The sequence below is a fragment of the Durio zibethinus genome, chromosome 10, assembly GCF_047325235.1.
Source record: "Durio zibethinus cultivar Kanyao isolate XHJ-2024 chromosome 10, ASM4732523v1, whole genome shotgun sequence".
In the NCBI taxonomy this organism is placed as follows: Eukaryota; Viridiplantae; Streptophyta; class Magnoliopsida; order Malvales; family Malvaceae; genus Durio; species Durio zibethinus.
The window spans coordinates 6,553,371-6,625,459 of record NC_143171.1 but is presented as its reverse complement, the minus strand read 5'-3'; the positions used below and the strand labels follow the sequence as shown (position 1 = coordinate 6,625,459).

Sequence of the window (72,089 nt, the reverse complement as noted above, 5' to 3'; positions counted from 1 at the left end):
CCTCGAAGTGAATATAATGTAAAACCTTTTCAAGTAAATATTTGTAATGGCCAAGCAATTAAACAGTCTATATATGGCAGGGTCTCCTCCAACTGTAACGCTGTGCTTGGTCCTTGCTAGTTAGCCATGATGCCTCTTGTTTTGTTTGGTTATGCAGATACATGTAAAAAAATTGAAATGAACTCCATTAATGAGCAAGTTTTTATTGCAAAAACATTTATTCAACAATCAGTACCTCTGATTTTCCCATATTAAAGCCTGCAGAATTCGATTTGATCTGGTTGTTATTGAACATTAAACTTACTCTTGATATTTTAGTTTAATACAAAAATCTAAAGGTCGTAAAGCTCAGGATTAAGACGCGGTGTAAGGAGCACTTCAAGTGGAGTTGCTTTCACATTCGCCAAGCTAGGGCTCTCAGTCATATCCACGGGTTTATTGCCAGGTGTTTCTATTTCAAAACAATGCAAGACGCTTGCCAGTGATAAATGTATAACTTGTAGAGCTAGTGAGACCCCTGAGCAAGCTCTACGTCCGGCCCCAAAAGGAATGAGATCAAAATTCTGACCCCTTAAATCAAGTTCTTTATGGCTAGTCAAAAATCTCTCTGGCCGGAACTCATCAGGATCAGTCCAGTTACGCTCGTCATGGTGAATTTGCCAAGCATTTATCAGTAAGCGTGTACCAGGAGTTACATGGTAACCATTTGAAAGGGTGCAATCTTCCATTGCTGCTCTAAGGGCAAGTATAGGGCTTGGTGGGTACAGGCGGAGTGTTTCCTTGACAATTGCTTGGAGGTAAACCAGGTTCTTGATATCAGACTCCTCCACATGCCTGTCTTTTCCAACGTAGGTGGCCAGTTCTTCTTTAGCCTTTCTCAAGGTGTTGGGATTGTTAAGAAGTAAAGCTAGACCCCAAATTAGAGGGACCATGTTGGAGTCAGCTGCACCTAAAATCAAATTCTGCCAAAAGAGAAGCTTATGAGAAACTTATTGTAGTAATGTACATATATAGTTTACTAAATAATTGTAGTATGGCTGACGCAAAGGAAACGGATATATTTGATATTTCACATGATTATGGTTTATTTAGGCCTTAAACAGCAACCTTTTTTTTTTCAAGGCAAAGTCAATTTAATTTGTTAGTTGAGACAAACTAAATAGACTAACTTTTCAAGAATGCATGCAAAGCATAAGAGTAAAGACCAAGCTACTGTGAACAAACTTGTCCTGAAGTGCCGAAATTTTACCTGAATCACATCTAAAGCTGGAGTTCAAGTTTCTAAGAAAGAAAGATCTTTAATAAACTCTTGCCTCTTAGCTAATTTTCATTTGAAAGTTCAGTATAACATCCAAGTTTCAGAGACTGTTGAGATTATTAACATGTTGAAATCTGTCCAAGGATTTATAGTTTGTAGTAATTGTTGCTTTCAAGGTTTAGATTTTAAATTACTTACTAGGGAAGTTGCCTTGGTAATAGTATCCTTATCGAATCCAGAAAGCTTTGCATCTTCCGTGACAGTCAGCATCACATCCATGAAATCTTGCTCTTCCTTCCGATCGCCACCCGATAGTCTCTTCTGTTTATGCTCGTCAAGCCAGCCTTGGACGAAAATGTCCAATTCTTTAGCTATTCTCTTCATTTCTTTCTTATATCCTCCGATATCCAACCACCCAAGAAATGGGATTGCATCAGACAACACAAACGCCCCAAACAGGTGAAAGTATTCTTTGATCGATTTTTGGCATTGACGTGCCTCTCCTTCATCATCAGAAACAGCAGTAGCTCCATAGTATCTTTTCCCAACCACTATTCTGAAGGCCATATTATGTGTTAAATCTGCAAACCACTGTTTCATGTCCACCAAAACACTGCTTTGATCTCCACTACGTTTCGTCATCCAAGTCTTGTACAAGTCTTTTATTCCGATGTGTACCTCTGAAGCTCGTATCTGCTTGAAGTTGAACATGTCAAGGCGGTGATTTGACAGAAGCTCAGTGGTTGTTATCTTGCGCATCTCACGCCAGTAAGGTCCATAAGGAGCAAACCCAAACATAGCATAATCATAACCAAGTAGCTTTGAGGCAGATAGACTTGGTCTGGTAGCGAAAGCCTTATCATGGATAGTCAAGCACTCTTTCGCCATTTCCGAATTACCTACCACCAAAGCTTTATGAGATCCTAGTCTTAGACTAAAGACCGGTCCGTATTTTTCAGACAAGGCAAAAAGTGTCCTGTAAAGTATTTCCTTGCTACTAAAGAGGTGCAGGTGCCCAATAACCGGCCAAGCACCACCAGCTTCAGGCACATCGCAGCTCTTTCGCCTCCAACTGAAAAGTTTATATATTAACAAGGCAACAAGGCTAGCAATGAGAATAGATGGGAACTGAAAAAGGGTATCCATAACTGAACCAATCGTCTTGCAGGAAAGGATATTTGGATCAAAATCGACAGAACTTCTTATAACGGGAGATAAATGTTTGGTGCTTGCTTTCCTTATCATCAATGTATATATAGCCGTTAGCTGGGACATAAGTTTTGAATTTAGCAAGGTTATTTTCTTGAATATTTCAACTTGATCTAATTTTGATTTGGTCTTTTTTCAAATGCTTTGAATCTCTGATCTGATCTCTCTTACACATGGTAAAAGATGTCATTTTCTGTTTGGAAGAAACAGATGCTACCTCTTCAAAAATCAACTGATTGGATTCAACTTAAATATCTAATTTAATGTGGAAAATATCATAATAAACAAATCAATCAGCTTTTAGATTGGCCAACAGATTTGGCCAGTCAAGGTTAAGCCAATCTTTTTCTTCGGTCAATTAATTAGCTCTTTGGTGACGGGCTGAATTTTTTAATTTAAGGAAAAAAATCCAAAATAAGCTTTTAATCTTTTTATATGAAACAAGATAACGAAGTTGAAAACCAGTGAGGACTTGGTTTAGTGATAGGATTAATATTTTATATACTGGTAGTGTATCATTTTTATATATTATCGGTAAATAAAATAAAGATTCATTAATGAATAAAATTTAAAATTTTAAGCTCTTAAAAATAAATATTAATAAATTTATTTAGGTTTAATTAATTAAATTAAAATTTTTCTCTTCTTTATCACCTCTCTCTCTCTCTCTCTCTCTCTCTCTCTCTCTCTCTCTCTGTATTTATCGCCTCCTCCTTTTGATTTTCTAATTCTTTTTACTAGATAAACTTTCCCAGCATGAAATTTATTAACAATTAAAACACAGCATGAAATGAACTTTTATAATGAACAAAACAAAATTTAGGCTAGTAGTGAAACCTCCATCACAAATTAGCAATTGATCAATACTGTCAAGAGATAACACTCACTCCAGGGTTGATCAGTGCTGTCAAGATTATCAGATTCGACATATAATCTGATTTGACAATTTTCCCAGCTCTCATGCCTTGTCAATCGGTAGAAACTCAATGCAGTACATAAAACCACAATGTGCAATAATTTCAGTGGAAATCTTTAAATTTGGCTATTCGAAAAGAAAAAAAAAAAAGAACTACTCTGGTAAATAGAAAAGGGACAAAACAAAGCACAAGGTGTAAAAATACAAGTCCAGGATAAAAATGGAGAAATAACAAATGTTATTTATGTAACAGAACATAAAATTGGGAGCAAATAAAGTCATTCAACACCCAATACCCAAAATCAGTATTCAAAATTGCAAACAAAAACGAAAATTTCGAAGTGAAATTCAACAAAATCACCTTGAAATTACGAAATTTGATTGAGACAAAAAGTTTACCTAGTAAATAGAATTAAAAAATCAAAAGAAGTAGACCATAAATACAGAGGGAGGTGACAAAGAAGAAAAAAATTTTAATTTTAATTAATTAACTTTAAATAAATTTATTAATATTTATTTTTAAAAACTTAAAATTTTAAATTTTATTCATTAATGATATGTCATTGTATTATTCATTGACAATGTATAAAAATGATACACTGTCAGTATATGAAATATTAATCCTTAATGATAAGGAGAAAGTTCTAAAATCTTGAGGTCTTAGCTCCGAATTTTATTATGTGGATTTCATTGTTTAGTTCAATTCTAATTTATTAATTATTGTAGTTCAATTATGATTGCAATTTATTTTGTACTTGTAATTTAAAGATAGATAAGTTTAAATAAATTCATAAAGTTTCAATACCATTTTGGAGTCATAACTTTTTATAGTGTTAGTGACCTTGAATTACTCTAATTAAACATTTTATCTAATGGTGACTTTTGAATGCATTTATATTAGATTTATTACAATTTTTGACAACTCAATATATATATATATATATGTATATATATATATATTATATTTGATACACTATCAGTATATAGATTCTATACATTATCATTGAATTAGATGATGACAATTCTTTAATGAGCAAATATCAATACTTAAAATAAATATATACAAATTAAAATAACTTAGTCATTAATAAATTATTATTATCTGATTCACCTCATTAATATGTTATTATAATCTGATTTATTGATAGTATATAAAATCTATACACTGATAATATATCAAATACAAACTCATATATATATAACATTTATATAGATAGATAAGTTTAAATATGAAAATTCAATTTCATTTTGTAGTCATAGTTGTTTATTTTGTAATTGACCTTGAATTACTACTATTGAACATTGACCAAAATGATGACTTTTTAATGCATTTATATATTACAATTCTTGGAAACTTTATATATATAAAGTAAATTCTTGGCAAATATCTGTATGAACACATGCGAAATCCTTTGACCTATATAGAATTGGTCTTCATTGACATTTTGATACCGTTTTAATTTTTTTTTTTTTCATGTTTTGGCAGCTAGATTCTTTATAGTTTAGATTTCATATTGTTACAGTCCTTTTTAATCTTTTGCTATGGTTTTATGTTTATAAGTTCAATACTATTCTTATTTTGTAGTTTAACAACCCAATACATAGATACCTTTTTGTCAATTTTTTGAGGTTTTGTTAATCAATTTATTTCTTATAGAAATTAATAAAAATATAAAAAATTCAAAACTGATTAAATTAATTATATTTACTTCTTTTTAAACATCCATTGTTATTGCCCTTTATAGAAAGTTTCAATTCCATTTTGTAGTCATAATTTGTCTTGATTTTTGTTATTTACCTTAAATTACTCTTAACTGAACATTTAAATGGCGACTTTATTGCATTTCTAGATTTATTCTATTTTTTGTAACTATATATATATATATATATAAACACATATTTTATTCTCAAATAAATATATATTATATATATAGGGAAAAGAAATCATCTTACATAAAATATAAATTTTTTTAATTTTACACTTTTTTTTATCAATTGATTTTAATGGCTTTTTATCTATTTCTCTCATTCTTTTTATTTATAGAAATTCAAACAATAAAAAAAAAAAAAAGATGACACACAAAAATCGAGAAATCAATAACTAAAAAAATTTACATATATACATATATATATATATTTATGTATACACACACCTGCTTTTATTGACAAAAACCTATAAGAGTAGACAGAATTGGTCTTTGTATATGCACACAGCTGCTTTTATTGACAAAAACCTTTTATAGTAGGTAGAATTGGTCTTTGTTGATTTTTATTGTCATACCATGGCTACTATTCTTTCTAGAGTTTTTGGCCACACATTCTTTCTAGTTTGGGTTTCGTATTTATAACCTTTTTTAGTATTTTGATAAGGTTTTATATTTTTATTTTTAAAAATTATTATTATTATTATTATTTAGTTTAAGCTCAATAACATTGCTACCATTGTTATCAAATTTTTTGAGGTTTTGTTATCAACTATTCCTTTACCAATGTAATATAAATATATAATAATTAAAATTTTTAATAAAAAATAATTTTCTTAGTGGATAGTTTATCTTTTCTAGCATGTGAATAGTCTTAGTACCATGTTTTTTTAAATTAGTGCATTTCATTTGATTTAATAAATCTTTAATTTTAAAAAATATATATTTAAATTAATTCCATATATTTCTTTTTAAATATCCTTTGTTCTTCCTTCACATAAAAAGTTTCAACTCCTTTTTGTTGTCATAATTTATTTTTATATTTTTATATATTGATCTTAAATTACCCTTTAATTAAATATTTATTTAATTGTGACTTTTAAATGCTTCTCTAGATTTATTACAATTTTTGGTAACTATATATAAACACAGGCTTTATTCAGTTAGTCTCATATATATAGATAAACACTTGTTCTTTGTAGTTTAGGCTTCATACTGTTATTGTCTCTTTCAATCTTTTTCTACGATTTTATTTATATTTTAAAATTTGTATACTATTATTTTATATTTTAAACTTTAAATCCAATAGCATTGCTTCCATTTTTCTGCTGAGATCAAGTGTGATGATGTCTGGAATCTAGATAAATTTTGGTGAATTTCACCATCAACTTTTGCCGTGGGCTTAGCAGTTGAAAACGAGGAAGCATCTTTCTAGATGGTGGAACCGGAAACACTACAAAAAATTTTATCATTAATAACATAACTTTTAAAGTAACTTGTATAAATCCTTTATATAAATGCGGTAAATTTGCAGCAGAGGCGGTCATGCGGCCTGTCTTATGTCAGTCTCTTAATTTTTATTTTTTATATATTTTTACTGTGAACTTAACCTATTTTTTTAAATTTTATTTTTAATTATTGATTTCATTTTATATTTATATATTATTATATTAATAAATTTATTATTTATTACAAATATTATATTTATACATAATTAAAATTTAATTTATTCTACATCAAACTATCTTATAAATAAATTATATATATGTACGAATATATAATATATGCTATGTGACATCTGCATTATTTTTGTTTTTTATTTTATGTTAACATGCGTAATTTTTAAATTTTTTAAAAATCATTTAAGAAGTGAGACCAACTTTCAAAATTTTTTCCTCAAGGCACATCGTTTTTTATGTTTTCAAATCTGGGACCAACATTTTTCTGTGGGATCCACTTTAAGGATTTTTTAAATTTTTTTCTATTTGAATATTTATGTATTTTAGTAGAATATTTTGAACGCGACTCATTTTTTTCAACTTTTTTCGTTTAACTCTGTTTTTTTCTGGATTTTTTCTTTGATATCACATGTAACTTTTTATTTTTTTTTTAATTTTTTTTTAAAAATTTAATAATTTTTGGCGAACCAACTTGATATTAAATTTTATGTATTTTCTTTTTTTTTTCTCTTTTTTTCTACAAGATTAGATAAATTTTTTTAATATTAGATAATTTTTTTAATACTTTTTTTTATCTTTTTGATATCAAAGGTATGTTGTATTTTTTTTTTTTAGTTTTTAACCTTTTTTTTTTCTATTTTATATATTTATTAAATAAAAATTTTAGAATTTTTTATTACTGACTTGATCTTAAAAGTAAGTCACATGCTAAGTTATTTGTTTATTTTTTCTCTTTCGCTTTTTAATTTTTTTTTATTTACTTTTTTTCTTTATTTATTTAATAAAAAATTCTAATATCTTTACAAATTTAAGACTTATTTTATATTATTATTAAAATATTTATTTTGTAATTTTTTATTGTAGTTTTTTTTTCAAAAAAAGATATTGCAAACATGTTAACGTCGTATTTGGATTTGATTCTTTTTCCTTTTTTTAGATTTATTTTTTCAAAACCCACTTAATACCAAGAGTATGCCTTAATTTGATTGTTTTTGTTCTCTTTCTTTTTTTCTATTATTTTTTATTTTTATATATAATAAATATTGTCATAATAGTTTTGAAAACTGTTAGACAAATTTGAAAACAAAAAAAAAGAATCGTCACTAACTTTTTTTGATTAGGTATGATTGATCACATATTAAAATTTACCTTTTTAATAAAATCTTTAAATAAATTAAAACTTTATCAAAACGATAATTTTTGGATATACAAAAATAGTTTAGGTTCACGAGTTGGTTATGTGTGGGAAAGGATTAGCACCCCCATAGCACCTGTTTAAAACGGTATCAATTAATTATGTGCTATCGTTTAATTATGACTAATATGATCTTAATTTTGATATTTAAAATTTAAAATTCTTAATTTTCTTTATTATAAAAAAATATATTTATTATTTTTTAGTATTTTTTATTTTTACAAAATAAATAAGTTTTGAAAAATTTTAGAAAATATTCCAATAATTTGACAATATTAAGAGAAATTTTCTCATAAAAGAAAATTTTAAGAATTGCAACTTGAAATTTTTAAAATTCTATCTTCGGCGACTCATATTTATTTTCAATATTTATAAAAAAACATAAAGTATAATATTTATAATTTAAAATCAAATAATATTTTCTTAAATTTATATTTTTTACTAAAACGAGAAATCATTATCGAAAATTATTTTAAACGCTTTAATACGTTGGCAGCATTTTAGATAAATTTTCTTACCTAAAGATTCTTAAAGAATCACTACTCGAACTTCTTTAGAATCTTATCCTCTGAAATTTCATTTTTTCATTTTCATTTTTTTATGATTACTATAATTATTAAAATTTAAAAAACATGTAATAATATAACTATTTATAAAATAAGCCTATTTCTTAAAAAAATACCTTTATAAATATTTTATATATTTTTTATCTTTTTTTTAATTATTCAAATTAAAGAAAAAAATAAAAAATCTTTGTATTGAAAAGAGTTTCTATATATTCTAATACTTTGATAATTTTTAGAAGTCTTTGCTCACTTAAAGAATTATTAGGAATCACTACTCAGACTTATTGAAGTCCTATCATAGAAAAAAAATCTTTTCCTTCTTTTTTTATTTTTTTGAAAATTGGTTACTATAAAAATATCCAAAAATATTCATTTTTATCACTTTATATCTACCTTTTTTGTTATTTTATTCATTTTTTATTTTATGAAAACCTTGATATTAAATTTTTTTCTAAATACTCAATTTCTTTGATAGTATTTTGAGAAAATATTCTCACCTAAAGATGTTAAGGATTCGTTACTCAGATATCCTTACTATCTCATCATCGAAAATTTTTTTTTTCTTTCCTTTTATGAAATCATTTGATTTTTTTGTCTTTTATTTTTTTTTAAGGTTGAAAATTATTTATTTGTGAGATTAAAATTTTTATTTTTATTATATGTATTTTTTTATAATTAAGATTTAATATTTAATCTAAGGTTTAGAAAAATAAAAACAAAATAAATAAAATTAAAAAATAAAAATCTTAAAATTTTACCCAAAAATGGTTGGTCAAATCGTTAAATGGTTAACAGGGTGATTTGGTCAATTCAAGAGTGTTTTGATGGGTTTTTCTATCAATTTTTTGAGGTTTTGATGACTTTTTTGGTTTGGATCGATTTTCAAGTGGTTTGGCTGGACCGAATGATGGTTGATGAAAGATACAGGTCACCAGATTGGTGTGCTAACCTCGGGTAAGATCCAAGTTAACACACAAGTCTCCTTTCTTCTAAATAACATTGTTTCACTTTTTTTTAAGTTACAAAAACTAAATTTTTTTTATTTCATTCTAACCTTTCAATTTAAAAAGAAAAAAAGAAAAACTCTAGAGAATTCCAAAAAATAACTCATAGAAGTCCCTACCAAGCCTAGATTCTGGCTCTCCAGGGTTGTCGCTACTACTATATGTTCGATGCCAGCCATTGCTCATCCTCCGGTTGTCGTTGTCTTTTTTTTCTTTCATTTCTCTTTATTTTCTCCTCTTTTCTTTTCTAGTTTGGTAGTCCTAACCAAGAAACTCTTTCGATCATCGATTTTAGGTGCCACTGTCACCATTGCCAACCACCCTGAATGCCTTCGATGCTACCTCAACTCTTTTTCTGCTGCTCTTTCATCATTTTTTTTAGTTGTTTGTTTTTTTTTTCAAATGAAGCTGATTTTTTTTCTTTTTGTTTTATAGGATTCGCTTAGCATTGGGTTATTCCCTATAGGGAGGATTGTGTATTATTTTTTGTGAACTTTTTTTTTTGGATGTTTTTTGGGTATGATTTTGGAAGTGAAAATGGGTATTTGGCCTTTTGATTTGGATAGGATGTGTGGCTTTGGGTTTTTTTTTTTTGTTTTTTTTACATTTGACGATGGCAATAGTGATGGTGGGATTTAGATGGTGATGGCAAAGAAGCTTTGCTGAGGGTGGTGGTTGTTCAAAGTAATATAGCGAAAGGTTGTTCTGGTAGGCAAAGGGTCTGGGGTGGCTTGGTGTTATTGGGTTGATTTTAATGGGTTGTGGGTGCTAGCAAAGGTAGCTATGGTAAAAGGTTGGGTAGTGGCTATCAATTTTAACTGAGGCTAAGTTAGGTTCCGTGTTGGAATGTTTTAGAAGGGATTTGGTGGTAAGATGTATGAGCTAGCTAAGGGAAATTATGGGTAAAGTTGGTCTTGGTGTGAATGAGGGTAAGGGCAGTTTGTACAAGAGTGTGGGGCTTATCCTCCAAGGGTTGTGAGTGGCTGGGGTTGAGTGAGGTTAGTGTATGTAAGTTTTGAGTTGGAGCTGACGCGTACAGGGAATCGACCGAGGCTTAAAAAGCTAATAAGGCTTGTGGTCTCTATTTTTGGTGTTGGGAAATGATGTTGGAATTTATTGGGTTTTGGGAATAAAAGGGTTCTGGAAATAATAGGTCAATGTTTAAATGCGGTGCGTGCAAGGGTGCAGATCTAATGGTGTTTAGAGGGTGAAAATGGATGCTTGATTTGGAAAAAATTTCCCTATTGTGTGTATTCATCCTTTATTTTTTTTTATCTGTGAACTGAACCAAAATAGACATAGGTATTAAATGTTTGGCAGTCTGAAAATACAATCTGAACATACAAAATAAGGCTTGGCTGGTTGTGGTGTGGTGCTCTTTGGTATAGTGGCTATCGGCCACTTCAATTTGTCCATTTTCCTCTTTTGTTGTTATTATTCAATTTCAATTAATTTAATTAATTTCAAATAAGAAATAAAAAATAAAATTAGGATTCTAAAAATTAATTTGAGCTTGAAATTTAATTCGGACTTAAAATCAAAGCTTAGGCCTTTAAGCCTAAATAATCAAATTTTAAAATGATCCACATTAGGTTGAATTCCAAATTATGCAAATTGATTTGAAAAAAATTAATCTGGGACAAACCTAAATGAGCTTAATTTAATTAAATCCAACAATGTTAATCCAAATTGAAATGTTAAAATCAAATTAAAAAAAAGAACAAATTCGAGTCGTTTCAGACAAAATTAAGTGTCTATAGTTACCCCTTTTTACAAATTACTAAGAATTAAAATTAAAGCAAAGAGATAACAATTTTATCCACAATAACAATTCAAAATTTTTTCTTTTTTTTTTTTGTTTTTATTCTATTGATTATTTTTTTAATTAATTTGATCATTTGAAAATAAATTTGAAAACTCTTTTAAACAAAAACTTAATAACTTTTGAAAATAAAACAATAGATCATACCCGAAGGTCTTACAAATCTCAAAACTAAAATAGATTCAGCTCGAAAGACTTACAAATCTTGTTTGAAGGACTTAGAGATTACGCTCAAAAGTTTTACAAATCTTGAAATCTTTGGATGCTCCTCACAATCAGAGGCTTAGAGATTATGCGCGGAGGTCTTACAAATCTCAACATCTTTGAATGCTCTTTACATCAAAGGTATTGAAACTTTGAAAATTTAAAACGTTTTGCCTGGAGGTTTTAGAGATTATGCCTGAAGATTTCACAAATCTCGATATCTTTGAATGCTTTTCGTATTAGAGGCATTAAAACTTTAAAATTTTAAAATATTTTACTCAGAGGTATTACAGATTATGCCTGAAGGTCTTACAAATCTCAATATCTTTGAATGCTTTTTGTTTCAGAGGTATTAAAACTTTAAAAATTTAAAATATTTTGCTCGAAGGTTTTAGAGATTATGCCTACAGGTCTTACAAATTTCAACATCTTTGAATGTTCTTTGTATCAAAGGCATTAAAACTTAAAAAATTCAAAATGTTTTGTTTAAAGGCCTTAAAGATTATGGTTGGAGGTCTTACAAACTCGACATCTTTGAATGCTCATCGTATTAGAGGTATTAAAACTTTAAAAATTTAAAATATTTTGCCTAGAGGTCTTAAAGATGATCTTGGATGCCAGCTTAACTAGGCTTAGTTTGATCTAAGTACCAATTATAATAGTCTTAAAGAACTAACTAAATTGGGTTTAAAATCTCGATCGTGCCAGCTAAACTAGGCTTAAATATCATTTGGGTGCCAGTTGATCTAGGCTTAGGTATCAACTAATTTGGCTTAGGTGTTATTTTGTATCATATCTCATTTTTCTTTCAACTCTTCAAATCTTTTTGAAATTTTAGTCTCTTATCAAATTATTTTTTTCTCATTTTTTTATGATAAACTTTTTTATCTTTTTTTACCTTTCAAAATAAATACAAGTAGCTTTTTTGTAATGCAAATGCCAATGTTTCTTTCATGTAGATGCCCCTACAAATATTTTTTCTATGATGCAGATGTCAAAATGCAAATGCAAATGTATTTCTTATGACACAAATGCGAATGTGTTGGTTATGATGCAGATGATGTAAATGCGAATATATTTTTCATGATATAGATGTAAATGGTGCAACTGCGAATGTCTTTTATATGATGTAGATCGAATGTGAATATCTTTCTTATGACGCACATGCAAGTGATACAAATGTAAATGTTTTTTTTTTATTTTTTTATAGTACGCAGATCAAATATCCTTCTCATGATATGCATGTCAGTCTGAATGTAAGTGATGCAAATGTGAATGTCTTTTTTTTTTTGCAACATGTAGATAAATTGTCTTTCTCATGATGCACATGTAATTGATACAAATGTGATTTTTTTTTGTTTTTTTACAGCGTGTAGGTAAATATCCTTCTCATGATGCACATGTCATTGATACAAATGTAAATGTCTTTTTTTTTTTTTACAACATGTGGATCAAATGTTTTCCTGATGATGCTTATGTCATTGATGCAAATGTGATTTTTTATTTTTTTTTTTCATTTTTTGTAACATGCAGATCAAATTTCTTTTTCATGATGTCCATATGAATATGAATGTAAGTGATGAAAACTTGTTTTGTTTCTTTTTTTGAATGATCTCTGTTCAAATTTTTAATGCTTACTTTTCAGCAAAAATGATCTCAGTATTCTGTATAAAAAACTTAAATAATCTTCAAACTTTTCAAAAGTGATCACAAAATTACCCCATAAAAAGTATCTTCATAATCAATGAAAAAAGTTAAAAACTCATGATTTTAAAAATTGAATCTATTAAAAATTGAAGATTACTATTTAGAATGCTTATGGATTGAGCTAATCGACAATTCAATTCTTTTCACTGGTGGACATATCTTAAAAAAAGCTCGAAGAAGGTTGCAAGGATTACTTTTGGAATCTTAAAAGAGATAATTTTTCTAAAACACTTTTTTTTTATTAAAAACATGATACTTTAATGTGTGTCAAAACTAATCATTATTTTTTGAAAAAGATTTGAAAAGTGAAAAAGGTTGGTTTTTTATTTTCACGTTTTGGTGAAACGCAAAGTCTTTAATGTGTACTAATCTTTCAAAAGGTTTTGTATCGTGACTTTTTATTCTAGATAGAACCTTGGAATTATAAAATTCTTTTGGGGTTTCAAGAATTGCTCTAGCACTAAACTGCCCATTTTAGGTTTTCACCTTAAAGCTATACTTTCTAATTAATGAAGAACTTGGTAAAATCTTATCAAATACTAACATGTATATACAAAATTTCAAAAACATAACTCTTCAATTCAAGTGCCTATATTTGATCAAATAGATTTTGCAAGGTATGTAATGTAGGCCAAGGAATAAAGTTTTGAAAATTGGATAAATAGACTCAAAATATATTATTCAGGGTAATTAGTCCAAGAATCTTACGAAGCATTCTTTGGATGAAAAGCCATGTGTTTTTCTTTCTTTATTCTTTTTTCTTTTTAAAACATTTGAATTAAATTTTAGCATTCTATTTTCTTGAATTCTATCTTTTTTTTTTTTTTGAGATTCTAACTAAATCTTTATTCACTTTTTATCCCAGATCCTTATCTCCGAAATGTATGCATTTCTTTCTTTGCTCTTTCTAGGAAACATCTTACTTCAATTTTAGTAATCTATTTTCTTGAATTCTTGGGATTCTAATTGTAACTTTATTCACTTTTTGCCTTAGATCCTCATCTCTAAGGTGCATGCCTTTCTTTTTTTGCACTTTTTTTCTTTTTTTTTTTTATTTTTGTATTTTTTTGAAACATTTGACTTCATTTTTAGCAAACTATTTTCTTGAATTCTTGAAATTCTAACTATAATTTTATTCACTTTTTGCTTCGAATTCTTATCTTTGAGATGTTATTAAATGCTCTCAATATCAAATATTTTTTTAAAGTTGATCTCTTGAAGATATCATTATTTTGTCGCCTAGTATAAAGATGATCCTTAGTCAGGGTTCATTTTGGAACAAGAAATTTAATAAACTTAAATAGGTAGCAAGTGGATAATTTTTTTACATGTGAAGGATAGAGAAATATGGTCATTTATCAGTTTAAATAAGATCATTTAGTTAGAAGAGTAAATTATTTGAAGAGAGAGATAAAAAGCTTTTTTTATATTTGTTTTTATTTATTTATTTAATTTTGTGTTATAACCATAAATCATTTTTACGTGACTGATGCCCCATCTTATTTTTCATTCAAAGTTCTTATGATAGTGAAAATTATGTTGTATAAGATGTCCTAAATTTGATCACACAGTTCATAAAAAGGCTTATTTTGGTTCCAAACTTGTTTGGCATTTTTGGTAAAATGAGGGGAAAAGATATTAAGGTATAAAATAAATTGTCTTAAGTGAGAAAAAATTTTATTTCTTTTAGTCAATTTGCCTTAAGACATGAAAAAATGGCTATTTAAGAGAGAAAGTTCAGGTATTTTTCGTGTTTATGGTCATTGAAAAAATTTGGATGGTTCAATCATATTGAAAAAATTTGACACACATTGAATTACCAATTAAAAATTTGAAAGAGTATCTTACTTGGTTTTCGAAATTCAAAATGAATTTTTCAAAATTGGCCTTTTTGTTCATTGCCCAAGAAAAAATTATTATCTCAATATATCAAATGGTGACAAGATTTACAAGTTGAAATTCATGCCCTTTAAAGGATTATGTTTGATGAGTGAAGTTATTTAAAAAGATTGAAACATAAGAACAATTAAGAAAAGGTGTGAAGGTATTTGATAAGTTTATTTCTTAATAGTAATCATCAATTACTTCAAGATTCTCACTATTTAGAAAACGTATATTTTCCTTTGAAAAGGCCTATTTTTTATTTTTTTATTTTTATTTTAATTTTGGAAATCGCTTATATGGGACTTTATTCTTAAATAATTGCAAATCAATTTTTTCTTTTTTTTTTTGTTACAAAGTGTTTTCATTTTATGATTTTGAAAATTAATTATGTGGGACTTTTATTCAAATAATTGTATAGAAACAAATTTCATAGAAAAATTTAACGCATTTATTTTTTCTAAAATAAAGTTCAACAAGATTAATTTAAATAACTCCTAAGGACACATGTCATATACAAAAGGTCAAAAGTTCAAAAGAAAATCAACTTATCTTGATCTTTCAAAACTTGAGACCTCTTTTCACATTTCAACGTTTCACATTTTGCAATTTGTTATAGTCAACTTCTATTGTTTCATAAGTTCTTGAGTCAAAATAGTACTTTTGATGAGATTCTTAACCTTTTTTCTTTCAACTATCTACATTTTTTAGTCAAATGGCCAATTGCCCCATATGATAATCACATTTGCTATGAGGATCACAACTCTTTACCGATGGATTTGTTGTTGTTTTTGGAGGCACAAAAATGAGGTATCAACTTTCTATTAGGAAAATTAAAAATGTAAAAAATAAGGATTGAAAGTTTCTCTTGATCATTCATTGGCTTTTTTTGATTTTTTGTTGGTTGGATGGTAAGCTCAAGGGTAAGGACATGATCATGAGTGGTCATTTGAGGATAAAGATTTATCAAAAAACCTTTGATGCTAGCTTGGTTGGCAAAGATATAGGTTTTGAGAGAAACTACCTATGATAGGGAAATGGGGTTGATAAAGAAAATAAGGATTGCACAGGATAAAGTTCTTAGGTAGATGTCCCTCAAGTGTGACTACTTTCACATCTCTTTTATTCTTTTTTGATGTATTTTTTTTCAACATCGGTTGCATCTTTCAATTTAATTATGCCATTCTTGATTGCATTTTCTATCATTTGTTCAGAAATCATCATGTTAGTAATGTTTTTAGAGATATTTCCAATCATTCTTTCATAATAGGGAGTGTTCATATACTTAACAAATAGAACATTGATTTCTTTCTTTAACATGGGTGATTTTATTTGGGCTACCATGTCTTCTATCATGTGTATATTCTTTGAAAGTTTCGATTGCTTTTTTTTCATGTTCTGCAAAGACAACCTATGAGGTACCATATCTTTCATATGCTTGTATTATGCTAATAAAGCCCTAGCCAAATCATTTTGGAAGTAAATCTTACTTTGATTTAGCTGGGCATACCACCATGTTGCAGGCCCGATTAGATTATCTTAAAAGCAATAAATCAATAACTTATCATTATGAGTATAGCTTATCATTTTTCGACAATACATAGTGATGTGTGTTGATGAACATTTTGTTTCATCGTACTTTTTAAAATTTAGGGCTTTAAATTTTGACGAAATGATAAGATCAGACATTATACTAAGCTTGTTAATATTAACACTCTTATATATATCATGGCCTTCAATTACCTTCAGTCTTTCTTCCAACAGACCATATTTATTCTTCATTACCATATCTCTTAATGGATCTGATATCCTTTTTTGTTGCTCATATTCTTTTGGATCATTCAAATTAAGCATAGTAATGAGATCGTAAAGAGTAGGCGCAGGATTGACATTTATCCTAATTGGAGGCAACTTGGTAGAAATGTCAATATAAGGTTGCTAAGTTACTGGAGGTGCTTGTGATATATGAGGGTCTTAAATGTATGGATATGTGAATGTAGGTGGATGTGATGGTTCTTTAACAACTATTTTCTTCCTTGCTCCGTGTGTTTCAACATTTCCTTTTCCTTTTTTCAAACCTATTGTCTATCTATATTCTGTTGCATTCTCGTAACTATTTTCTTGATTTTTCCTTGGGCCCTTTCCATTATAACCATCCGACTTGTATTTTCATTTTTCATGATTTTGGTACAGCTTCGAGTGTTGTAAGTGTACAAATTTAAACTGATATTATTTCCTAGGACGTGCTATCCTTGTCCCTTTTATTAATTACCAAAAGTTAAAAATGCATGACTTGAATTTTATTATTGAAGCTTTCAAAAATATCTTTTTGCTTTGAAAGTATATTCACAATCACTGTTCTTTATCCTTAGTTGGCATGAAAAAAAATGAATTCAAACAAATGATGCATGATATGCATGCCAAATTTTATTGTTATTGTTGATAATGAACTTAAGTTCTATTCTATATTCAGGTTGGGTTATTTAAATACATTATTTTGCCTTAAAAGTTTGGTGAAAGCATATTCATAATCATTATTCTTTTTCATAGGCTCATTTAGGCCCACCATTATTAAAAATGAAACATAAACGAAGATGTAAAGAAAATTCAAAAGTTTTCATTCATTTCCAAAAGTTTAAATTTTACACATCATGAACCATTATAGGACTAAGGTAGAAAAGTACTAGACTAGCTCTTACTCCCCCTTACCTCACATAAAAAATAAAAAAAAAATTGATTATGATTACTAGTGAGGACGACCCTTTGCTTTAAGGTTTCTATTTTTTATTCATTATTTTAGTCAATTTGACTACTACTGACAACACTGCTTGCTATCTTGGTATTGATCATTGAAGGATTCCTATAAATAACTAGTTTCATTTTGGTGTCAAAACTAAAATATCTTACTTTCATCAATCATGTACCTTGTATTTAAAAAATGTACAGTCTTTTAAAAAAAGGCCCACAATGCCAAAATAGTATTCACATCGAACATTGGGGTTGTACTATTTGGGATAAGGTGGTTTGAGGGGTTCAATAGGGACAAGGGGTAGTGAGTTAGTTTTTTAAGAGCAGTGGGTATAAATCTATCTGGGACATGGGTATTGGGTCAATAGGGTTTTTTCTTTGGTGTTAGTTGTAAGAAAGTTCTTTTGTTTTATAGTTAGTTTGCTTTGCTTTGCTTGAAAAATGATGGTATAGTTGGTGATAGAGTGAATTGAGAAACTCTAGGTCAAAAATTGAGTTGAAAAGGTGGTGATGGGATAACACACTGAATAAGTGATTGTGAAATGTGATGTGGTAGGTATGAATTCAGGTGTAGAATTCTCAAAGGTTGTATAAAATTTGGGAGCCTAATCCTAAAAGCTTAGAATGGAAGTCAAAAGCAGTCATGAAAAGGATTTAAGTGAGGGTTTGGATTTGGGATAATTTGTGAAGGTTGTTTGAAGTCAGGTGACTCTATCTTAGAAATTAGACTTTTGAGTTCAATCATTTGTGTGGCCAATTCACTCGTTCCTTTCTTAAGCTCGCCTAAACTTTGGTCACCTTTCAAATCATCAAATGTCTTAGTATGCTAAAAAAGTATTGGAACCAATAAGTGCCAACTGATCTTGATTTGATAGAATTGGGAGTGACGGCAATCTTTGATGAGTAACAAACTTAACCATACCATTACTTTTAATCATTTATATTAATTGATTAATCTGCTATTTCATCTCTCGAAGCTTGTGCCAAATTTTCTCTTAATTTAACTCTAATGTACTAATTCTTGCTTCCAATTGATCTTTCATTTTTGTCATTTTGATTTTCACCTAGATAGTCATTTTATTTCATGATTTAGACAAAAAATTATATATTATTACCCTTATTGAATGAATACTACAAAAATAATTTTTAACTTATATGACACAGAGCATGTTTATGAATACATGAATATTATGACTAAAGAATGTCATGAAATGCATATATGCCTAAAACAATGGATTTTCATATGTACCAGGCCTCAAATGATAAAAATTTTATCATCTATGAATGTGTATGCAATGAATGTAATGTTTTGTTACATGGATGGTGGAATATGAAATGCAATGCTTGTTCTATAAAACTCTATCATTCATGAATCCATATGCATAAGATGCAATAACATACTACATGAGTGATGAGATATATACCTAGGACTAATGCCACATACTTATATGAAATGCATTTACCTATCATGTATATAAGATATGTCTACATGAAATGCAATGTATGTGTTATGTTGGCTTAATGAAGTTGACACTACCTTAAGATATGTAATAGGATAAAGAGCATACACTACCTATTAAGATGTGTATAGAATGCATGTGCATGAAATGGAATGCATATACTATCTATTAATATGAAGAGATGAAATGTATGTATTATCTTATTATGATGAGTATGAAATGGGGTACATGTATTATCTTATTATTATGTGCATAAAATGGGGTACATATATTATCTTATTATTTCCATCATTTAAAAAAAAATTGATAAGAATGTATGAAAAAAGATCAAATGAAAATGTAAAAGATGAAACAACATTCAAACTTAAAATTCTCTCTTTTTCTTTTTATCTTGCTAGGAAAAGGAAAAATTCAAGAATGCATGCTTTTATCACACAAAATAACTAGGATTCAAAGATTCTTCCTTTTTTTCATTAGTTTTTATTTTGCCAATAAAAAAAGAATTTAAGAAAAACCTTTAATTTTTTTATTTTTTTGGATAATGCTGAAAATAAAAAAAATTCTTCATTTTATTTTAAAACATTTCCTGAAAATACAAATTTGGATAACCATAGAATGAATGAACTATATGTCAAAAGAGAATTTACTTTTTTTTTTTTAAAGAAAATGCTTTTCTTTTATTATCTTTTACTTTTTTCAAAATTTTAATGCATATTTAGATTATTTCTACAAAAAGGTCAGCAAGCTCTATCCAAGGCTAGTCCTTAAAGTTTATTATATGCTAAGTAAGGATTTATACATCTAAAGATTTCCAAATTATTTCTCATTGGCATTCATACAGGACTAGTAAAACATCTTGATCCTCACCTATTAGAGGATATGAATAGAAATGGTTCAATTCGAGTTAGAGTATTTCGATTGTCATTGAGAATGTTATTACCTCATAAGAGTTTAGGTACTCTACTTCCTCATAAAAGGGACAAAGCCTGAGTATAGAGCTCATGCATGATATGAATGTACCTTGTGTGAATAAGGGAATATAACATTGAAAACCTAATCTTAAATGCCTTACCATCTATCAATGAATAATATATAACATAAAATAATAAATGAATAAATAACAAAATTAAAATGAAATGCATGTAAATTTTTTTTTTACTATCGTTATTTAAAAGAACAAAATCAAAATCAAGAAAATTAAAGTTAAATATCAATTAAGACCACTAAATCAAAATTGAGGATAATACATAATTAATTTTTACCCTGACTCTCTAAAAAAATGATGTCTTCAATGTGTCGCCAAGCTGTCGTAATGGTTTTAGGAACAGTTAGACGAATTTGAAAACAAAAAAATGAGTTGCCACCAATCATTTTTGGCTAGGTACGATTGATCACTTATTAAAATTTATATTTTTAATGAAATCTTAAAATTAATTAAAAATATATCAAAAAGATAATTTTTTGGGTCTATGCAAACATTTTAGGTTCGGGAGTTGATTACATGTGGGTAAGGATTAACACCCTCATACCGCCTGTTTAAAACAATACCAATTAATTATATGTTATCATTTAATTATGACTAAAATGGTCTTAATTTTTATATTTAAAATTTAATTTTTTAATTTTTTTTATTGTAAGAAAAACATATTTATTATTTTTTTAGTATTTTTCTATTTTGGAAAAACAAATAAGAACCTTGCATATCAAAAAATTCTTGAAAATAATCTAATACTTTGACAATATTAAGAAGAATTTTCTCACCTAAGAAAATTTTAAGAATCGCTACTCAAAATTCTTAAAAATTTTATCTTCGATGGCTCATATTTGTTTCCAATATTTGTAAAAAAAATAAGGTATAATATATATTTTAAAATCAAATAATATATTCTAAAATTATATTTTTATACTAAAACGAGAAATCGTTATAAAAAATTATTTTAAACTCTTTAATATGTTGGCCATTTTAGATAAATTTTCTTACTTAAAAATTCTTTAAAAATCACTACTCGGATTTCTTTAGGATCTCATTATAGGATATTTCATTTTTTTATGATTATTATAATTATTTAAATTTAAAAAACATGTAATAATATAACTATTTATAAAGAAGTCTATTTCCTAAAAAAAAAACTCTTATAAATATTATATATATTTTATCTTTTTTAAAAGAAAATTATTCAAATTACAAAAAAAAAAAATCTCTGTATTAAAAAGAGTTTTTAAATATTCTAATACTTTGATAATTTTTAGAAGTCTTTTCGTACTTAAAGAATTATCGAAAATCATTATTCGGATTTCTCAGAGTCCCATCATTAGAAAAAATCTTTTTTATCATTTTTTTTACTTTTTTAAAAACTGATTATTCCAAAAATATCCAAAAATATTCATTTTTTATCACTTTATATCTACCTTTTTTTTTTAATCATTTTATTCATTTTTTATTTTATGAAAACTTTGGTATTGAATATTTTTCTAAATACTCCGTTTTTTTATTAGGATTTTAGGAAAATATTCTCACCTAGAGATGTTAAGGATTCATTACTCAGATATCTTTACTATCTCATCATCGGATAAAGTTTTTTTTTTCTTTTATGAAATCATTTAATTATTCTAATTTTTTTAATCTTTTTTTAGGGTTGAAATTTATTTATTTGTGAGATTAAACTTTTCATTTTTTATTTTTTTTCATAAATTAAGATTTAATATTTAATCTAAGGTCTAAACTTTTAAACATGCATTAGAAAAATAGAAACAAAATAAATAAAATTAAAAAATAAAATAAAAATAAAAATCTTAAAATTTTTCCCAAAATAGCCGATGAAACCAATCAACGGTTCAGTAGGATGGTTTAGCCAATTCAGGAGTAGTTTGGTTGGTTTTCTATTGGCTTTTTAAGGTTTGGACAGTTCTTTCTGGTTCAAACTAGTTTGGATAAATTCTTAGACAATTCAGCTGGATCGACTGATAGTTGATGAAAGAAGTGGGTCATCGGATTAGATGTGTAGACCCCAAGTAAGATTCGGGTCAACACACGAGCCTCTTTTCTTCTAGATAACTTCGTTCCAATTTTTTTTAAGTTAAAAACTAGATTTTTTTATTTCACTTTAACCTTTCTTTAAAAAAAAAAAACTCTAGAGAATTTCAAAAAACAACTCATTGAAGCCCCTACCAAGCCTAGATTCTTACGCTCCAGGGTTGTCACCACTACCCAATGTCCAACATCGATTGTCACTCATTCTCCTCCTGTTATCACTATTTTTTCCTTTTTCTCTTTCATTTCATTTCCTTTTTTTCTTTTTCTTTTCTTTTCTAGTTTGGTAGTCCCAACCAAAAAACTCCTTTGGCCACTGATTTCAGGCTCTGTTACCATCGTTGTCAGCCACTTTCAATGCCTCCGATGCTGCCTTAACTCTTCTTCTACCGCTCAATCCTTATTTTTTTATTTTTTTAAATGAAGCTGATTTTTTTTGTTTTTGTTTTAGAGGATTCGCTTGCCACTCGGTTCTTTCCTATGGGAAAAATCGTGTTTTATTTTTTGTGATCTTTTTTTTTTTTTGGATTTTTTAGGTATAATTATAGAAGTGGAATTAGGTATTTGGTTTTCTGATTTAGGTAGGATGCGTGGCTATGGGTTTTTTTTTTGTTTTTTTGGATATTTGATGGTGGTGATGATAGGATTTAGGTGGTGATGGTGAAGAAGCTTTGCTAATGGTGATGGTTATTCGGGGTAATTTAGGTAGAAGGTTATTCTGGTAGGTTTTGGTCTGGGGTAACTTAGTGTTACTGGGTCGATTTTCGCGAGTTGTTGGTGCCGTTGAAGGTAGCCATGGTAAAAGGTTGGGTAGTGGCTATCAGTTTTAGTTGAGGCTGAGTTGGGTTCTATGTTGGAATTTTTAAAGAGGACAATGGGTGTTGGTGTGGGCGAGGGTGTGGGTGTGGGCAATTTATGCAAGAGTGCGAGGCTTGTTCTCCAAGGGTTGTGAACGGTTGGGGTCGATTAGGGCTGGTGCGTATAGGTTTTAAGCTAGAGCTGGTGCATGCAGGGAGTTGGCTGAGGCTTGAAGGGCTGATAAGGCTTGTGGTCTCCATTCTTAGTGCTGGGAACAAATGTTAAAATTTGTTGAGTTATTGGAATAAAGGGGCTGTGCTAGTGCTTAGGCTGATAGGTCAGTGCTTGGATGTGAAGCATGCAAGGGTGTGAATCTGATGGTGTTTAGAGGGTGGTAATAGGTGCTCAACCTGTAAAAAATTCCTCTCATGTGTGTAGTCATCCTTCGTTTTTTTTTTTTTTTTAATTTATGAATTGAATCGCAATAGACATAGCATTCAATGTTTGGTAGTATGAAAATGCAGTTTGAACATACAGAACAAAGCTTGGCTGGTTTGTGGTGTGGTGTGGTGCTCCTGGTATAGTGGCTATCGGCCACTTCAATTTGCTATTTTTCTCTTTTTTTTATTATTATTCAATTTCAATTAATTTAATTAACTTTAAATAAATAAATAAAAAATAAAATTGAGATTTTAAAAATTAATCTCGGATTGAAATTTAATTCAGCCTTAAAATCAAAGCTTGGGCCTTTAAGCTCGAATAATCAAATTTTGAATTGATCCAAATTAGGTTGAATTTTAAATTATGCAAATTGATTAAAAAATGATTAATCCCTAACAAACCTTAATAAATTTAATTAAATTAAACATAATAATGTTAACCCAAATAGAAATGTTAAAATCAAATTTTTTTAAAAAAAGAACAAATTCGAGTTGGTCTAGATAAAATTAAGTGTTTACAAATATTTTAATGAATTTATTTTTTTTATACGGCCTCTTTGATGCTCAATGTATAATACACAACCATTTGATTTTTTTTCCTTTTTTTTTCAAATATCTTTAAAATTTAATAACTCTTAAAAAATATTTTAAAATTTCTAAAAGAGTGGAATCCATTTAATATATATATATATATATATATATATATACATTCCTTTTTATTTGATAATTTTTAAAAAAGAGATTTTGAAAATTAGTCGGGATTTGATATTTGTTTTTTTTTAATCTTTTTCTTTTAAATCTTTGATATAACTTTATTTTTATTATTTTATTTTATATTTATATATATTATATTAATAAGATCATTATTTAAAATTTTAATTTAATAAATCTATTTTTATTTATTTCATCTATTTATTTATTTATTTCTATTTATGTTATTAAATTAATTAAATTTTAAAAAGGTCATTTAAAGAGTCTATGTCATAACTACATTTAATTTTTTTTTCTTTAGTTTTTTTTTTTTAAGTTTAATTAGATCAATTTTACAACAAATTGTATTGGTTGGTAAAAATGTCAAAACAATTTGTATTTGATAAGTTTGAGCTATCCCAATTAGATACTGAGTCGAATTGTTTTTAGATCGAAGTCAAGTTGAAACATGTTTTTTAAAGAAAGAGAAGATCAGAGTGAAAACATTTTAAAGTGTTTTATCTCAACTAATTTTGTAGTATATATAAAAGTATATATATTTTATTGTTAGTTTTTTTTTTATATGTATTATATTAATAAAGTGATTATTTGATACCTCAATTTAAGAAATTAATATTTGTTTAATAGAAATGTCAGTATGACATATTCTATGAGCTCTTTTTTTTATATATTTTTGCTTTTTGCTTTTTATTTTTAGTATATTATATCTTTACTTTTTTATTTTTAAATATTAGATAACTTTCATAAAAAAAAAAGGCCAATCAAAATAAATGGATGTCATCCCCATTTTTTGTCACCTTTTGTTTTTTTTTTTAATTAAGTGAATTTTGTAATAAAAAATCAATTAATTAGATATGACAAAACAAAAAATTTTGACATGTGGCAACGCACGGGTATTTTGCTAGTTTGTATAAAATTTGCACTATATATTTCTTATTATAAAATGTATTATTTTATAATTAATTATTACAAATTACAAGAACGTATATAACTTTATAATAAATTATTGATAAATTAGTTATAAATTAATAAATCATTCATAATTTAGTAATAAATTATTCATAAATTATTAATAATTTGGTAGTAAAACATTGATAGCGTATAATAAATCATTTATAGCATAATAGTAAATCATTGATAGCATAGTAGTAAATCAATGATAACTTAATTATCAATCATTAATATTTTTTTAATACTTGAAGTTATCAAGAATTAAATCATGATTACTAGCAGAAATAAAACTAAAACTTTCATCTTGATAGGCTAGAATAAGCCTACTATAAACTTGTTTAATAAAAAAAAAATTCTAAATTTAAATGAAGGAATAATGTAATTATATAAAAAGAAATTTATTTATATTATAACGGAACTCACACTTTGCTGTGAGAGTTTATTGTTAAATATATGATGACATAAATTTTATCAATAATCATAAAAAATATATCATAATTTACTAGAATTATAAGAAAAATTACTAAAATTATATCAAGATGTTATCAAAGTTTTACAAAAAATTATCAAAATTGTATTAATAATTACCAAAATAATATTATAAGTTATCAAATTAATATCAAAGGTTATCAAAATTTTATTGAAGGTTATCAAAATTTTGTTAAAGGTTATCAAACTTCTAATAAAGGTTACTAAAATATATCAAAGGTGGTAAATATCAAAATTATACCAAAAGTTATCAAATTTATTTTACTTATATAATACCAAAATAAAAATTAAATTATAATTATTATCATAACATCTAAAAAAATTATTTATTGAATTAAATTTTTAAAAATAAAAATTACACGTGTGTAATGTACGTGCCAAAATTTAGTTAGTATAAATGTTGCAATATGTTTTTTGTTATAAAAAGTATTATTTTATAATTAATTATAACAAATTGCAAGAATGTATATAAAACAGTCTAGAATGCTTTTTATTTATGACATCTTGCAACAATTTGTATAATTTTTTTTGTAGCATAAAATTGCTACTTTTTTGAAACAAAAGTGTGCATAGACACTGTTGTAAATATATTTTTTAACATAACTATTTGCAACATCTTATAAGCAAAACATAAAATTTTTGTTATTAAAAATCACTTTTTTATAAAAGAGGCTAAAGCGCAGAGAAAATTTACAAATATTGGGGATAAATATTTAAGAATTCACCTCCTGAAAGATGGAGATGAACTATTTGGACTCACCCTTGCTTAAACTCTTAAAAATCACATTTGTTATAGTACCTACCACGTACACGAATGGCAAGCTGGGTTTCTTCAGTATAAAATGGTTAGATCAGTAGCAACATTTTTTCCCAAGTACATTAATGCCAAGTTCAATTAGATTTTATAGTCAATGCAGAGCTGTTCTTAATGCTCTAATATTTAATATTTCCTTTGAATTATAAAAAAAAAAAAAAGAAATGAAATGAATTGTCGGGCATGTTTTGAGTGGGGTCATAACTCTAACACCCACTTTGATCAGAAAATGGAACTAGCTCTCCCCACCTTCACATGCTTACGAAACCAGCTCTCCCCTCCTTCACATACTGGCCTTGCTTTATCGGCGGGTCAATATGCATGTATTTTTAATATTGTACTTAAGATGTTGGTTCACATACTTTAGTCGGCACATCAGATATTATTATATCTTTGCAGCCAATGGTTGTTGCACTATGAATATGTCTCTGTAGTTAGTTTTACGTTTCTTTTGCAAGTGTTCTCTTTTGGACTTTAAGAAGTTTTAGCAAGATCAAAACTTTAAGTCTACATATGGATTAGAGGTGAGTAAAGTCCTCTTCTAATTTTGAATAACATTATTGTGTAGATTAAGGTTGGAATTTGGGGGAATTAAGATTATTTGAGAGTAATATGAAAATCTGTCTTGCAAGAAGTGATTGAGTATGATGCATAAGTAGGAATTTTAATGGGTAGGGTGGGGGCAGTTTGAGTATTTTTTATTCTCATTTCCGGATTTTTATATTATATTCATCTCCATTTTCATATATTGTAGGTATTTTAAATTTATCTCAATTCTCATTTCAACGAGTATTTAATAAGTATAAATAGTCTCCATACCCATAATTTTTAAAAAAAATAAAAATAAAAAAATATTTTTTAGCATTTTTTATTTTTATCTTACATATTTATATAATTTTTTTATAAATATATATTAATATATTAATTACATAAAAATATATTAGTTCAAATTAATCTCAAATAATAATTTATGTTATTTAATAAAAAAATCTATTTACTAAATATTACTATGTAGAGTACATGTACGGTTTGAATGCTATATTACTCATCTCTATTCCCGTATATGGTAACAAATTTAAAATTATACCAATCTCTATCATATTCTCATTCTGACAATGTAATACTTATTCTCTTCCTTATTTAAGTAAAAAATTAAATTTTTTATTAGATATGAATAAAATTGACATTCTTATATCTAAGTTTAGACTAAATTCTATACTAAATAATTATACTTTCTCATGAAACAAATGCGAGTGGATTTGAAATTTCTTAAGTTGAAAAATTCAAATGTTATTAAAAAGTATTCGTGTTGCCAATTTCAAAATTAATTTTTTAATTTAAAAAAAAAAGTATGCGTGTTATCTGACAACAATGGTATAGTTCAATTATAAAATTTTCTTAAATTAATTTACAAGTAATTGTGTTGAGATGTATTTATGGAACATAATTTCTACCGCACTAAACAAAATTAAAATTTGAATTTTCTAAGTTGAGATATTGTATTTTTAGTAAACATTGTTCTTTGACAATAGTATCAGGGTAATTTTAACATTTTAATGTACTTTATTACATTGTTCAGTATATCTGACAATAGTATAAGGGCTTGATTTCGAATCCAATCTCTTCATTTTCTTTGTATTAAAATTTTATTTTTCTGATGTAAAAAAAAAAAAAGACAATGGTATCAGGGTAATTTTAAGATTTTAATGTACTTCATTAATGATGAATTATGGTTGGTCTTGATATGGACGAAAATCCGTCTTAAATTTAAAAAATAAAAAGGGTTAAAACTGAGCCTAGAATAAGAAGCATGAGTGGAATTGTTCATCTGTGCCACTAGGCATCAATTTTATTGTTCATATTCTTAAATATTTTGGTTCTTGAAATATTTTCCGTTCTGTTAATCAACTCAAAAACACAACCATCACCCACTGCCCAATGATTGGCTAAGGGCCAAGGCTGGCCAACCACAATGCAGTTTTGCTGGTCGTTTTGTTCGTGTGGAGATACAAAAGTGGGGCAGGAAAATAAGTTTAAAACCTTTTGACTTTTTTGAAACTGCAGCTCTCTCCGACCGGCCAACTTTTGATCCAGCAGCTTATATGCCTTTGGGCTTAGTGCAAGGAACTGATAGTTGGGAATCTATTTTTTTCCTCCTCTCTCCCGAATTAGGAATCTCTTTCACCATTTCAACCGAGATAGCATTCCCCTCGTCAGTTTCTTCATATCGTAATCTTTACAGGCTTGACCTTTCCATGTCTTTTTTCATTGTCAACTATATTCTTCCTTCACCCCTTTGATTACCTCTATCCTCATTCGACATCTCTGTTCTGTATATCTCTCTTCAGGGTCAAGCATAGTATCCTCACTCGTTTGTTGATTGTTCACCATTGTTTTCCTTTCTTTCTTTCTTCCGTCTTTGGCCTGAAACAAATTTGTCACTCTTCATAGTGACAGCATTGACATCTTTTTCACATGCATTTCCCCCAAAGATGGTAAAAGATATCCGAAAATAATTAAAAACTGCGAAGTCTCAAGGCTACAAAAATTTGTCTTTTACAAAGGCCCTCCAACCCTTTTTAAAGAACAATTTGTTATCAATTTTCACGACACTAACTCGCCATAGACCTTTTTCAGAGTTCCGAAGCTTGATCTTCTACGGTAAAGGCTTTCGATTAAAAAAAAAAAACAAAAACTTGGCAAATGCTGGAGGAATTTGCTACAACAAAATCATTCAATATTAATCATGGTATCAAAACGGAGTTACAAGCATCTAAACGAGTTAGGGTGAAATGGATCAATATAAAGAAAGTAAAAAACAATCTATGTCAACCAAAAGAGGAGAATAAAAATGAACAAATTCAAGTAATTATCAAACGTTAATGGAGATGAGAAGTTAAATGATCAAGAAAACGAAAAGGAAGAAAAAGTAAAGTAGTTTTTCAGATCTCATAACAAAATTCTTGTACAGAAGAACAAATATAGTTAGCAGGCTATTCCAGTTGAATAAATGGGTATGGAGATATGAAAGTGAACATGGTATAGTTTGCTGAGAAGGCAAGAGATGCAATACCAATGGCTTAGAGAAGTCATCAAGCAGAACCTTGAAAAAGCCTGGCCTATCTTCAAGCCCTGGTTTCCTTCCGTTTGGAGTCGGCTGTGATGGTAAAAAGAAAAAGGTTTTGTGAAAGAGAAGGCAAAAACCTAGAGACAGGTTTTTCAAAACAACAGCATCTTTTGGTTTGTGAGCAGGGTATTCAATGGACGTCTAATGGATAGGCAGGAGTTCGAAAACCTAGCAAAATACAATATTTCTAGAAAGATTTTGATGAATAAAGTACCTATTTATCGTGACTAAAACTCAACTAAGCACCCTAAACTATCATGCCTAACTTTTATGAATGGATTAGACTTTTATATATATATATATATTAATTTTTATACGTACGGATGCACGTGTAATTCTTATTTATAAAAAATTTATTTTATAAAATAAAATTTTATATTATGATAATAATAATAAATGTTAATAATTTAATTTTGATTTTGCTATCATATAAGTAAGATTTGATAATTTTTTATATAATTTTAATTTTGATAATTTGTGATAAAATTTTAATTACATTTGATATAATTTTGGTAACATCCAATATTAGTTTGATAATTTATTAAATCATTTTGATAACTATTGATAAAATTTTGATAACTTCTTGATATAATTTTAATAATTAATCTTTTAGTAACTTATGATATATTTTTAATAATCATTGATAAAATTTATATCATCATCTATTTAACAATGGGTTTTCATAGGAAAACACGAGATTAATTTTAGTATAAGATAATTTACTTTTTATATAATATTATTGTTTTATTTAAATTTATAATTTTTTCACTAAATTTTTATATTAAATAGATTCGTGGTAAGTTTATCGTAGTCTTCAATATGAAATTTATAGCTTAGTTTGTACAAGTAACCAAGATTTAATTCTGATAACTTTAAGTATAAAAAAAATTATTAATGATTAACAATTAAGTTATCATTAATTTACTATTATTTTATCAACAATTTAATACTAAGCTATTAATGATATACTTCTAAATTATTAACAATTTACTACTAAATTAATATGGATTTACTACTAATTTATAAATGATTTACTATTAAATTATTGATGATTTACTACTAAGTTACTAATGATTTGTTATAAAGTTATAATTATTAATTTATCGATGATTTATTATAAAGTTATCAATGATTAACTAATTTTCTACTAAATTATCATTGATTTACAACTAAGTTGTTTGTGATTTACTACTAAGCTATCAAAAGTTTACATTTAAATTATCAATGATTTACTATTACATTATAATTGATTTACTACTTAATTTTTTATTATTTACTATAAAATCATCACAGATTTATTACTAAATTAACCATTATTAATTATCAAGTTATCACTAATTTATATTAAATTATCCATAATTTACTATTAAGTTATTTAACTATTAAGTTATCGATAATTAACTACTACTAAGTTACATTGATTTACCTTTAAGTTTTCAATGATTAAGTGTAGACACCCTATTTTGTCCAGGAATATTTTTTTGGAATTAGGCTTCAACCATGATTAAGAGATTTTTTGGATTTAATTCCAAAATCAATTGGCATTAAAAATGATGTGGAGAGATTATCGTGATTTAATTTCATAGTCAATTCACATTAAAATGTAAAGAGAAATTTTTGGGATTTGATTTCAAAACCAATTCTCATTAAAATGAAAACCAAATAAAATCATAGATTTAAGAAGAATATATTGAGCATGAATTCCTATATAAATCTATGATCAAAGCAAATGAGGGATATTCAAAAAAAAGATTATACAAAAATTTTGAGAGAAAAAGGGTTTGAAAAAATTTTGATAGTAGGAATTTTTGGAATTCTAGTATTGAGATTTGGGGTTTGATTTGTAGTTTCGAACGTGAATTTAGGCTTATGAACTTAGGTTCAAGGTTTTATAAGGTTTCATGGAAGATTTGGAGCTTTCTGAGAAGGTTTGAGGATTTTTTAGATTTTTTTAGATTTTTTTGGGTTTTTTTTTGGGTTTGGGAAAAATACTTGAATTTTTTGGTGAAATTTTCTTGTGGAATTTTTCGATGAGGTTAAATTTTTTGGTAGGATTCCGGTGACTTTTCCAAAAATTGACAAATTTTTTAGTTTTCAGTTAAACTTTTGGGCGACTTTTTCAAAAATCGACAAGTTACCCAGTTTTCAATTGAAATTTTCGATGGTGTTCTTAGCTGAGTTTTAGAGAGAAGGCAGGGAGAAATATGCTAGAGAGAGGGGGGGAAGAGGCTTTTTAGCAGAAAGGCACCAAATCTTATTTATATATTACCTCTACACGATGTTGTTTTGGACGACTTAGGATCCACGTAAACCTGTGTCAGGATTTGCGAGTTGACACACTTCAACCTAACTTGAATAGTAAGGTTTCCTTTTTTTCTTCATTTTATTTTTAGATTTCATTTTTTTTCTTATTATTTTTTATTTTTATAATTTTGTTTGTTTTTATTTTTTAATATTAAATAATAAATAAAAAAATCTTTTCTTTCAGAAAAAATATAAGAAGCTAAAAAAAAACTTTAAAAAAAGTCTTTTCAAAAAAAAAAAATAAAATAATAAAAAATATGTTCAAATAAAAATATTTCAAAATAAATTCATGAATTTTACTAAACTATTGGTGAATTTTTATAGATTTAATTTTTAAAATGGAATCCACCAAACTATTGAAAATTTCACAAATTTGTTTTTTCAAAAAAAATAAAAAAATAATTTTAATTCTCTACACTATTGAAGAATTGCTTCTCAAACTAAGTCTTACCAAACTATTGAGAGATTTTGCTAATTTTTTAGAATGAAATCCTTTAATAAATTTGACGACGGAGTCTCTTCAAAATGTGACACTAGTCTTTATAAATACTCATGAGGTGACATAATTATCTTAAATTGCTATCAAACTATTGAGATAATTTTAAGATTAATTTTTAATATTAAATAATTTAATAAATTACAAATATAATCAAGACTTGGATAATCTGAAATTAAACTAGTACCACCCTTTGGATGGACATTTTAGGGGTACTATAACCTTTCTCATACGTAATCGACTCCCGAAATTAACATCTGATTTAGTGGATCAGAATTTATATCAAATGACCAATCACACTTAAAAAAAATTGGTGGCGACTCCTCTAATCTATGTCTAGCGATAGTCCATGGATCTATACATTATGACATTAAGTATTAAATTATCATTAATTTACTACTAAATTATTTATAATTTACTACTAAATTTATCAATTAATAATTACTAAATTAAAATTAATTTATTATTAAATTATCACTAATTCGCTATTAAGTTATCATTGATTTGTTATTAAGTTATCAATGATTAACTACTAAGTTATCACTTATTTTTTATTAACCTATCATTGATTTATTAATATGTTGTTATGCATTAACAATTATGAAATACGAACTTTAAAAAGTCCACTAATCATATATGAGATAATTTTCTTTTTATATGATAATGTTATTGTTCAAGTTTAGAATTTTTTTCCCTAATTTTTTATTAAATAGGTTCATGCTAAGTTTATCATAACCTTCAAAATGAAAGTTTAACTTTACTTTTGTTAGTAACCAAAATTCAATCCTTGACAACTTTAAATATAAAAAGTTATCAATGATCAACAATTAAGTTATTAGTTATTTAGTACTAAGTTATCAATAATTTTTTATTAAATTATTAATTATTTACTACTAATTTATGAATGATTTATCATTAAGTTATGAATGATTTTTGTTAAATTATTGATGATTTACCACTAAGTTACTAATGATTATTATAAAGATATAATTGATTTACTACTAATTTACTGATGATTGATTAAAAAGTTATCAATAATTAACTAATTTACTATTAAATTATTACTAATTTATAACGAAGTTATTAGTAATTTACTATTACGTTAATGATTTACTGCTAAGTTATTAATTTACTACTAAATTATTAATGATTTATTATTATATTTTTTTATATATTTACTATTATGTTATCATTTTTATACTACTTAATTTTTTATTTTTTACTACAAAATTATCTTCAATTTATTACCAAATTATCTATGATTTACGATCAAGTTATTATAGATTTATATTAAATTATGCATGATTTATTATTAAATTATAACTAATTAACTATTATGTTATCAATAATTTATTACTAAATTATAATAATTTATTTTTAAGTTTTCAATGATTAACTATTAAATTATCAATTATTTACTACTAATTTATTATTGATTTGCTACTAAATTATTTATGATTTACTACTATCAATTAATTAATATTAAATTAAAAATAATTTACTATTAAATTATTACTAATTTATTATTAGGTTATTATTAATTTATTATTAGGTTATTATTAATTTATTATAGATTTATATTAAATTACGCATGCTTTATTATTAAATTATCACTAATTAACTATTATATTATTAATAATTTACTACTAAGTTATACTAATTTATTTTTAAGTTTCAATGATTAACTATTAAATTATCAATTATTTACTACTATCAATTAATTAATATTAAATTAAAACTGATTTACTATTAAATTATTACTAATTTATTATTAAGTTATTATTAATTTATTTCTAAGTTATTAATAATTAATTAATAAATTTTATCACTTATTTTTTGTTAACATATCCTTGATTCAGTACTATGTTATTGTGCATTCATAACTATATTATACTTGATTTACCATTAAGGTATTATTAATATATTATTATATTATTACTAATTTACTAAAAAGTTATCAATTATTTACTACTAACCTGTTATTAATTTACTATTAAGTTATCATTAATTTACTAATAAATTATAAATGATTACTACTAAGTTATATTGATTATATTTAAGTTTTTTATGATTAATTATTAAGTTATTAATTATATACTAATATGTTATTATTGATTTGAATAAATCCAAAAAGAAATTAATTACAATATATGCCAAATGTTGTAATTTGTAAGGTAAAGAAAGAAAAAACAAACGTTCAAACTTAAATGACTTGAAAAGTAAGAATAAATGTTCTAAATTTATTATCTGTAGTTACACACATAATACTAAATTAAAATCATAATTTTTTTATACTAACACAAGTATTAAAACTAAATTCAATAAATATATATAATATATTAAGTCAATATTTTTAAGATATTTTTCAAATTTTTTAGTTCATGGTAAAATAGTACATATTAAAATAATTTTTATTGATGATTTGATTGAATTATTAGTATATGTATTTTCACACCTGTTAGCGAAATACAATTACGTATAAAAAATTGAAAATTTTGAAGTATTCTATCATTAATGAAAGTAATAAAATTTGCTTTATGTTTTTTTTTTAAGTACATAATTTTGGGTAAAATTTTATTTATATATATGATAAAAATAATGAGAATAAATTTTCTAAATAAAATTTATAAAAATTAAACAGAAAATAATTTTAAAAATATTAAATTCACAATAAACACATTTACATTCTCCATAAAAAATCTCTTCTATTACACAAAAAAATTGTATATTTTTAATTGTTACTTAATTTTTATTACCATTATTAAAAATAACTTTTTTGATATTTTAATACCAATCAACTTCTCTATCTAGAAATAGTAAAAAATATTTTTCATTCTCCATAAAAAATATTTTCTTCTACTAGCTAAAAAGATGGTATATTTTTAATTGTTGCTTCATTCTTATTCCTATCCTTCAAAATGACTTTTTCTTATATTTTGATACTAATCAATTTTTTCATTTGTAAAGAGTAGAAAATATTGCAATGAATCATAACAACACAAATAAAATTTAACTCTATGTTGTTTTCATGAATAAGTTTGAACTATGATATGATCCCTTTCAAATGAAAATGTTTGAATTGTTTATTTCAACCTATATAGTAGTAACTTGATTAACAAATGAACGATTATTAACTCGTTAATTTAGATTAATTTTTTTGCAATACGAATTTCAAAATCTTCACAAAAAAAAAATCCTTTAATCTTTGCAAAACTTGGGCATAGGAATTTTCTTCTAAAATTATTATTAGTACCTTATCACTTTTATACTTAAATTTTCATTGTGTTGTGTTATTATCAGTGTCATAAAAAAAGTATAGCTAAATAATATGAATTAAGCAACTCAAATTTGAAATAATTCAAAACTTAAATTGAGTATAAATAATTTTTTTATTCATTTTAAATTTTAATTAATAAAAAATAATATAATACACATAATTATAAAATGAACTAAGTTGACTCAATTTCAATTGATTTTAAAAAGTTAACAATTTAACTATTATTTAAAACCCAAAATGAGTGAACATAACCAAAATATGAATTGAAATAATAACCCGATCAAAATCAAACATTAGTTATTTATCTTCCATAACAATTTAAAAGTTTTTTATTTAAACTTTTTTCCCTTAATCTTCAATATTTTACTTTTCTTTTGTCTTTATAATTGAATTAGTTAATTAATTTTAAAAGTATTTATAAAGTGAAATTTTAATTATAAGTAATTGAATTTTTTTTTATTTGAATTTGGGATAATTTGAATCTAGCTTTTTAAACAAAGCGAAGCATACACCAATTATTGAGTCAAATTTGCTCAAATACATAAATGACTAATTGAATGCACTACGAATATAAGTAAATGATAAAATTTGACTCAATCTAATTAGTTGTTGATCTTAAGTCTAAAATCCAACTCAAAATTATAAAAAAACTAAAATTCAAAAATGATTGAAATACTAAATACACAATTAAATAAAGATTTATCAAATGAAATTTGATAATGAATATTTTTAAATCACATTTAATTTTAGTTAAATTATAATTTATAATAATTTTTATTTTAGATGTAAAATGATAATTAACTTGATGAATTTCAATTCTTTTGAACAAATATTACTTAATAATGCAATCTTAAAAATTTTGATACAATAATAAATATTCTTCAACTAATATAAAAGAAAAAATGAATGAGTATACAATATTTCTCTAAACAAAAGAGTTTCATATTAATTCTAAAAAAAATTTGAAATCAATACATTTATATATTTTTTATTGAAACATCATATAACACTAATCTTTTTTATTAAATGAAGAAAATAGAGTAATGTATTACCAATAAATTTTTATATCATTTTTATACTTAGAATAATCTTCTTTTGTTGCTCCCATCAATTGAATATAATTATACATTTTATCAATTGAAAACTTAAATTTTCTTTTATTTGAAATTTTTTATTATACATAGATTTTTATTAAATAAAAATATTATATTACATAATTTTAAAAATTAAAATGAAATAAAATAAAATAAATTCCTAACTTTGGTACTTATCATGTTTTCTTAAGAAAATTTCAATTATGATAATAACAAACTTGTTATGTAATACCTATACTATTTATAATGATTCCACCATTAACAACATAATTTTCATGAATGAATATAATTTTTGTATAAACACCTTCAAAAGATAAATCCAATGCATAAACAATTAAATTTACTTCACTTGATAATTTTTTACTTATAATAATTCATGTTAGATTGTTCAACCATTTGGATGACAAAAAAAAAAAAACAAATAAATTTAATACAATTGAGAATTTAATACAATTAAGAAAAATTAAATAATTTTAAAATATAAATTAATCATATATATGCATATTAAAATAAAAATTGAGAGAAAATAAAATCAATTATTGTTTCAATTAAGGTGAATAATTGTTATGGACTAGAACAATCCTAAGCTACTGGTAGCTCCATCACCTTCTAAATCATCTAATTTTATAGGTGAAGAGTTAAATTAAAAATATTAAATGAATCACATAGTACTTATTATTGGTAGAAAGGATGCAATTGATTTGCATTTAATTTTATATTAGTTTTTATTCATCGAAATAACAATTATAAAATTTTAGAGGAAAAAATACAAAAAAAAAATAGTTATAGAGTTATACTAAACTATAAGAATGATATGTTAAAAAATTATTCTAAGGAAATAAAAAAATTTAATTATGTTATCAATGATCAAATGATCAACTTATAGAACATATAAATAATAAAATCATTAACATATATATAGTTAATATATTAAAACAAAAAATTGAAAGGAAAAAGATAAAAAAAAATCTTCAATGACTTAATTATAATTATCTTTAATGAATTTATTTATCAATATAAAGTATATATACAATTATTTTTACTACAACTGAATAAACAAACTTCATATAATTGTTATATTCTCATATACACAACCTTTGATCTAGTTTTATTATTATTTTTATTCGATATAAAAAAGCTTGCTACTTATAAAAAAATCTAAAAATAAAAAAAAGTCATTTAAATTAAAATTTATAAAAAAATATTAATAGTATTTTAATCAATCACTTATAACATTTTTTAAATTAAATTTTCATTAAGAATATTTTAATCAATTACTTTTAATACTTTATTAATCTAATTATAATAAAAGTTTAATAATAAAAAATTTATTTAAATTAAAATTTATAAATATATTTACTAAAAATATTTTAATCGATCACTTTTAATTCTTTTAAAATTAAAATTTAAAAATTTTAAATAATTTAATTTTATATAAACTCTATTTTTAATTTTAATTGATTTAAATTAAACTTAATTAAATTAATATATTTAAAGATAAATTTATTAATTTAAAAATTTATAAAAATATTTAAGCAGATCATTACCACTTTTAAAATTTATACCTTTATAAGTAAAAAATTATATATATATCTATATATATATATATATATATATATATTCATAAAAGAGTACTTACAGTCGAAACTAGAATCCACCTCGATTACTTAAATTAACCTTCAGATGTCCGTCCAAACCCTAACCCAACGTTTGAATTAAGCTTCAAGTTACTTCAGGTTAGAGATCTTTGAATAAGCATGGCAAACACAATTTGCCCTAATCTCTACCTTTTTTTTTTTTAATGTGCCCTTTCCTCCACTATATTTATGCATGATGGATTTCATAAAATTCCATTAAACAATTTACTCGAATTATTTGACACATGGAAGTCCTTTGGGTGGATATTATCAGTCATCACTTAGTTCAACCAAAGTTTTATTCCCGCTAGCTATCTGACCTTTACCAAGAGATTTGGAGCACCCCGCTGAAAAGCCAAATTTTATGTGTCCTGAATCCTGATTCCTAAAGCGGTAAATATCCCTTCAAGACCTTTTACAGGAAAATTAAGAAGGCACCTTGTTAAGGTGAAAATTTCTTCAGGAAAGCATCAGGAACATGTTACAAAGTTATGGCTAACTAAAGAAAACATTCGAACATATTTATCCATGGAAGAGGGCAAACTACCATCTTCTCCGAAGTCTGAATTAGTTTTTACTCTTTGGTATCCTGGATTGCCTTATTCTCTTGTAAAGTTTGATATCTTTGACTTGCTTCTTCTGAAACCATACTTGGGGATACTGATTTTTCTTCCTGTATTTCCTGGAACAGTGAAATGTCATCTAAGATTTCTCCTATGGCATCGCTCTTATTCTCCCTGATCTTTGGCACTGGAAGTTCTTCAGTGGGATGTTGGTTGTACAGTCTAGACATGTCTCCTATATTGTTCACCCAATCGGACTCAGTTTTAATCACCAGGCTTTCCTTGAGATGTTCAACTTGATTCTCTTTACTTTTGTCAGCTGCTTTTCAAGAACAAAATTATGACAACAAAATCCAAACATATAATAGCACAAATCAAATGAACGAACTGTCAATATATAACACCTGAAATGGATCCTACTTACCCAATGATGACCCCGAATTTGAATCTTCAGCAGCCTGCTTCTTATAGATGGTTACTTTCAACGAGGTTTCAGTGCTCTCAGTCAGCTCAAACACACAAACATCACCAACTTCTAAATTATTATCCTGAGCAAATCTCCTCCAACCAGTACAGAGTTTTGCACTTGGCCTTTCAATACCGTGTTGATAGTACTTTACTGGCCATGATTTTCCATTTGAAAGGAGAAGTATGACCTCTTTGTGCATCTTTTTGAAATATGTCCTAGCAAAACTCTCTGGCACGCTCTGCTCATACAAACACACACAAATTAATTCAATTATTTATTCAAAGGAGAAAATGCAAAATGCTTTTTAATTAATTCTTTTAACATTCTAGTTGCATTGCATATATCATCTGCATAGTGGAATTAATAAAACTTGGGATCGCTAGCAGGTATCAACTGTAAAACTCACCAATTTAGCATGAACATATGATGGCTGTACGACAATAACAAAATATGGATTTTCAGATCTGAAAGCACGAACTATTTGAAAAGCTTTAGCTTTTTCAATAGCATTCAATGATTTCGGGTAGCCGTGACGTGGATACGGTGCTCTAACATTCTTTTTTACCGGATGAAAGACATCCGTTAGAGCAAATGACTCGTGACAATTTGCCATCTGACCTTGGTATATGACTACTTTGAATGATATTTCGATACAGTTTATTAGCTCAAAGGCGCAAACATCTCCGACATGTATATTGTTATCCTGTACAAAAGTCTCCCAACCATTTCGTAGACTTCCATAGAACCTTTTCATGCGAATGAAGCTAACAGTCCAAGTTTTCCCATTTGAGTTGCAAAGAATTACATAACAATGCTCTTTCCTCAAATGTTTCCTGACAAAGTTGGTTGGTATAGCCTGCACAAAAGAAAATTTAAAAAAAAATTCAATTCAAAAGGAGAAAGGAAAGGATTAGGAAAGGGGAAAGCAATGTCTGTTGCAAACAATAGAAATGAAAGTACACAACTTTTGCTCATTTCTGCCAACTTCATATATATATATATATATATATATTTTAGTTAACATATTTTCATACGCATATGAAGTAATGGATTCATAAGATATAGTGGGAATTCAATTGATTGCTTACCAGTCTGCATTTCTTACCAAGATCAACATATGATGGTTGCATGACAACCAAGAAAAACGGGTTTGCAGATTTAAAAGCACTACTAGCTCTCTGAAGAGCCTTTATCTTTTCATCAGCCTTGAATTGCTGAATCCTATGATGATTTGTGCTCTTATCACCTTTTCTAGCTGGATATCCTTTATGCCTAAACTGTTGATCCAGAAATTCAGACTTCACATTGGTCTCAGTTTTGATAGCTGAATTAGTACTTCTCAAAATCTTTTGTGGCCGAGGACATGGCAATTGCGATTTCTCTCTCATTTTTCTGCTTGAAGAGATGTCCTCTATGATCTGTATAGAATCATCAATTTCTTTGGATAGCCTATGATTATTGCAGGTGAATGGATATTCTATCTCTGAAGCGCTCCTATCAAAAATGACGACATGGAAATTGCAGTTCCCTTCATATCTAAATACCAAAAAATGCCCGTAGTCCAGAGAGTAATGATTTGAAAACTCTTGCCAGCCATTTTTCAGCCAAATTTTGCCATCACATTTTATCAGTTCTACCTTCCATACTGCACCAGTTGGAACCTTGAGCAGTGCTGGGCTTGACATGCCATTTCCATAATCTTTCACAAACTTTCTAGGAATCCCCTGTAAAGGAACCTCTAATCAAGATATATATGCATAAAAAGAAAAAACAAACAATTTCCTACATGTATGCCAAAACCTGTTAATTTTCTGCTATAAATAAAGCTGACAAGTCTTCCAGCTTCAGACTATTTTTTCCATAATCAATTGACAAAAATTAAAAAAAAAAAAGAAACTATCAGTACATAATTTTTAAAATTCATGCAATCACATCACTTCACTAGTAACTCCAAAGGTTTTGACACTAAGAACATTGCTAATCCACTAACAAAAACTTAATGAAGATAGCAATCTGTAAAGACAAGAAGATACTAATGCTAACCATATGATCAGACAAAATGGGAAGGAAAAGGACATACAAAATAGCTGATGGAACATCTAAAGTATAATAATTATGTTTCATGTGAAATGTTAAATGCAATGGAAATGAATCACATTTCAGAGCACCACTGACTAGTCCTCAGGAGTCCATGCATGAACAAGTTACTTGAGAGATTATCAAAATATCAGATAAAAGAGAGAGAATAGGAGAATCCTTACAAGTTTGCCATCCCGAATGGTGTCTGGGAGAATTATCTTGAAGAAATGAGGCAGATTGCTTATAAACTTTAAATGGCCATTGCCTTGCTGATGAGAAGAAGCCATACTTGAACAGCTCCAGAGAATGAGTCTGAGAACTTAACAAAAAATCAAGTTGAGAAGACGATAGCATGAAATATATGTGGCTGTCTGCTTAATAAATTCTCTACTTTTTTAATGAATTTTTTCATTTTATTAATGCTTGAAAAATTCGTAGCTATAATATACACAAATTTCTTCCTTCAATCTCTTTTTTTTTTTTTTTTTACGTAATAAAACATTAAAAATTGTGATAATATAAAAAACTAATAGTCATAGACAGCAATTAATGCAAATTCAGGAAAACAACAAAACAGTTGAGTGTTGACTGAAAATTCCACTCTTCTTTTGTCAAAGACAAAGAAGGGCAAACTTCAAGGTCAGTACTCAGTAGGCCACATTCTAGCCTGGAATAAGGAAAGTTTAGGATGTTCATCAGTTCACGTACAAGGGGAAACCCATTGGATGATTTCATATTTCCCTCGTCACATGGAATGAATCCCATAAACATATAAATTTACAGATATCATGTAAAGTTAGAGACTACTCTTACCTTAATCGGGCTAAAATCACGAATTTCAGCCTCAAATTTTTCCTTTTTTCTTTTTTTTTCCTTCAATTTGTTTTTGTCAAAAAAAAAAAAAAAAAAACCTCGCGATAGATTCCAATTTTCTTCTCTTTTTTATTTTTAACCCTGACAAAAGTTTATGGGCTATCAGGCCAAATATCTCATTTAATAACTCTTGGATTTTTTTGGGCCGTGTGATGTAGCTGGCGTGTTCTTTTGACTAATAACTGACATAAACTTCTGGTACAAATTTCCCTGATCCATGCTTTGGAGTCTGGAGATATGGTGATTCCGTGAAGCATTTGCTCGAACAATATAGGGCTGAGTACGAGAGGTGATGATGACGAACTGGGTCGAGTCAGACTAAATGCGTATTCCATGATGTAATGAGGGAAGTAAATTGAAATCTAGCTGGGAGTAGTCATGATTCAAACCAAGCCCTGTTGATCAAGTTCAAGGGGCAGTTGCCCGTTGGCAGAAGTACTCATGGACATCTCTATCGCTAGTAAAATTGTTTTCCTTTCTGAAAATGTCGTTCCATTAGATTGTTTTAAAATTCCTTTCCCTCTATGCTCTATCTCATTCGCAATATCCAATTTCAATTCCCTTTCCATCTCGTTACAACACTTTATATTAAAAATTATTTCCCTGCTTTATCCTCCATTGCCAAAACAACATTATCTGTTCAGCATTTGTTTCTTGATGCTTTTCCCTACATTTTAACCAAGTTTCACCACCTACATGGAAGGGACACTAATGTCTAATAGTTCCTGACTTTACAATAAAAACAAGAGGAAAGGGAAAAAGATAGTTCTATAAACTAAAATCCAGTCTGTCTCCTGATTGACTGATCCAGATTGCTTCCGCAAATAACAGAAATGTCAATACAACTTAATGACCACATTTGGAAATGAATACTTTTAGCAAGTTATTGCAGACTATATCCAGCTCATAGACACATATATCTCCTTCTCTCAGAAGGTTTTCCCTTGCAAATTCGATCCAGCCGATTGTTAATTTAGCCATGCGGAAACGCGTGTTGCTTGTTATCTTGACAGGCCACAATCTATCTGCAACCTGAAGTATCACCTCCTGGATGTTTGGCTTGAAATATTGCTTAACAAATCTAAATGGTATATCCTGCACAAAGTAGTTTCCAGAATATTGTTACTATTGTCGTTGCTCTCAGATATCAATTTACTAGCACACAAAAGCCGTTTAACCGATGCATATATATGATTCCTGCAAAATTCTAATAAGGAATACTACTAGCATAGGGAATCAATCAGAGGCAACACTGGTCACAGTATATATGTCGGAATTCATTGATAATAAGCCTACCACACGCTGCTCCTTCAGGTGAGATGGCAGCACAACTCTTTTGAAGTACGGAGGCACTAAGGCTTTTTCTCTAACAGCTTTAGGAGACTGTGAAATCAAGCCTAAAGGTTCCTGGCTAACTCCTGCACGAAGTCCATTTCCATGTATCAGTTGGGCTAGACATGCCGGTTTCGCCTATGTTTTTAAAGATTCAACATATGGTCTCTGCTATTTATACTTGTTAGCTAGTTTTCCAGTGAGGGAAAATTGATAATGAGAAAATCCAAGCATTTAGGCATATGAATGAAAGGGATCATTGACTTAATACTAGTGGACTTACACACCTTGTGATTGGTGGCAATTTGCGTCTGCAATGACCTTGAAAATGAATACTTTGAAGGAAGTTTTAGTGTCATTTGTCATTTCTAAGACACAAACATCACCAACTTTTAATTTATTGTCATTTACAAATGCCCTCCAACCATGACAGATTCTTCCACATGGTCTTCCACTGCTTCGCTGATGGTACTCTGCTGGCCATGATTTCCCATTTGGAACACAAAGGACTACAGCAATGTTGGTGAAGGTACCCTTGAAATGCTTCCTGGCAAAATGGTCTGGTATACACTGGTATAAAAGAAAAATGTATACCAGTTAATTCAATTTATTGTTTTTTAAAGAAAAGAGACTACTTTATTTTAAAGGATGGAATGCAAAATGCTTATTACTATTTTTCATTTCTGCCAACATCTTTCTTCTAGTAACATATTTCATCAGCAAAATCATGATCAGTACGGAAAAACATGATAACAGGTTTCAATTGAAAAAAACTAACCAATGCATGTTTGCCAACATATGATGGCTGTAAGGCAATCACAACAAATGGATTTTCAGAGGTGAAAGCTTGGGCTCTTTGAAGAGCTCTTTTACGGGCCTTCTGTGCTCTTTGAAGAGCTGTTTCAGGGGCCTTCAGTGGTTTCTGGCATCCCCAATGAGTAGATGAGGTTCGAGCTTCCCTTTTTGCAGGACAGCAAACGTCAGGAAAAGCTCGTGATTCATGAAAATTTGCCTTCTTACCTCTGTAAATTAATACTTTGAATGATATTTCAATGCAATTAATTAACTCAAAGGCGCAAACATCACCAACTTGTAAGTTGTTATCTCGTACAAAGGTACCCCAGCCCTTGCGGAGTTTTACATAAGGTCGTCTGTTACTTCCTAGCGTAGAATGGTACTCAGCAGACCAAGTTTTTCCATTAGAATCACAGAGAATTATATCACCATGATCCATCAAATATTTCCTGGAAAACTCTTTAGGTATACTCTGCATAAAACAAATTAGTGCAAAACAGAAGATATAACTTTAAATTTAGAAAACAAAATTCAACGCAAAAAGGAAAAAAAAAAATCAATTTCAAATAAGAGAATCAAAAATGCTTGCAAGTTTTGCTCATCTCTGCAAACTACTTTTTGGTACACACTTGATCTAGCACAGTTTTCAATGGATAACTTACCACTACACAGTGACGCTGGGAACAAAGATCAACATATGTTGGATGCATGAAAACCAAAAAGAATGGATTTTCGGACTTGAAAGCAGCATTAGCTCTCTGAAGAGCTTTAGATTTTTCATCAGATTTCACTTGTTGCACCCTGCAAACTTTAGTCGATCTCATCACTTCTTTTCCAGTTGAAAACCCATTATTATGTTTAAATCCTGCTGCGACAGATTCAAACTTCAATGTTCTCTCAGTTTTATCACCAGGATTTTTTCTCATCATCTTCCGTGGCCTAGGACATTGCAATTCTGGTTTCCTTCTCATGCCTGTGGAGGTGTCATTTATGATCTGTACAGAGTCATCCTCTTCAGATTCTTCAATCTTCTCCTCTTGTTGCTGAATTTTCTCATTGTCATTAGCATTTGGATATTCAATCTCTAATGCACTTCTATCAAATATGAGGACATGGAAACGACAATTCCCTTCATATCTAAAAACCAAGAAATGTCCGTACTCCAGAGAGTAATGCTCTGCAAATTTTTGCCAGCCATTTTGCAGCCATATTTTACCATCACATTTTTTCAGTTCTACATCCCATGCTTCACCATTTGAGACCTTCAAGAGCACTGGGCTTGACAGGGCATTCCCATATTTTCTCGCAAACTTGTGAGGAATCCCCTGTGAACCAAAATGAATAAACGTTCTAATCAAGAACCATACAAATATTGTAAATTACAAAATATAGTAAATCATTCCCATCCCCTGCCATTTCTCTTTTTTTTTTTTTTTTGGATTTTGGGTCTATTGTCCATTAGATTTATTAGTATAATAACTAATGAAGAATATCAAAATCCAATATGGAAGGTAAAAAAATAATCACATTTTTCATTAGTCAAACGTGTAGAATATACATACTTGTTCTGACAAAAAAAAAGTGCAGACACTAAGAACATTAAATTAAGACTACATTAATCAAAAGTACAAGGTACAAGCCCGTTGAATCCTGCAATAATTACCTGTGACTGAATCTAGACATCTAAAGGGGGAAAAAAACCATGAAAACTCTAGTGACCATAGACTGGTAGAGCAGAGATATAAACCCATAAAGGTGGAGATGGCATAAAAAGAGCAAGCAAATGAAAATTACTTGTTTCTGTTAAAATGCCAAATGCCATTGAAAAGTTACAATTTACTCTCATTATTACATTTTTTCAAGACATCCATAACAAGTCAAAGAATTTCTTTCATTGAACTAGGAGAAAATATAAACTTACAAGTTTGCCATTCTGAATGGCATCCTCGAGAATCACCTTAAAGAAATGGAGTGGTTCCGGTGAATAAACATTACGTCTGCCATGATGAGAAGCCATTGCTAAACTTGAAGGAGTTCAGAATAAGTACTTACAACCTAATGCTAAACAGCTAAAACACAGGGTTAATATATATTTATAGTTTATTAACAAATGGCCAGGCCCAATTATTATTGAAGAGCAATCATGCAAGTTCGAGACCACTCTGTTAGCTGCAAACTCCACTCTTCCTTGACAGTTGACAAGAGGGACTCAGATCCTGACAGTGAATGGTTTTGACAATTAGCCAGTTGTAGCCATGACAAGATAATAGAGAAGAATGGTTTCGTCATTCACTTGTCATTTCTTCTCATTGCAACACTTCTATCACATCCAAACCCATTTTTTCTACCAAGTTACTTGCAGACCATAATTGGTAGATGGCGTCCTCATTAACATGAAAATTGCATCCGTTGTACTTTCTCTAGTCATGAAACAATGAAATACAATAAATAAAATGATAACTGCTATTGAGTATGGGAACAGATATAATTCCACACCAAGTTTTTCAACCAGAAAGAGAGGGGAGAAGGAAAAAATGAACGAGTACAAATACTTTGCACATTTACATCAAAAAAATCCAAACAATCGTGCCCAGCTAAAAAGGAAATTCCAAAAGTAGACCCCTCGTAAATGATGACCGAGAGTTAATTACTTTCAATTACCCATTAGTAAAAGATAAAGAAAGCTTTTAACATAGCTATTTTTCGTCCACTGCGGCCTGGTAAATAATTACATTAAATGACAATTCATGGCCCTTTGACTTAATCTTCTCGAAGACGCAAACATCACCAACTCCCAAGTTATTGTCTTCTGCAAATGCCCTCCAACCTTCAATGAGTCTTGCTCTCGGGTTTGCTTTGTTTGCTTCACGATAGTATTTAGTCCACCAAGTTTTCCCATCTTTCATGCAGAGGATTACATCCCCAACCCCAACCCTTTTTGTCAAGTAGTTCCTGGAAAAGTTCAATGGTATAGCCTGCATGAAAATCAGTAAATAAATTAGACTTTAGGAGCCTTATTTTAAGTTGTAGATAAGAGAATCGATTCAAGTTTTGTATTGAATGCTTACGAATACATGCCCACTACAAACATAGGATGGCTGCATAACAACAACGAAAAATGGATTCTGAGACTTAAAGGAACTGGCTCTTTGAAGAGCTTTAGTTTTTTCACCAGCTCGTAGCGGTTGTGTCCTCCTGGTGCCCTCAGTTTGTGGGCCTTTCCGCCTTGTAGATGTGGCTTTAAAGGAAAAGTCCATGAAACAGTGCAATACACGAGGCTCTCAATACGTAGTAAAACTAACAAATCTAAAATACACACCTAGCAATCATAAATAAAAATTCTTACCTCCATAACCTTGATTCTCATTTGGATTCTCAAGCTTAATCTCCCTAAATTTATTGTCATCAGGTCTAAGATTTGGAACCAATGCTTCTACAAAAGAATTGATCCTAGTATTACGGGTTGAATTGGTTCTGAATCTTCTGTTAATCGTCTTACAAGGCCGAGGACATGGCAGACAATTACTAGGTTTGGTTTTCTGTCCACTGGCTTGATATCTTGGGGCAGTCAATTGGGCAGCACAGCTAGAATTTCCTACACAACAATTAATAAAATGATCATCAGATTCAGATTTTCGTATAAAGCAATATTTGGATTCAACTCGACTGGCTCTAGTATCTTCTGCTGATTACAGAAAAATATATTAACCAATAGATTGAAAATGTCATTAATTTAACAACAAAACCAAATAGAATCCTACTGACCTTGTGATAACAGAGAAAAACCTGCACCTGGTGCAGCTGGAAAAATGGAGACCTTGAATGAAGTTTTATTGTGGTTGATCAGCTCAAAGACGCATACATCACCTACTTCCAAATTATTGTCCCGTGCAAAAGCCCTCCAAGCATGATAGAATTCAGCTTTATGTTGTCCACAGGTAAATACTTTAACAGAAAACTTAACAATCCAAGTTCTCCCATCTGAAACTTGAAGGATGACTTGATCCTTCTTCTCATCAAGATATCTCTTCACGAATTTGTATGGTATGCTCTGGAAAGGTAAGGGGAAAAAAATCATAGAACCTGGGAAGAAAAAACTGTGTCCAACCAAGGAATTAAAGGAGCGTCATTTTAGTTTCCCATAGAGAGACCAAACCACAATCCGCTTATGAAAACGTCTGTGTAGTGCTTAGAAGACACTTATGTAACCAATCTAAGGAGATTAATTAAAGAAGAAAGGACCTAAAAGTTTTCTAGTAGAAATCTTACCAGGCTACATCTATCCTTCAGGTATCTCGGTTGCATGACAACCTTGAAAAAAGGATTTTCAGATTTGAAATTACTAGCTCTTAGAATTGCTCTTGCTTTCTCATGGGAAGTCAATGGTCGCATCAAGCACAAATGCTTAGACTTTGTGTTTCTCTGCGTTGACAATCTTCCATTACTAGCATTTGCCGAAAAGTTTATTCCACCTGATATGCATCAACAAGAAATCTTCAAACCTTGCCATGATATATAGTAATAAATAAATTCAGTTTACTCAAAAAAAGAATGAAGACTGCTGTCCCTGAATTTCTTCATGAATAGTTCAATTATTTTCCTTTGCCTCCTAGCTTCCTCCCAAAAGACTGAATAGCCTTCAGGTCAAAATTGTATCAATGAACGAATTTTGAAGTGCTATTGTCACGGCCAAGACTCAATCTCCATGTCCGTGTGGTTTTAGGATTACGGACGTACACTCATTTGATGTTTCAAATCAGTTAAATTATTATGATTCATACTTTTATAAGGTGTGAAAAAATATTTATTTACAGCTAGTTATAATTTTATAATCTGTATATTTATATTTGTATCCTTAGAATTAAATATTTATATCTCTAGAATTAAAGACAAAAAATTAGAATAGATAATCTCTCAATTATAGGATTAGTTTTTTAAGAAGATTTAGTTTTCTAGTTTAACCTCTAGTTAGTTGTATATAAACATAAGATTCTTGTATAATTCTAAATGAGCAGTTTTTACAATATACATTCAGTTTTCACACTAATTTATTTTTTAGTTTTTTCACATGATATCAGAGCTTTAGGCTTTTCTTGAAAAGCAAAATTTTCAACCTTCATTGCTGACTTTTTTAGGCCTTAATTGTCGAATCTTGTTTAGGCCTTCATTGCCGAACTCTTTCAAAAAAAGATATCACTACCACCTAATTTGAGGAAATGTTAATTGAAAAAATCACTGAAGTACTACAGATGTCTCAGAAACAAGAAAAATTCGATAGGGAAGAAATTGAAAAGCTGAGAAACTTATTGAAAATCTTTGAAAAACCTATTGTGGTATGTTCTTTGGGTAAGGTTTCTAATTCAGGTAAAGCTTTCGGTTCTCATGGATTAAATGTCTCGGCTAAGCCTATTACGAGTTCTTGGGTCATTGACTCAGGAGCCACAGATCACATGACACATTCCTCACAAAAGTTTAGTACATATAACCTGTGTCCTAGTAATAAAAAAATTATTGTTGCAGATGGTTCACTTACCACAGTGACAGGATTAAGAGATGTTCAAGTTAATCCCTCGTTTGTTCTAAAAAATATTCTTCATGTTTCTGGATTGTTTACTAATCTGATATCTATACAAAAACTTACCAGAGATATGAATTGTAAAATAATTTTTTATCCTTCTTATTGTGAATTTTAGGATCAGAGTTCGGGGAAGATGATTGGACTTACTAAAGAGAAGGATGGACTATGTTATCTTGAGACATCAAATAATACAAGTAATATCAAGAATAGTTTATCTTTGTCATTTCTTTATGAAAAATCTTCCAATAAAGACAAAATCTGGTTGTATCATTTTCGTCTTGGACATCCTTCTTTTAAAATCTTAAGAAACATGTTTCCTTCTTTGTTCAAAGGATTAAATATCGAAGATTTTCATTATGATATTTGCGAACTTGCAAAGCATAGACGTGTGTCTTTTTCAATCAGTAACAAAAGAAGTTCTACTCTCTTTTACTTGATTTATAGTGATATTTGGGGTCCCTCTACAATTCTTAATATTTCTAATGCGAGATGATTTGTTTCATTCATAAATGATTGTACCAGGGTCTCTTGAATTTTTTTACTTAAATTCAAATCAGATGTGAATAATATATTTTTAAGCTTCCAAAACATGATCCAAAATTAATTTGGAGTGAGAATCAAGAGATTTAAGTTTGATAATGTAAGAAACTACTTCAACCATAGTCTATCTACTTATTTTCAAAAAGAGAGGATTATCCATGAGTCATTTTGTGTTAATACTCCATAGCAGAATGGAGTGATAGAGAGAAAAAACAACCATTTACTAGTCATAATTTGAGTCTTTTTTTTTCAAGCAAATGTACCTAAATTTTACTGGAAGGAAGCTATTCTCACTGTCACACATATTATAAATATGTTACCTTCAAGGGTTTTAAGATTTAAAACTCCTATAGAACTACTCTTACAATTTTATCCCAACATCAATACCACAAACAATCTCACACCTAGGATATTTGGTTGTACATTATTTGTTCATGTTCACAGTCATAATAGGGGAAAATTGGATCCAAGAGTGATTAAGTGTATTTTTGTGGGGTATTCTTCAATTCAAAAAAGATATAAATGCTATCATCCTCTTACCAAAAAAGTAAATGTGTCTGTAAATGTCACTTTTGAAAAAAGTAAATCATTTTTTACTCAACCTTATCTTCAGGGGGAGACTTCATTCATGGAAGATAAGGATAAAGATTTCTTTTTGCTTGATTTGTCTCATTCTTCAACATTTACACCCATTAATTCTTCTAAGTCGAAACCTGTTTTTGTTGAGCTCAAGTCAAATATTGAATTTGAGTTTGAACCCATTCCAAATACAAAAGATGTGATAAAGGATAATATTATTTTTGATTCTATGAAAGAATTACAGGTGTACTCAAGAAGAAAAGTTTCAGATCCTGAACCAGTGCCAGTCAAAAAACTTGATCCTAACTTTGAAAATGAGGTAACTATAATTTTTTACTCTGTTTCTCAAAATGAGCATGAATCTTCTAAAACTATAATTAGTGATTATGATCTGCCTATTGCCATTAGGAAATGAACTAAAGAATGTACTAAGCATCCATTATACCTAATTTTTAATTTTGTGTCATTTGAAAAATTCTCACCATCCCATAAAAATTTTCTTGTGAGCCTAAACACTATTTCTATTCCAACTACATTATTCGAGGTATTATCCAGTGAGAAATGGAGGCAAGCCATGAAAATAGAAAATGGAGGCTTTAAAGAAAAATCAGACATGAAAACTGGTAGAGTTGCCTAAAAAAAAAAATTCAGTGGCGTGTAAATGAGTTTTTACTGTAAAATACAAAGCAGATGGTACTGTTGAAAGGTATAAAGCCAGGTTAGTGGCTAAGGGCTACACTCAAATCTATGGAGTGGATTATTAGGAAACTTTCGCTCCAGTTGTCAAGATAAATACAGTTAGGATTTTGTTATCATTGGCTACAAATTATAATTGACAGCTTCAACAATTTGATGTAAAGAATGCTTTTCTAAATGGTGATTTGGAAGAAGAAATATATATGAAGGTTTCACTGAGATAAATACAGTTAGGATTTTGTTATCATTGGCTACAAATTATAATTGACAGCTTCAACAATTTGATGTAAAGAATGCTTTTCTAAATGGTGATTTGGAAGAAGAAATATATATGAAGGTTTCACTGAGATTTGGAGATCATATAGAAGCAAACAAAGTATGCAGGCTAAAAAAGGCTTTATATGGCCTTAAACAGTCTCCTAGGGCTTAGTTCGGGAGATTTATTAAAGTGATGCTAGCAATGTGATATAAACAGAGTCAAAGAGATCACACATTATTTATCAAGCACTCTAATTTAGGGAGAGTCACAGTTCTATTAGTATATGTTGATGATATAATTGTAACTGAAGATGATAAAAAAAAAGAAAGAATCTCTAAAACAGTGTTTGGCTAGATAATTTGAGATAAAAGAGCTAGGAAGATTGAAGTACTTCCTAAAAATTGAAGTAGCTCACTCACGGCATAGTATCTTCATCTCACAACAGAAATATATGGTGGTTCTTCTGAAGAAAACTAAGAAACTCACATGTAAACCTGTAAATACCCCTATAGATCCTAATCATAAAATTGGAGAAGCTAATAAAGATGCTGCTGTAAATAGAGAAATGTACCAAAAATTAGTTGAAAGACTCATTTATCTCTCACATACTAGACATGATATAGCATATGTTGTGAGTGTAGTAAGTCAATTTATGTATAGTCCTAAAAAAGTGCACCTACAAGCTGTCTACTGTATATTGCACTATTTGAAGGTCAATCCTGAGAGAGGTATTTTATTCAAAAGAAATTTGGGGTTAGTTCTAGAAGTATATACAGATATTGATTATGCAGGTTCAGTAACTGATAGAAAATCCACCTCAAGCTACTGCACTTTTTTAGGTGGTAATCTTGTGACTTGAAAGAGTAAAAAACAGAATGTAATGGCAAGATCAAGTGTTGAAGCAGAGTTCAGAGCAATGGCTCAAGAAATTTGTGAACTACTATGGTTAAAGATTATCCTAGAAGACTTGAAGATCAAGTGGGATGGACCAATGAGACTCTATTGTGATAACAAGTCTGCAATAAGTATTGCACACAATCCTATGCAACATGACAGAATAAAATACATTAAAGTAGATCGATATTTCATAAAGGAGAAACTAGACAATGGGTTGATTTGTACACCTTATGTATCAACCAAGGGTCAACTTGCAGATGTGTTGACTAAATGTCTCAGCAGTACAACATTTCAAGAAATTATTTTCAAGCTGAGAATGAAAAACACCTATTCATCAGCTTGAGGGGAAGTGTGGGAAAACACTTATTTACAACTAGTTGTAATCTTGTAATCTGTATATTTATATTTGTATCCCTAGAATTAAGGACAAAAAATTAGGATAAAAAATCTTTCAATTATAGGATTAGTTTTTTAGGAAGATTTAGTTTCCTAGTTCAACCCCTAGTTAGTTGTATATAAACCTAAGGTTCTTGTATAATTTTAAATGAGCAGTTTTTCAATATACATTCAATTTTCACACTGATTTATTTCTTAGTTTTTCCACATAAGGTATTATCCGTTTTAATTCTTTTGGTTCTCAAGACCAACTCTATATTCAATAGATATGAAATTTTTTATTCTATTCCAGAACCGTAACATCTTTTCTCACTCCAACGGAAGTCCACTGTCTTCGGTGGCACATCATTAGTACCTTCAAAGCTGGTTCTGACATCACTTATCACGGGATGAGTCTCAACTTCCAGACTTGTGCAGCTCTAGAATCCAAACATGTACTCATTTAGCATTTTAGATCAGTTTAACTATCACGGTTTATACCCTTATGAGGTATTATTTATTCTAACCCTTTTGATCATACGATTTTATCCCATAAAAAATATTAGAGTATGTGAATTTTTATATTTCAAGACCAACTCTAATAATCAACCAATGTGAAATTCCTGACTCTATTCCAAGACCATGACACTATCACGTGTACGCTTCAATTAATTCTCTCTAAATTACAAAGCCTAGGATACATTAACTAAATGCTGATTCAATAGACATTTGGAAATTTATATATATATATATATATATATAATATTTATAAATAAGCCCGCGAAATTTGAACTCCAAATTTAAGTGTCATCTAAGACTTCTCTAGAAGCCAACAATCTGATTTTTTGAATCATGAGCACCAGATGCAGACAATGGCACATTGTTCACAGAGACTCATCAATTCAGTTTCATCATCAATCTTGCAGTCAGATTCAATATCAGCTACTAAGTTTCACTTGGATTTTAATTGTTTCAGTCTGATATTATCATCTCCTTCCAATTCAACTTGAGAATGACAGAAAAATATGCAAATGCTTAGATCAAACAAGACAAAATGACTTAGCAGATTATTACTCACACAATGTGGAACAGCAACTTGTATCTTGACGAACCCGGTAAATAACTACGTTCAACAAGATTTCCGTTTGCTTAATCAACTCAAAAACACAAACGTCACCAGCTTCCAACTTGTTGTACTGCATGAATTCCCTCCAACCATTATAGAGGATTGCTTTTATGTATTTGTTTCTGCTTATATAGCGCCAGTACTGAGCAGACCAAGTTTTACCGTCCAATGTGCAAAGGGTTACATCACCAAGATTTTCTTTCAGGAACCTTGTGGTAAAGTCCGTTGGTATGCACTGTGCAGGAAAAAAAAAAGTTCAAATGGGAAGAAGAAAGATGCCTGTAGTTTAACTCATCTTTACAAAAGCAATAATTTCCTGAAATACACGACTTCCATAAACAAGGGGTGTCAACGGTCAACAAATTAAAAAATTATTCATGGTATGGCAGGTTTCATCCAAGCTTTACCATTTTGCGTCCTGGATTAATGTATGAAGGCTGCATTGTTACCACAAAAAAAGGATTATCCGATGTGAAAGAACTGGCTCTTTGCAAAGCTTTATCATATTCGTTGGCTCCAAATGCATGTCTCTCCCTAGGAACCTTAGTTTGCAGGCCTCCTGCACCACTAGACAAATCTTCACAATCTCTTTTATCTGAACAAAGAACTCTCACAGAGTAATAAATATGACATGAGATTCATCATCATTCCCCAAAGAGTGATAAATAAATAAAAGCAGAAAGACAAGCATAAAGGTAAAGGTTAGTTAAAACTATTTATCAAAACATTAAAAACTAATAAAGAATTAGACATGCCCAAAGGTGAGTTCTCATTTTCTTGGAATGCAGTTGTTAAAATTCACTAGATTTGCAACCATTATAGATAAGAACATGGAGCCGGAATTTGTAAAATGTAGAATTGCACTTACTTTTGTCTGTTGGAGTGGTTCTCAGTTTCTTACGAGGAAGAGAACATGGTGGTCGTGATTTCTTTCTAGTTTTCTCGTGTGGAAGAGTCTCATACAAGTTTTCATCAAAGGTATCAGTTTCAGCTTCTTCCTTGTCAGGTTTTTGACACTCTTCATCACTCTGGTGATCTTCAATATAACTAATGTATGGATACTCTATCTCTGATGCACTCATATCAAATATGAGTACCTGAAATTTGCAATTCCCTTCATATCTGAACACCAAGAAATGCCCATACTTGAGAGAGTAATGCTCAGCAAATTCTTGCCATTCTTTTTGCAACCAAACAACACCATCAGATTTTGCCAGTTCAACATGCCATGTAGCACCGCCTGGGACCATTAATACTACTGGACTTGATAAGCCATTTCCATATTTTCTCACAAACTTTCTAGGAATCCCCTGTAGAAAATATGAATCTAAGTCTCAGATAAGTGAGATGGCACATGAATGTATAATTCAAACCAATGAGAAATATCAGAGAGGAGGAGAAGAATGCTTACAAGCCTCCTATCCCGAATAGCGGCCTCTAAAATGATCTTGAAGAAATGGGGTGTTTTTGGTGTAAACATGGAATGATAGTTCTCCCTCTGGTTTTAAGAACAGTAAGAAGTCATTAGTGAAACAGCTCAGGAAAGGCATGGTTGCTAGGTTTCTGGAATTATATACATAACTAGCTTGGTATCTTTTATAGTTAATTCCCAGCTACCAAGACATGTAGCTTAACTACTCATCAATGAGAAATTAATTCAAATTACCACAAATGCTGGGCTCGAGGTAGAATCATGATAATGATGATCAGTTGCATGATATCGTTACCTCAGACTCAGAACATTAAAGTAAAACAATTGACCCATTCATTGATTCACTGACCTGAAAACTTTCAGGTGGTGATTCACCAATTGTTGTCAAAATTGGATTGAACAATGAATTATTTAAAGTGTCAGATCATCGTTAATGATTCAATGTTAGGTCAACATAATCAATCAGATAAAAAATATTTTAAAAAACAAATAAATTATGTTACAAATAATTTCATATAATTAAGATTTATAACATAATATAAGTGTGAGAAAATTTTCATATAATTAAAAATATATATTAAATGAGTTTAATTTATAAAATTAAACTCAAAATTCAAACTTCTAATTCAAAGTACTAATCAAATAATTCAATCATATTTGGAGGACTAAACTAAAGTTTGAGGCTACATCATAGACTACAAATTTTATCACAGTTCAAAGTTCAAACTGACCAAGATTTTGGCCTTCAAAAATTGATCTCTCATGTACCTTTGTATTTTGATGCCAAGTTCTTTCAGCGCACTAAGAAGAATAAAACTTCAAGTTTCAAACCTGCTTAGCTTGACTGAATTTGAGTTTGATGCGGCACTAAGAAGGAGAAAGCAGAGAGGGATAGGTTTTTCAAGTTGTACACCAAATCCAATTGTTTTCTTTAGAATTTTAATTTTTAATTTTTACTCTTTTTTCTTTTTTATTATATATTGTGAATTTGTAACTTTTTTAATTATTTAAAATAGATTAATTTGTTTAAATGGCGAAGCAATCCATAAATTTAGTTAAAATTTTAAATTATAATATATTTAAACTCTATCTGATTTAATAAAATTCGGCTGATTTACAGGTTTAAGTATTAAACCATGGATCAAATCTAATAATAAAAGCGAATCCAAAGATTTAAATGTCAGTTACCAATTTCATTGGTATTATCTGATTTAATCGGATTCTGATAAGACAAGAATATAAAATGTAACTGCCTATCCAAAAATATTTTACTGCTAAAAGTATTATATATTCTCATTTATCATGTAGACGTTAGAAAAATACGGAGTTTCCAATTTGACTAATACCAAGTTCTTAAGAAAATTAAAATTTAATTTAAGTGATTCATTCTATCACTTACGATATTCAATTCAATCTGGATGCAATCACCATGCGGGAAAAAAATTTTCCATTAAAGTAAATACTAAAAGACTTCTGAAAGTCATTTAAGGATCGAAAATACAGAAACTCTGGAAATAAAAATCTAACACCAATGTTTGACAGGAAAAGCAGAACTTTCATTCAAAATATTTAATCATGTCTTCTAAAAATTGATACATTTAGTATGGCATTCCTGGTTTTTAGATATGAGAAAAGAAGAAGGCAACAGAGCCAGAACAAGGCAATTAGACATTCATAGAAAATCCAGTCAGTAACCATAACCAAGAAAAATGCAGAGAGAGGAGAATGGTTACAACAAGCTTACCGTTAAGAAGGGAGTTCTCCAGGGTTATCTTGAAGAAATGGGGACATTTAGTGTAAACACGAACAGCTCATCTTCTCTCCGGAAATGAGAACCCATCACTCATCCTCCAGAGTCCAGAAAACAATCAAGTTTCTCTTTCAGAGTTCACTTGAAATCTGATGCTGTAGCCAATATATTCTGCTCAAATTAATTTTCAATTCTGATCCAAATTCTGCTTCTGGACTAGAAGTTTAAATGCTACTATGACTGTCAGCTGGAACTCATTATCCTTTGGCATTTAATGGCCAGAAGTGGAATCCGTTGGTTCATTGAAGATTACCCCCAAGAAATAGCTTGGCATAAAGGGGAACTGGACCAATATTTTGAGGTGTTACCAATATTAAAGGGTCCAAAGGACTAAAGCCATGATTATAGAGTATTTAATGCAAATTCTGCCACTGAAATCAGCATATTACCTTGGCTATGAATCTTCCTATCTTCTTTGTCTTTGTATAAAAGTTAACCCTGTGCTGTAATAGTAGAGTCTGTTGAAGCTTGGCAGTTGGCACCAATATTTAAGGGCGGGCTTAATTTTGAAACTGACTTGTTGGAAACAATATTTGGAATCAAAGTGACATAGCCTTGCATGCTTATAGTTAAATTTGGCTCTCAACTCCTGCTCTGTCTCAGGATAGAACTTTATAAGTTTTATTTTAACATAGGCAAGAAAATGGAAAAATAAGAAGTCCAAAAATCATAGTAGTATTACCCAATTCCATGCAGTTCACAAATGATTAAACAATAAGATGTGCACAAACCTGATTCATCCAACAAATTAGGCCCATATATGCTCAACCTGAATATGGAACTGAAAATCATATATGCTCAACTGCTTTCAAAAGTAGTTCAAGAAGTGGGTCAGGACTCTTGACCTTTAAATAACAGAACAAAAAGAGGAAGGACAAAATGAAACTTTCCTAGCAACAGTGTTCATCTTTCCATCTGGCTCTCCAAGATGACCCTGACCATTCAAACAACGTTTTTGAAGATGGATATATACTTCTAACCATTGTTATACTTCTTTAATCAGCTCAGACAAACATCAGGGATACCTTCCCCCTGTGAACTTAGTTTATATTTCCCAATAAAGTTAGGTGTTGCAGCCTGCAAAATAGTAGTTGTTAAATATCATCATGCCTGTAATTGTGTTACGTGTAGTATGACATAACAACTCAGATGAAGAAAATAATACTGGAACATTTAATCTAAAGTCTGCATTATAAAGCTGATACATATAACTAACTAAGACAAAGAAACCATCCGATAAAGGAAAAAATTTAAGTGCTTATTGTGTTTTGCTTGGAACATATCTATGTCAATGCTCTCCAGGTGAAACTATCGGACAACCTTTTTGAAGAATGGAATGTTTGAAACAAGTTTATATAGCTTCACCTTCAAGAGTTTGTGATGTGAATGGTTGAGAACTTCCTTAAGTAGTTTACACACTTGTACCCTTTCCATGTGTCTACAGAGTAAACCTTCCTACATTTAGTCAACTGATAGTTGAGGAATATTGTTTTTTTCTTGAGTATTTGATGCATGTTAAAAGTTTAGTTTAAACTTAAATCTAACATGTCTTAATTCTGGGGAACCTGATTTGTAGATGAGTAGTACTTCCAGTTTACTAGGCTTGACTAGATTTAGTTTTAAACTTAAATCTAACATGTCTTAATTCTGGGAACCTAATTTGTTGATGAGTAGAATTTCCAGTTTACTAGATTTGACTAGATTTATCTTTTAACTAGTAATTTGATAGCCAAGGGGATTAGTATTTTTAACTTCCACTCACCTAATTTCAATGAGGAAGAATTTGCAATATCAGCAGCTGAAAATATCACAACTTCCAACAAAATTCCATTTTCCTTGATCAGCTCAAAAACACAGACGTCTCCCACCTTCAATTTATTGTCCAGCACAAACGTTCTCCAGCTTTTAGTGCAAAATATGGCATTTGCACGAATACTGATTAATATTCTTTTGTAGTCAATAATCCAAGTCCTCCCATCTGAAACTCTCAGGATGACTTCACCATTTTTCTTGAAATATCTCTTGGAAAATCGGTTGGGTATGTGCTACCAAAGGAAAAGAAAAAAAAAGTTGATAAGAACAAAGATAGTTTTAGATATTAATCAGCAAAGTATATTCATACTAGTCTTTTTCTATTTGGGATGTGTTCTGCTCCAAACCAGACAAGCTCATCATGCATGGGGACTAATAAAGAGCCATTTGCTAAACTTGAAATATATAATTGGAATGAACAGATGATTCAACGGAAGTCTTTGAACCGATTTCTCACCAGAGGACTACCATTAAGAACATATGATGGCTGCATCACAACAGTGAAAGAGGGATTTGCAGATTTGAAAGCACTAGCTTGTATACAAGCTCTTTCTTTCTCAGTTGGAGTCAATGGTTGCATCTTGCCAATAAGGTCAGGTTCCAGACACCTTTGAGCATCTGACATCCCTCCACTATCAACTTTTGCAGAATGTTTGAATTCACCTGTTAAGATTGAAAAATTAAACAATAGCTTTGCAAGCATATATTACTTTCATCAAACATAAAGAAGATCACCCCCAAGTTCTTTTGTTAAATATTGGAAATTCACGCTTTTCCTTTGTTTCTCAAGCTTAATCCCTTTAACTTGAATGCTTGCACTTGGATCGATTCTCATCATCTTACAAGGTTGAGAGCATTGGGATGCCAATGTCATTTTTGTTTTCTGGTTTAACGGACAGTCATCCAAGATTTCAATAAACGAGTGACTTTCATTTTCCTCAATCCTTGGATCTTTAAATTCTCTGGAGCTGGAGGGACATCGACTTTGCCGAAAATTAGGTTCAGTATCACTGACCAAGCTTCTCGTTTTAACTCGACCGGTTATGCTCCCATCAGCTGATTACCAAAAGAAAATTATCAAAAGAAATAAAGCATCTCCATAGATTTTCACACAAACAAACCAATCATTAAATCAATGCCCTTCAGGTTCTACTCACCCAGGAGCCTACAGGCCTTGCTTGCATTTTCAACGACTGGGTAGATGACCACTTTCATTAAGATTTCAGGGAGCTTAATTAGCTCAAAGACACATATATCACTAACATTCAGATTATTATCCTTTGCAAATGCTCTCCAACCACCTTGGAGTCATGCATGTGGATTTTTATTTTCGGCAGTGCGATAGTACTTGGCTGGCCAAGTTTTCCCAGCAGAATTACGTAAGGTTAGATGACCCCTATGCACTGTCAAAAATTTCCTAGCAAAGTTCGATGGTCAAGCCTGGAAAGCAACAAAGGGAAAAGAAACCAGAATATGAAACTTTTTTGGTCCAAACAAGAGTACAAATACTAGGTAAGTTAGTAATTTCAAGCATCTTCGAGTCAGCAAAATGTCGATTTAGAGAATAGTCAGGTTCTCGTTTTAAATGTTACCATACTAAATTTATAGCGAACATATGATGGACGCATGACCACCATAAAAACTGGATTTTTTATACTTGTCAAAGCCCTAGCTGTTTGAATTGCGTGAGCCTTTTCGGTGGCTGTCAACCGTTGCGCATAGCTTCGAACCTCTGCTTTCACACTTCTCCGAGTTGTAATGCCTCCAATTCCTTTTGTAGCTAGACTCGGAACTCATAGTAATAAACAAAATCAATAGGCAGAAAAAGGAAAAATGACATGAGCATCTGAATTTGAAGATCTCAAAAATAAGCACCGTCAAAATTAATATTAAGAATGCATACCATCAGGTTGTCGAAGTCCTTTAGAACAACATGATTTTTCAATTTTCTTGAGATTTCCAAGTTTAATCCTTCTAGTGTTGGGGTCATCAGGGCTAATGCTAGAAGATAAAATCTCTAACTTTGAATTAGTTCGATTAGAGGAATTAGTTCTCAATTTCTTGCAAGGCTGAGGACACGGCAAATGTAATTTCTCTTTATTTTTCCTACTCGCTGAAACGGCATCACAAAGCTCAACAGACATATCATCATCACCTTCAGTACCAGTATATGGATATTCGATCTCCGAAGCACTCTTATCAAAAATTAACACATGAAAATGAGCATTCCCTTCATATCTGAAAACCAAAAAAGATCCAAATTCCAGTGAATAATGCTCTGCAAATTCTTGCCAACCCTTTTGCAACCAAACCCTTTCATCACGCTTTGTCAGTTCGACCTGCCATATTGCACCACTTGGGACCTCAAGATGAATGGGGCTTGACAGTTGCTTTCCATATTTTCTTACAAAAGCTCTAGGAATCCCCTGAATAATACCTTTAATTAAGATAAATGCAAGGAAAATTGGAAATGCATTGCAAAAAAAAGATGATCCCATATCCCACATGAAACCCATTGCAACTTTGAGATTGCTCTCTCCGTTCGATTACATTTATGGTAAAACTTGATATAAAGAAAAACATTCCTAGTCTTTGATTCTAATAATCACCATACATAGACATGTTCAATTAAAAGGAAATTGATGCATGAACTGATTACAAGTAGGAATATCAAAGAGAGAAAGAATAAATACTTCCAAGTTTCCCATCTTGAATTGCTTCCTCAAGAATTACTTTGAAAAATTGGGGAGTTTTGGACGTAAACATGGAATGATCATTGTTTCTTCCACGATGAGAAGTCATGGTGGAACATCAATGGTTTCCTACGAGAGTTTTCGCACCTAGCTTGAGTAATTTCTCCTCCATTATTTACTGTTAATAATCCGCATTTAAAGAGTAATTAATCCAGTTTTAATGATAGTAGTTAGCTATTTACACTTAAATTCATTGTTTCTGGGCCCGAGGAAACTAAAGGGCAGATTCTTTAAAGCTTCTGGTTTGTCTTCCTCCATCGGTCATTCACATCATGACTAGGTTTGCAACAACAACAGACTTATCTATCTCTATCGCTCTAGTAATCTATAACCGCATATTAAAAGAAGAATTTGAGAATAAAGTTGGGAATATTTTGATTTACAAAATCCAAACTCAATCTAAAAGTCTTCAAGTGAGGTAGACAGGACACCAACTCACTTGGCATTATATAGCAGCTCCATCGTATATTAATAGGCAAGTTCATCTCATTTATAAATCATGCTTATACAATCATTACAGATTCAATCTCATCCTTGAATTATACTTGTACATATTTATTTTATGAATTAATTTTATTTCTTTTATAAAAAAGTTCTACTCTTGTATAAATGTATATACCTCTATCAATACAAATGAGTATTTTCATACAATTTCATTGTTGATTTATGGTATAAGTGCTATCATTGACTCTCATGAGTTTCTCTATCCTTTATCTTTAGCCTATTCTTTCTTATCCAAACTACTTATTCTTTTGACTACAAATCAATCATGGTTGAAGAAAGCACAGCTATTTTTTTCCCTCAAATCAAACCATCATCAATACACCTTGCAATCAATCTAATCTAATTATTATAAATGTTGTTATGCAACTTTCCATAAAATTAAGTCCTTCAAACTACTATTCTTAGAAAACCCAATTTGATGCTCTTCTTTTTTAGTATAATCTACTTGGTTTTATTGATGGAACCAAAACTTGTCCTTTTACAGAAATTACAGTTGATAGCAAGAAAGTCTCAAATTCAAAATTTACACTCTGGATGAGACAAGATAAGCTTTTGCTCCTTGGTATTATAGGATCATTAACCACAAATGTAATTCCAATGGTAAAATCTTATCAAACTTCTACTAATGTTTGGGATCGTCTTGCAAAACTTTATGCTAATTCCTCTTCATTTAGAACTATGGAATTGACAAAGCAACTTACTCTTATCAGCCAAGGCGCATAACCTGTTGCTAATTATCTTGCTACGATCCATGATATCGATAATGAGTTGGCTTTTGTTGGAAAACCAGTTCCAAATCTATATCTTATTACTCACACCTTTAACGGCTTAAGGTCAAAGTCCAAAAAGCTTTCTGTCGTTATTCGAGCTCGAGACACGGTGATCAATTTTGATAAGCTTGATGATAAACTAGTTGAATATGAAGCTTTTCTTAAATAGGAGGAACTTCATACCTTTGAAAATATTGTCATCTTGTTGCAAATTCTATTCAATTCTCCAAAAATGGAAACCAACATAATGGTGGTAAGAAAAATATTCAAAACAACAAGGGATTTCAAGGGCAACATACATCAAATTTCAACAACAATCAAGGTAACAACTTCAACTCTACCAAATTTGGAAATAACAACATGAACAAAAAACTTTGCATTGATTTGTCAACTTTGTAAGAAAAAGGATCATACTACCAAATAATGCTACACTACAAAAAATATGTTATTTCCTTTAAAGGCATCACCTACTGCAAATTCAATCACAACAACTAATAATTCTTCCTCAATTTGGCTTGTGGATTTGGGTGCCTCCAATCATGTTATCTCATATTTTAATAATTTATATCTTCACCAGCCTTATGAAGGACCTAATGATATTGTTATAAATGACGATATAGGTTTGCACATTACACATACTAGCAACTCCACTATTTCAACTCCCTTTCATTCTTTTTTTCTCTCAAATGTACTTTTTGTTCCTTCTATGAAACAAAATTTAGTTTCTTTTTCCCAATTTTGCAAAACTAATAACACCTCTATTGAATTTTTTCCATCCTCTCTTTCTATGAAGGATCTCTTCACAGGGGCACATTTCGCTCAGGGGCAGAGTAAAAATGTCTATAAATGGTCCACTATAAGAGTTCTTACAATTTCAAAGCGTGCTTTTATAGGACTCAAAGTCTCTCTTAACAATTGGCATGATAGACTTAGGCATCTTTCCTCCGAAGTTCTTCATTGTATCATTTCCCAAAATGATTTTACAATATCATCCAGTGCACCTCTGTCTTCTTTTTGTGATTCCTGTCAGTGTAATAAAAGCCATAAATTACCATTAGGCACTTCATCCCTAAAATGTCATTATCCATTAGAACTCATCTACACTAATATCTGGGACCTTTTTCTATTAGATCTATTGATGGCTATTCATATTATATTATTTTTGTTAACCATTTCACAAAATATACCTAGCTTTTTCCACTATCTTACAAGTCGAGGTCTTTACATTTTTTCCCAAATTCAAGAATACGGTAGTAAAATACTTTAATTCCACTATTAAAACTATCTATTCTGATGGAGGTACTAAGTACAAAAGTCTGAAGCTTTTTTTTGAAAGCTATGAAGTCCAACATTTAGTTTCTCCCCTATACACTCCACAACATGTTGCTTCTGCTGAACGTTGTCATAAATACATCATTGAAATGGTTTTACTTTTTTTCATCAGACTTTCTTACCTCTTTCTCTTTGGTCTTTTGCTTTCAAAATAGTTGTTTATCTCATTAATCGGCTCCATACACCTGTTATTGATAAAAAGTCACCATTTGAATTCTTTTTCACAACAAATCCAATTATTTCAAGCTTTGAATTTTTGGATGTTTGTGTTATCAAGGTTACGTCCCTATACAAATCATAAATTAGAACAACGCTCAAAATCATGTCTTTTTCTTGGATATTCTAATGCTCACAATGTATATATTTGTTTTTAGCCTAAAAATCACAAATTTCATATTTCTCAGCATGCCCAATATGTTGAAAGTGAGTTTTCATCCTTGTCTACGTTCAATGAACTTAACAAAATTAATTCTTACACCTTAGACACGTGGTCAGCTTCCTCTCCTTCACTTAAAAGTATGACTTTTCAACCAAATTCCTCATTAAACACATACCCAGAAAAATTAGAATCACAACATTTAATGCCTCCCATTATTTCTCACACCTCCCTTCATTCTTGGTCCAATTCCCACAAATTTTCCATCCAAAATCCCACCATCATTTCCTGGATGTAACCCCATAAATCATGCCCCACCTAATGCCCATGTCCACCAAAATCTCTCATCCCTACTTAACTCATGTCAACCTTTATCATCCAACCAATCAATTTAAAATCTTATAATTCGATTTCTTTTTTTATGTAATCACCAATCTCTTCATCACAATCTTATATAACTCCATCTCTTCCCTCAACCAAGTTTGACCCAAAGTTCGTGATTATGTCTCATGCAGATTTCGATCCATCAACAGCATATGAAGTTTCGCCTATTATGCAAGTTCCCATTTTGGACTCTACTCAACAGACATTACTTAGATGTTCTTCTAATAAGTTGCCCATTTTTAGTGAATCCTCTTTTAACAACCTTTCACCGTAGCCCAAACATCATTCAAACTAGTTTCAAAAATAACATTTTCCAATCAAAAAAGCTTTTCACCCTTACTGCCACTAAACATCCCATATCTTCAACCTCTTGAACCCACCACCACTAAACAAGCACTTAAAGAGAAAGAGTGAAAAGAAGCCATATATGATGAACTTCGTGCTTTCACTCAAAATAAAACATGGGAATGGGTCCCTTATGAGCATCATTAAAATGTTGTTGGTTGTAAATAGGTTTTTCGGATTAAATGAAATCCCAGTGGTAGCATTGTAAGATTTAAAGCTTGTTTAGTTGCCAAAGGTTTTCATCAACCCCTGGACTAGATTATATTGAAACATTTAGTCCATTATAAAGCTGATAACTATCTAAGTAGTTCTCTCCATTTCCATCTCTCATGGTTGGGTTGTCAACCAACTTGATGTCAACAATAAATTTCTTAATGGGTATTTTGGTGAAAAGGTCTTTATGATATAGCCCCCTGGCTTTATAGATCCAGTTCGACTGAGTTATGTGTGTCGTTTACAAAAATCTCTTTATGGTTTAAAGCAAGCACCTCGAGCTTGGTTTATTGCTCTCAAGAATTTTATTCTCTCTCTTGGCTTTGTGCTCTCTTACTTAGACTCTTCTCTTTTTATCTACATTGACAAATCAATCCTTGATTATTTTCTAGTTTATATGGATAATTTGTTAATTACAGGAAATTCTTCAAAATTCATTCACCATGTTATTGTTGCTCTTTCCAACCAGTTTTCCATCGAGGATCTTGGTCATATTAATTATTTTCTTGGCATTGAAGTTATTCCAACACCTAATGAACTTTTCCTATCCTAATACAAACACATTCAAGATCTTTTTAAGTGTTTTCACATGGAGTGAATCAAGGAATTTGTTACACCTTTTAGTTCTTCATCTGACTTTCTATTAATGATGATTCATCAAAAGTTGATGCCATTCAATATAGAAGTCTCATTGGTAGCATGCAATACTTGTCTTTTTCACACCCTGGTGTTGTCTATGCTGTTAACAAATAGGCTCAATTTATGCATTCTCTAACTCAACTTCATTGGATAGCAGCCAAATGCCATCTTCGCTACTTAAAGCACATGATCAACTATGGTATTTCTTTACGGCGTTCACCTTTCTTGCCTCTTATAGCATACTCTGATTCTGATTAGGCTAATAATAAAGTTGATTGTATTTTTATATCGACATACGTTATCTTTCTTGATGACAATCCTATCTTTTGGTGTTCCAAGAAACAACGTATTGTAGCTCATTCCTCTACAGAAATAGAATATCAATCTATAGCTTCAGCCGTTGCTAAAATTGCATGGCTCACCAATCTTCTTAATGAATTACATATACTTTTTTTGAAGCCACATCGACTTCTTTGTGATAATATTGGTGCCACCTATCTTTGTACGATCCTATTTTTCACTCTTATATAAAGCATCTTACATTTAATCATCATTTTGTTCAAGAAAAAGTTATTGCTGGTTTGCTTCATGTTGCTCATGTCTTTACCCACAATCAACTTATTAATTTACTTACAAAACCTTTACCCAAGTCCAGATTTTCCTTTCTTTGATCCAAGATTTGTGTTTTTAATAAAAACACAATCTTAAAAAGGCATAATAGGCAAGAATAAAGGAGTTCATCTTATCCATAAATCATGCTTCTGCAATCATCATAGATAAAATCTCATCCACGAATCATGCTATCAATCTCGTTCTTAAATCATGCTTGTACATATTTATTTTATGAGTTAATTTTATTACCTTTGTAAAAAAAATTCTGGTCTTATATAAATCTATATACCTTTATCAATACAAATAAGCATTTTCATACAATTTCATTCTTGCTTTATATATATATCATGGTGATGTGACTAATGTCTAGTCTAAATCAAAACTTTAGTTCAAAACTCAAAACAGGACAAAAGCAAAAACTCTAAATCAAATCTTTAGTTCAAAGCTTAATAGAACATAAACAAATACTTATAATGAAGAGTTGATCACAGTGCACTAAAGATTCCACTGTAATTTTGCCACCAATTATGAACCTAACTATCTAAGTCCATTTTATTCCATATATAATTAGAGGCTCGTTTGATTGAATCTATGAGCCTCGATCATGAAAATTCACAAACATAAACAAAAATCCAACAACAAAATTTAATCATTAGTGTCACCTACTCAAAAGATCGGTTTGTATCCAATGTCCAATTTTTACAATTTAAATCTGTTTGAAATTTACATTAGCTTACAATAGGAGTACACAAGCTTACTTACAGGTTTTTTCCAATTTTAGCTAAGTTCAGTTACAAAAAGAGGTTTTTGGAATTACATGATCACCTTCATTTTTTCATACCATCCAATAAAAAAGAGATTGGTGCATTGTAGTCTCAATCTTAAACATGACTCACTATCATCACTAACTTCATATATATATATATATATATATATATATATATATATATATATATATATATAGAGAGAGAGAGAGAGAGAGTAGTAAACTTCATTGAATTATAATTAAAAATCGAGTAGTTGTTCTTACAACACTGTATTGTTGGTATTTTTTCAAAACCACTGAAAATGAAAGATGCTTCGTGGTTACTTCTGATACAAACTCGATCTTATGGCTAACATTTCTCGCACCTCTAACAATTGCACCTAAACATGCATAGATTATTGGAATGAAGAAAAAAAAAAGGAATGAAAAACACATGAAATGCAATGTACTTAAAAGAGGGAGCTAGCTCACGTGAGATTCAACGGTCATAAGAAACTCCTCTTGCTATCTTGGAACTTGAAGCACATTTTTGGCTTGGTGTGATTTCTTCAATTTGTCATTTAACTACAATTCGACCTTTTCGTCTCTTAGTAGCAAGATTGATGTTCTTTTCACAGACATTTGGACTATAAATGAAAATGTCAAACGTTGAACTACCAAACAAAAAGAAAACTAGAAAATCCTCTTCTTCCAAGCAATTATCTTTCACAAAATTTAACCATCCACCATAGAAAAGTACCTTCCTTTTTTCTCTATCGTTACTGGGAGAGGATACTCTCTACTACTTAAAAATTAATGAAAGCTTTCACTATTTCATTTAAAAGTGATAGAAGCACTTTCGATGAATATTTGTTGAAATTATTTTAATTTTTTAAATTAATTTTTTTTAATTTTTATATTTAAATTTAAATTATAGAATTTTAACCATAAATTTAATTGAAAGTTCATTTATCACCCTCAAATAAAATAATAAAAACTTTCATTGATTTTTAAATAGTAAAGAGAATCATTTCCTATCACTGTTACCCACCATTAACTCCCATATATAGGTTTCAAGATAAACGTGGTGGGCACATTCTTCCATCCATCGGCACCGTACTATAAAACTTACTCGTATATGGAAGTTTCACGTGTGATATTAAAAATAAAAAGCATCCTATTTTTGTTTTTTTATAAAACTTCTATTGTACTGAAATGTCATATGTGAAATTAAAAATTATCTATTTTTTATATTTAATTAATTATTTTAAAAATCTAAAAAATATATAAATACTTTTTAAAGATTTATTTTTTATTCATTTATATCAAAATTTTCTTTTTGCTTTTTTTTTCCATTTCAATTTTCTCAATTTTTTCTATTTCATATTTTTTAAAAAAAAGTGGTAAATGTCACACGTTAGTTTTTCTTTTTCATATTTTTGGTTTTTTTTTTTTACTTTTCTATTTCAATTTTTAATTAATTCTTCTAAAACTTACAAAAACTAAATAAATATTTTTTAAATATTTTATTTTTTTTATGTAGTATCCACTTATACCATTTTTTTTCTTTTTCTTTTTTTACCTTTTTTCTTTTTTCTTTTTACTAAGATCCATTTAATACCAAAAATATGTTATCTTATTTTTTTTTATTTGTACTTTTCTCTTTTTCAAATTTTTATATTTAATAAATATTTTTTAGATTTTACTTTTTGTGAAATGACTTTTTTTCTTATTTTTCCTTTTCTAATATGTAACTAATTTTTTAAAAAAAATACCTAAAAATATTTTAAAGATTTTACTTTTTTGTGTATAGGATCCACTTATATCAAACTTTTCCTTTTTTGCTTTTCTTTTTTTACCATTCTTTTACTTTTTTATATTTAATATTTTTGGAGTTCGCAAATTTTTTGGAGGATCCATTTGATACCAAAGTTATCCCATATTTTCTAAACTTTTTATCCTTTTTCTAATTTTTTATATATCTAATGGATGTTTTTATATTTTAATTTTTTTGTGAAATTTACTTGATATCAAAATTATGTCACACGTCAAGCTATTTGTTTCATTCTATTCACGTTTTTAAAATTTTGTTTTCTATTTACCTTTTTCCTTTTTATTCTTAATAAATATTTTTAAATATTTAAGATTTTTTCATACAGCCCCATTTGGTGTCCTTTATATAAATATTGCAAATGTATGGTTACACTTGTCGTCTCATTTCTTCGCTTTTTCTTTTTATTTTTTAACATTTTAAAATCATCAAAAAGTATATTTCTAAAGATTTTTCTCTAACTAAAAGAAATGGATTTTTATGGGAGCATTTTAGTATTTAATATTTTAGGATGGGTTTTTTGCTTTTCTTTTTTACTCTTTTTTATATTTTTTGTTTTCTTTTTTACAAATATTTAATAATTTTTTTTTAGATTTTAAATTTTTTGGTGAATCACTTGCTATAAAAAATATACCACATTTTTTTTTATTCTTTTAATTTTTCTTTATTTTTCATATGTTTAATAAATAATTTTTATACTTTAAAATTTTTTGAAACCCACTTGATTTCAATGATATGTCACATGTTAATCCATTTAATTCTTTTTTCACTTTTTCATTTTTATGGTTTCTATTTATTTTTTTATCCTTTTATAATTAATAAATTTTTTTGAATATCTTAAAAATTTTTTAATATGGAATCTATTTGATATTATTATTATTATATTTTTTATTTTTTATTATTTTATTTGATAATTTTTTTAAAAAAATTAATGGAGGTGATGTCATCTCGAATTTCATTTTTTTTCTTTTTTAAAATTGTTTAAATTCATTATATAATTTTATCAATAAAAGTTCATCATTGATAAGGTCACATGACAACTAACTTCTTTTTTTTTTTCATCTTCTTTAGTTTTTTTCTTTCTCTCTTCTTTTCTTTTTTTAAATTACCTCATTTTTTTTTAAAAAAGACAACCAATGTGTATACATGGCACGTTATTCTTTCTTTTTTTTTTTTTTGCTTTCCTCTTTTTCTGGTTTTTTTATTAGAAAATTTTGCACAAAAAAGTTGGTAAATAAATTTTTGAAAATTTTTTTCGATGGAGGTACATAGAACAAAATAACCTGTATATGATATGATTTAATTTGTCTTGATCTAATAGGTGTATTTTTTAATTAAGAAATGGATTTTTTAATTTGTCTTGATCCATGAAGTCTTAAAGTGACATCTTATAATTTAAAGATTTTTTTAAAAAATATATCTTTAAAGCTTTTTCCTTACAAAAAAAAATTATTTTTTATGTGTGAACCTCACTTATACCAAACTTTCTTTTTCTTTGCTTTTTTAGTTTTTATTTTATTTTAATATTTAATAAGTATTTTTTATTTTAATTTTTTGTGTGACTCACTTACTATCAAAGTTTAACCACGTATTTGTTTGTTCCTTTTTTTTTTTCCTTTTTTCTTTTTTATATTTTTTACATATTCAATAAATAATTTTTTAGATTTTAATTTTTTTGTGAGAACCACTTGATACTAAGGTATACCACTTGTCATGCCACTTTAATTTTATATTTATATATGTATTATGTTTACTAAATTATTATTTAATATCTTGATTTAATAAATCGTTATGACATTCTCATTTTACTTTATTTTTTTATTTTGTCTTTTGTCTTTTTTCTATTTTT

The 72,089-nt window shown here is 29.0% G+C and overlaps 4 protein-coding genes and 1 pseudogene across 5 annotated transcripts; all 5 read right to left on the bottom strand.

Moving 5' to 3' along the window:
* Window positions 1-162: 162 nt before the first annotated feature.
* On the bottom strand, window positions 163-2,490 carry LOC111292425 (demethylepipodophyllotoxin synthase-like). Its single transcript, XM_022884813.2, has 2 exons — window positions 1,457-2,490; window positions 163-962 (listed from the first exon to the last, which is right to left on the bottom strand). Exons 1-2 carry the CDS (start codon window positions 2,402-2,404, stop codon window positions 333-335), a joined length of 1,578 nt encoding a protein of 525 aa, XP_022740548.2. The 5' UTR covers window positions 2,405-2,490; the 3' UTR covers window positions 163-332.
* A 36,399-nt stretch (window positions 2,491-38,889) lies between these two features.
* Window positions 38,890-40,528, bottom strand: LOC149516391 (B3 domain-containing protein LOC_Os12g40080-like). Its single transcript, XM_089766246.1, has 4 exons — window positions 40,514-40,528; window positions 39,960-40,409; window positions 39,509-39,794; window positions 38,890-39,403 (listed from the first exon to the last, which is right to left on the bottom strand). The coding sequence occupies exons 1-4, from the start codon at window positions 40,526-40,528 to the stop codon at window positions 39,096-39,098; spliced, it is 1,059 nt and encodes a 352-aa protein (XP_089622372.1). The 3' UTR covers window positions 38,890-39,095.
* Window positions 40,529-40,605: 77 nt separating this feature from the next.
* LOC111292276 (uncharacterized) lies at window positions 40,606-59,230 on the bottom strand. The gene is made up of 13 exons (XM_089766245.1): window positions 58,314-59,230; window positions 57,859-58,207; window positions 56,094-56,180; window positions 55,551-55,992; window positions 55,090-55,277; window positions 54,635-54,917; window positions 48,902-49,104; window positions 48,398-48,683; window positions 47,979-48,227; window positions 47,701-47,870; window positions 47,330-47,607; window positions 41,815-41,920; window positions 40,606-41,277 (listed from the first exon to the last, which is right to left on the bottom strand). Exons 3-13 carry the CDS (start codon window positions 56,160-56,162, stop codon window positions 40,606-40,608), a joined length of 2,946 nt encoding a protein of 981 aa, XP_089622371.1. The 5' UTR covers window positions 56,163-56,180; window positions 57,859-58,207; window positions 58,314-59,230.
* LOC149516390 (B3 domain-containing protein LOC_Os12g40080-like) lies at window positions 43,303-46,649 on the bottom strand. Its single transcript, XM_089766601.1, has 8 exons — window positions 46,554-46,649; window positions 45,698-45,957; window positions 45,549-45,622; window positions 45,295-45,488; window positions 44,616-45,104; window positions 44,125-44,407; window positions 43,802-43,923; window positions 43,303-43,600 (listed from the first exon to the last, which is right to left on the bottom strand). The coding sequence occupies exons 1-8, from the start codon at window positions 46,647-46,649 to the stop codon at window positions 43,352-43,354; spliced, it is 1,767 nt and encodes a 588-aa protein (XP_089622727.1). The 3' UTR covers window positions 43,303-43,351.
* On the bottom strand, window positions 58,713-62,913 carry LOC149516389 (B3 domain-containing protein Os03g0619800-like; annotated as a pseudogene). The gene is made up of 10 exons (XR_016345465.1): window positions 62,430-62,913; window positions 61,640-62,162; window positions 61,394-61,528; window positions 60,894-61,163; window positions 60,472-60,792; window positions 60,194-60,399; window positions 59,687-59,969; window positions 59,090-59,109; window positions 58,939-59,001; window positions 58,713-58,769 (listed from the first exon to the last, which is right to left on the bottom strand). The product of XR_016345465.1 is annotated as a B3 domain-containing protein Os03g0619800-like (transcript).
* Between the last annotated feature and the right edge of the window lie 9,176 nt (window positions 62,914-72,089).

Coding starts and splice junctions, on each gene's coding strand:
- LOC111292425 (XM_022884813.2), bottom strand. CDS start 2,404: ATGGATACCCTTTTTCAGTTCCCATCTATTCTCATTGCTAGCCTTGTT. Junction 963..1,456: donor TTACCAAGGCAACTTCCCTA/GTAAGTAATTTA, acceptor CTCTTTTGGCAG/AATTTGATTTTAGGTGCAGC.
- LOC149516390 (XM_089766601.1), bottom strand. CDS start 46,649: ATGGCTTCTCATCATGGCAGACGTAATGTTTATTCACCGGAACCACTC. Junction 45,489..45,548: donor ACGGAAGATGATGAGAAAAA/ATCCTGGTGATA, acceptor CAGGATTTAAAC/ATAATAATGGGTTTTCAACT. Junction 45,105..45,294: donor CCCAGCGTCACTGTGTAGTG/GTAAGTTATCCA, acceptor TGTTTTATGCAG/AGTATACCTAAAGAGTTTTC.
- LOC111292276 (XM_089766245.1), bottom strand. CDS start 56,162: ATGTTTACACCAAAAACACCCCATTTCTTCAAGATCATTTTAGAGGCC. Junction 47,608..47,700: donor TTTGTAGTGGGCATGTATTC/GTAAGCATTCAA, acceptor ATTTTCATGCAG/GCTATACCATTGAACTTTTC. Junction 41,278..41,814: donor CCATTCGGGATGGCAAACTT/GTAAGGATTCTC, acceptor GTTCCTTTACAG/GGGATTCCTAGAAAGTTTGT.
- LOC149516391 (XM_089766246.1), bottom strand. Junction 39,795..39,959: donor CATATGTTCATGCTAAATTG/GTGAGTTTTACA, acceptor TGTTTGTATGAG/CAGAGCGTGCCAGAGAGTTT. Junction 39,404..39,508: donor AAATTCGGGGTCATCATTGG/GTAAGTAGGATC, acceptor CTTGAAAAGCAG/CTGACAAAAGTAAAGAGAAT.